The sequence below is a fragment of the Passer domesticus genome, chromosome 16 (assembly GCF_036417665.1).
Source record: "Passer domesticus isolate bPasDom1 chromosome 16, bPasDom1.hap1, whole genome shotgun sequence".
NCBI lineage: Eukaryota > Metazoa > Chordata > Aves > Passeriformes > Passeridae > Passer > Passer domesticus.
This window is the reverse complement of record NC_087489.1, coordinates 6,602,575-6,671,937: the sequence shown is the minus strand read 5'-3', so window position 1 is coordinate 6,671,937 and position 69,363 is coordinate 6,602,575. Positions and strand designations below refer to the sequence as shown.

At 49.8% G+C, this 69,363-nt stretch overlaps 4 protein-coding genes across 13 annotated transcripts in view; 2 read left to right on the top strand and 2 right to left on the bottom strand.

Moving 5' to 3' along the window:
* TTPAL (alpha tocopherol transfer protein like) overlaps positions 1–4,203 on the top strand; it is a 9,395-nt gene extending 5,192 nt beyond the window's left edge. For 4 of the 7 annotated variants that reach the window (XM_064391054.1, XM_064391056.1, XM_064391059.1 and 1 more), the window contains exon 5: positions 311–4,203. In XM_064391054.1, the coding sequence (XP_064247124.1) occupies positions 311–586 (276 nt within the window). In that variant the 3' untranslated portion in view covers positions 587–4,203. The remainder of the gene's footprint in view (positions 1–310) is intronic. The other 3 variants (XM_064391058.1, XR_010348295.1, XM_064391057.1) reach the window with 3 other exon arrangements.
* A 348-nt stretch (positions 4,204–4,551) lies between these two features.
* SERINC3 (serine incorporator 3) lies at positions 4,552–12,584 on the bottom strand. The gene is made up of 10 exons (XM_064391052.1): positions 12,437–12,584; positions 11,829–11,990; positions 11,181–11,374; positions 10,382–10,461; positions 9,567–9,704; positions 8,585–8,754; positions 7,771–7,861; positions 7,204–7,381; positions 6,171–6,398; positions 4,552–5,486 (listed from the first exon to the last, which is right to left on the bottom strand). Exons 1-10 carry the CDS (start codon positions 12,473–12,475, stop codon positions 5,348–5,350), a joined length of 1,419 nt encoding a protein of 472 aa, XP_064247122.1. The 5' UTR covers positions 12,476–12,584; the 3' UTR covers positions 4,552–5,347.
* Positions 12,585–28,685: 16,101 nt separating this feature from the next.
* Positions 28,686–46,500, top strand: PKIG (cAMP-dependent protein kinase inhibitor gamma). Of its 3 annotated transcripts, none has more exons than XM_064391174.1 (4): positions 28,686–28,704; positions 34,632–34,699; positions 44,193–44,368; positions 45,554–46,500. In XM_064391174.1, the coding sequence occupies exons 3-4, from the start codon at positions 44,218–44,220 to the stop codon at positions 45,631–45,633; spliced, it is 231 nt and encodes a 76-aa protein (XP_064247244.1). In that variant the 5' UTR covers positions 28,686–28,704; positions 34,632–34,699; positions 44,193–44,217; the 3' UTR covers positions 45,634–46,500. The 3 variants fall into 3 exon arrangements, with proteins under 3 accessions (XP_064247244.1, XP_064247243.1, XP_064247242.1); XM_064391173.1 differs by lacking the exon at positions 28,686–28,704 and adding an exon at positions 28,888–28,962; XM_064391172.1 differs by lacking the exon at positions 28,686–28,704 and adding an exon at positions 28,996–29,206.
* Positions 46,501–48,069: 1,569 nt separating this feature from the next.
* Positions 48,070–68,313, bottom strand: ADA (adenosine deaminase). Of its 2 annotated transcripts, none has more exons than XM_064391170.1 (11): positions 68,256–68,313; positions 60,655–60,716; positions 57,429–57,551; positions 57,178–57,321; positions 56,259–56,374; positions 53,469–53,593; positions 51,840–51,911; positions 51,519–51,620; positions 50,756–50,823; positions 50,231–50,360; positions 48,070–49,832 (listed from the first exon to the last, which is right to left on the bottom strand). In XM_064391170.1, the coding sequence occupies exons 1-11, from the start codon at positions 68,289–68,291 to the stop codon at positions 49,731–49,733; spliced, it is 1,080 nt and encodes a 359-aa protein (XP_064247240.1). In that variant the 5' UTR covers positions 68,292–68,313; the 3' UTR covers positions 48,070–49,730. The 2 variants fall into 2 exon arrangements, with proteins under 2 accessions (XP_064247240.1, XP_064247241.1); XM_064391171.1 differs by lacking the exon at positions 68,256–68,313 and adding an exon at positions 66,932–66,953.
* Positions 68,314–69,363: the final 1,050 nt, after the last annotated feature.

The window sequence follows — 69,363 nt, the reverse complement described above, 5'->3', positions numbered from 1 at the left end:
AGGATGATTTTTTTTTTGTCCACAAGGATAAGTACTTTCAATCCCATGAGTGAACTTGGGAATGAACTGAATCTGGAACCTCAGCCAGGCACACGTCAAGTCTCTCTTGCTGGGATTTAATCTGCACAAGGTGTGGATTTTGTCTCAAGACTTCTCTCACTGGTGTGTCTGCACCTGCCACTTGCCCATGAACACATCACTTCTTAAAGTTGTTCTTTAGCTCAAAATAAGCTTGTTAACTGACTGTTCCAGCAGTTTGCTGCAAAGTGTTTGCTGTGCATTTTTAAAACTTTTTTGCTTTCTCCTTCAGTTTTTTCTTCATGGCTGTGATCTGAATTCCCTTCACCAAAACATTCCTCCAGTGATCCTCCCTGAAGAGTACGGGGGTACTGCAGGCAAGCTGGACATCTCTGCCTGGAACGAGCTGCTGCTGGCCTCTGAAGAGGACTTCCTGCATGATTTCTCAGAGCTGGTGCTGCCGTGTGACAGCTCTCCCCACGACCTGCTAGTGAGTGGGGATGCTGATGAGAAGCAGTGTGATGATTCCCTGCGAGGGATGAAACCTCAGCTCTATTACTGTTACTAACAAACCACTGCAGGGAAGTTTTCCAGCACAGTTAAGATCTGCTCTGCTAGGTGATGTTGTGAACTCTGCCTTACTCCTAAACCTGCAGTTTAGGGACAGACTGCTGAGGCACTTTACACTGTAGAACCAAAGGAAGCTGGAGAGGGCACAGTGGGGGCAGGGCAGAGTTCAGGGAGGGTAAAAGCAAAGAGCACAAGTTAGGTAGAAGACTTGGCTCATCAGCCTCTGTGTGAATGGTGCAAACTGGCCTCTTCTTTCCAATGATAAAGGAAAAAAATATTGCAGATAGGTAAGCTTTAAATTTCTTGTCCCCACCCACACAGGTGAAAAGTGAGGATGATTTATGAGCTTTGTGATTATCTGGTCCATTCCCCTTCTGCAAACACCAGTAATGAAAGACTGGTGAAAATAAGAAAATGGCTTTTGAACCCTGCAAAATATAATTCTGTAGTGAAGATTGCTTAAAACCATAGAAGTCTAATTTGGCCTGTTCTCTGTCATGTGATTCAGATTGTGAGTTGGTGTTTGTGAAATATCTCAATGAATATTTATTTCAAATTAATATAGAACAAAATTTACTCATGAATACCTGTATGGAGATAATCTCTTATACTTCTTCACAGTTGGAAGAACTGTGACTGATGGATTAACTACCATAACATCTATACCAAGGTTTATACAGCAGATGCAATCTTCATTTTCAGAAAAGAGCAAGTTCTTCAGATCATTTACTAATGCTTTTGATTGGACAAAAGCCTCAAATAATGAGGTTCAGGACCAAATAAAAGAAAGCTGTGTCAGCCACTTTCCCACACTGACAGTTCTTTTCTGGTTGAGATAAGGAATTGGGTAAGTACCTCATACCCAGGATGTGTGAGGAGGTTTGTAGCTGTTGGCATGTAATGTATAGAAGGCAATACTTCATGTAAGACAGCAAGGTGCTGCTTTAGCTTGTTACTTTGGGCTGAATTTGAGTTTTAAGTCTGTGAAACCAAATGCAGACAGGCTTTTTAAAAGCACATTCTTAAATTTCCTGATATTGTAGCATTTTGTTCAATGTGCTTGTCAGCTCTTCTGTGAAATGTTACAACTTGCTTTTTAACTTTGTTGACTTCTTTTGTCTTTGGTTGTCATGTTCCTGTTTGAAGTTAGACTTGAATCATCTCTGTGATATTTACCCATAATTTGTATGCCTGTGTTCTAGGTCTTTGTCTAGAGACAGAACTAGCATTGATGTCAAACCAGGGTAAGATACCTGTGTCTGAATAAGCTGTTCCCACTCCCCAAATTCATTTTATTTAATGGTCTTAACTCTCAGCACACTCTTTGCACACATTTTTCTGCACTCTAATGGTGTGGAGATGGGAAACCTCATGAGGATGAGGATAGCACAGTCTGTTACTTCAAGGTGAAAGAATTCACTATTTGGTGGAAAAGAACATCCCTTCTAATTGGGAATTTATCACTAGAGCACTTTCTCTGGATGAAATCTTGATTTAGTGCCAAATGTGATTATAGGCACCAGTTACATTTCTGTAAATATAAAACTGAATTATCATGAGGATCTCAGACATTCATTTTTCAAAGTGCCAAACTCTGTTTTGAATGTCTCTCTTCCTCTTAGCCCCCTTGCAGCATGACTGCACTGCCAAAAGGAGACTTCTGTAATGACATCCTGACCTGGCAGCAGACCTCGTCCTGGAACCAAGGGGTGGCAAATGCCATACCTGTCATCCTGACATTGTAAAAAGAGACTGGGTTCTGAAAAGGAGTAAAACCATGAAGCTTTTTTTCTTTTCTGGGTGGCAGTTCAGAATCTATAGGAGCAAAAAACTCATCACATCAACAGTTGTAGGTTAAAGGTGGGAAGAGATTAATTTTCCTCAGTGAAAGTGTCTCATTTTTCTTACCTTTAGAAGTCAATTGTAACTCCTCTTTGCTATCTGTTACCTTTAGTGCAGGGAAAAAAAACAACTACCCTTTTCATCTACTTAAAATAAGCTAAAAGAGTACTGCTAGGCAGCTCCTCCTTTGTGACCAGAATATGCTCTCTGTTTTGCAGAAATTAATTCAGTTTTTTGCCACCTAGAAGCCAGTAGCACACAGCACCAGGACTTGGACAGATCAGTGGCTGCCCACACTGCTCAAGTGCTAGAAGAGAGTGGTGCCTCCAGTGTTTTAGTGCCTCTTAATTCCAGTCACAATGTACCACTGAAAAACCAGAATGGACCATTTTATCTAGAGATGAAGGCCTCACTGATAGTCTTTCCTTAATTGTGTTGCAGGGTTAGAAGTGGGGCTATAGTGACTGTAGGAACAGCTACTTTCATCCCCTTATGTAACTACTAGAGAGGGAAGTTGGATATTCAAAACTCAGTTTAGTGTCCTTCAAAATAAATAAATCTAGTGGTGTTCAGCAGAGGCTGAGGAACCCCTACAAACTCACACTTTTTCAGGCTTTTATATTTTGTTGCATGCCTTAAATAGCAGGCAGACTAAATCCACCTCACCCTCTTCTTTCCTCTGCTCACTAAGATTAAAGAATATGATTTAAATCTAATAGATGAGGTTCTAGGGTTGTGCTGGGTTTGGCTGGGGTAGAATTTTCTTCAGAGGAGTTGGTGTGGCCCTGTGTGAGTGAGCAGCCATGGTGCTGGCTGGGGTTAAACCACCACAACTGCCACTGCAGGAATGTGCCAGTCTCGTGCCTCCAGAACTTCTTTTTCTTAAAGTTGGCTTCGAGGCAGTGGATGTCAGGATGCTGAATTAAGCCAGGCTTTATCAGGCATCTGTTATTTCTAATTTGCTGTTCCTTGGCTTTAGAACTGAGGCAGGAATTGCAGCTTCACTGAGCTGTGTCTCTAGCCCTGAAGTCTCTCTGAGCAGTGCTTGGCATGTCTTACAGAAAGCACAGCTCTGGCTTATGTGTGCCTGGCTACAGAGCTGAGAATGTTCTTTGAGCTTTAGCACTTAGCAAAGACATCAGTTTGTTCCCAGAACTGCTCATGTTTGGAAAATAAACATTTGTGTCATGTATAGCATCTCCTTATATCTGCAAGTTTTAGAGAATAGCTAGGAAAAGCATACAGCAGGGGGTAGTTTTTTTGCTTGGGGGTTGTTTGTTTGTTTTTTACAGCACAACAACCACTTTTTTCCTTCTTCCCACTTGAAATGACTTTATTTTCCATGGCTATATATGCCTTTTTCAGTACATAAGCCATCCCTGCCAAATCCAACACAGAATAAGGAAGGATACTTGAACTGCATTGGCATTAGATGGCACAAAAGGTAGCTGCAAACTGTACATAAAAGTACTTGAATTTATACTCTTGTAAATGGGTGTTATAAGCCCTGAGGTATTTTCTGGAACTGGCTGAAGTATCATTTTTGTTAAATCTCATTTTGGCTTGAGTTAATCATTGTGTTACTCAAATATTAATTTTGTTTTCTGTTATATGTAGCCCTAGAGGTGTTGGGTGGTTAAGTGTACATCTTCTTTTGATAAAATTTATTTTTATATTGCATTTTATAAAACAAAGTTGTCAAAAATGTGTAAGTTTATGATGCATGACTGGGTGATTAAACACATTGTAACAGCTGCTCATTGATATTTTCAATATGTTTGTCTTGTGTCATGTTGGGATATTTTACTGTAAATGTCAGTAACAACACACAAGTTCCACATTTACACACAGTTGATACTACACAATCACCACAGCATTCCATTAGGAAAAGGTGTTGCTTTCTGCTGGAAACAAAAGTTTACTTGAACTGAGCAGCTTCAAGGAACAGGATTTGACACTCACAGACTCACAAGGAAGATACTGTTTGTTTCAAAAGAAATTGTCACTTGGGATTTACTGCAGAGAGAAAAGCCCCAGTCCCCTCCCCCTGGGCACTGCAGGTGCTGTTTTCCTCTGGAGAAGGAACTGCTGCTCCTTCACACTTCAACAGAGCTGGGCCACTTTCAGTAGTCAGTTTGCTTTATTCAAATGAGTTTACAGTGCAAATGCCTTAGAGCCAATAATAACAATTCCATGTATGTTACTTTTATTAAGCATATTGGACAACTGAAACCAATTCAACCAATAAGCTCTATTTTCCAACATAATCGTGAAGTTGATTAAGCTACTCATACACTTACCACTCTATTTGGCAAACATCCTAAAAAAGAAGTTACCATAGAAATTGCCTCTTAAAAAGGGCAAGTTTGTCTTAAAAAGAATTAAGAGTTAACCAGCTTTTCAGCTTCAGAGTTGTTCTTTTGGTGAGGAATAAGGGTGCTTTTTGCCACAACACAAAGTTAAGTAATTTAAATAAACTTTTCCTGTAAATAAACTTTAGCAGTGGAATGTAGAAATCAAGCAGCATGGCTTACACTTCCAGAAACTGAAGCATGAGCAGAGTAGTGCATTATGCTGATTATAATTGTTCTTTAAAATATATTACTTCATATTTAACTAAATGTTATCTTCTATTCAGTAGAGGGTTGTGGCTTTTGGACAGAATAGATAATTTCTTTTGTGCTTTGACAGCACAGCTGTAGTGAATTTTAAAAATGCAGTAATAAGATAACCCTGGTAAAGGTTAAAATAGAAAGATAACTGATAATTTTGATGCTGCATCAAGCATTATGCAATATATAACTATCCAACTGCATTTTAATACCAACATAAGAAACAGTAACTAAAGCAATAAATGAACATTTTGGCTGTCAGCAAAGAGTTCCCCACTTTTGTGAGCTCAGACAGGTGCAGGAACTTAACTGAAGTCTCTATTAGTAAGGACAAGAGGAGCCACTAAGGTCCAGAGATAGAGGAGCAGACACACCCAGCTGGAGGTTATCTTCACCCACACGGCTGGCCACTTACTTGTCATGGTTTTGAAATCTGCATCAGGGCTAAAAAGTAAACAAGTCCATTAGTAGACACAGAAAGCACCTCCCCCTGTTCCTTGGTACCTCTCATATGAATCTGAACTGAGGGCAGTCCTTTGGGGCACTCCCATGCAAAACTCTTTGAGAGAACAGTGAGACAACAAAGCCAGCAGTGTCCTGTGGCTCCTTCCCAGGCTCTTGTTCTTGGAGCCCAGTTTCCAAGCCTGCTTGCCCATGCTGATGTGCTGCTGTTCAAGGAAGTATTTGCTAATTTATACCATGTCCTGGGAGCAGTGGTTCTGAGCTGCAGCAGCAGAGGGCATGTCCAAGTGTTTGCAAGAGATGTAGGAAATCACATCTCTGCTAAGCAGCACATATGGCTGTCCCTGCACATCTTTCCCAGGATGAAGAACCACTAAAAGCAGTTTAGAAGTCTGGCTTCTAACAAAGCCAGACTTTGCAGGAGGCCACCTGAAACCAATCCCATGTGTATCCTTCCTGCTACTCATCCAGCTGAAAATGGCAGCCACACTTTCTGCCCTTGCAGCTCTGAAGTAATGCCCTGGAACCACAGCGCTGATTGTGCTGTGCTGCCTTCTCACCTCTTCTTTCAGTAACACTAAATGAGAAGGGACAGCCCCTTCAGCAGCTGGCAGGAGCAGGAGGCTCCTATCCACACAAAACCCATCATGCCCCTCTGGCTCTTACCTGTACCAGTTGGTGAGGGTCATCATGATGTACAGAGAGGCAAGGAAGAGCATGAAGTGGAAGAAGGTGTAGCTGTACTGCACGCCATCCTTCTCATTGTCCGTGACACGGCGCACCTCCCCCTCCTCGGCTGCCACCCCGCCTGTCCCCACGGTGTCCTCCAGGATGGCAGTGTCACTGCCAGACAGGGTCAGCTTGTTCACCTGGCTGTTACTTGAAGAGCGGATGCTGCAGTGTAACCCAAACAAGACCTGGTTAACAACTCCCTTTACAGGCAGCTGTGTTCGATAAGCAAGCAAGCAAGGGACCACAATGAATGTCTGGGACTAGCAAATAATATTTTTTCTAATCCATAAGGAAATCCCTCCAACTGTTTTCATCCGAGCTTTTGTTAATTAAACAGTATTCCTAGCCCCAGATCATAGAAAGGTGTGGTTTGGAAGAAACCCTAAAGATTATCTCATTCCAATCCACCTGCTGTGGGCAGGGACACATTGTACCCAGATCAAGCTGCTCACAGCTCCATCCAGCCTGGCCTTGAACTCTCCCAGGGATGGAGCACCCACAACTTCTCTGGAAAACCATTCCAGTGCCTCATCACCTTCACAGTAAGGATTTTTTCCTAGTATCTAATCTAAATTTACTCTTCCAGTTTTAATCCTTGACCTTGTAAAAGTCTCTCTCCATGCTCCTTGTAGGCTCCCTTCAGACACTAGAAAGCCACAATTAGGTCACCCCAAAGCCTTCCTTTCTCCAGGCTGAACAAATCCAGTGCTCTCAGCCTTTCCTCACAGGAGAGCTGCTCCATCCCTCCAATCATCTTCCAACACATGTTGTTCTGTTATCTGGATTGGGTTGACAAGGCTTATCCTCATGCTCAAAGCAAAACACTGGTTTATGAGCCACGTTTGGCCTCAGGCCTGAGACAGCTGCTGGATGTGAACAAATGCAGGCACATTTTGCACCAGATCCAGACTCAAACAAAGGAGGCAAACCCCAATTCTTTATCACTGGACAGCAGTGCAGATCCTACCTGGAATACAAGAGGCAAAGGACAAAGATAACCAGTCCAACAACACTCTGGGCATCCCACCACTGCAGGGACTTGGGCGGAGCAGGAGTGGCAGGTGGCACAGTGGCATTGGCTGGGCCAGCTGTGGGTGCAGCTATCTGGGTGATGATGTTCAGCAGACTCGGGTTACAGTTTCTTTCTGGAAGGGATTTCAAGGCAGATTAGAGAGATGAGCTTTGCCAGCATGTAGCTAAGAAAAGATGACAGGTAAGCTTGCTATTTTTCATTTTAACTGCTGATATCTTCAATTCTCCAGAGGCAGAAATTGCCTGCTATATTTTTCCTGCCTGTGAGCTAGACAAGGGTATAATAAATAAATAACGTCAGAATGCCCTGACACTTTCCTTTTTCCCCCCTTACAACACTCCAGTTCTGCTCTGCAAAGAGGCAGTTTGATGGTTTCAGTCAAGTCAGGTTTTCAGCCTCACTGGATTTGATCTGAACAGATCAGCAATTCCCACAGAGAGATCTGTAATAACCATCAACTTCTGCTTTCACACCAAAATATGTGACTCAAGAGCTGCTTACCAGGCTCATTGGACATGGCTGCCCAGGTGAGGTACATGGTGTAGAGTGTGATGACAGAGGACTGGAGGAGGCCAGAGCGAGGCTGATGCTCCTGTTCCAAAGCAGAAGAGCAAGCCAAGGTCATAAGGACAAGTTTTACCTAGAGTTGGATGGTTTTACCCCACTGCCACAGATGAAACTATTACCAGCATGAAAACCATTGCTGTAGAACAAAGCCGAATGCATTTCTATGTTCAAAAGACTGGAAGAAACTCCTTAGTTATATAATTTATGCAAAAAGCAATTCAGAGAAAGAAAAAGCAAACCAAATCCTTTTTTTTTTTGTGCCCAAGATTCAATTATGGGCTTTTAGTGAGTTAATCTCAACTCTGTCAAACAATTTTGTAGATGTGAATCTAGCATGTGATTTGAGCAATACCAGTTCAGAATCTAGCAACATACAACTTTCCTCTTATATTAAAGAAGTTTACTCCTAATTTCAAAGCCACAGTATTAAGCAAATAAACTTCCAGCTACTTTGCTACTCCCTAACAGATTCCTCTCTTCTGCCAGGGCCTTCACCACTAAAACCATGCCAGCAGTGCTCCATGTGGAGACAAAGCCCAAAACTATGTTAGCTTAAAAAAGCCTCTCTTCAGGAAATGTGTCACTATGTGGTGTACTGGTTTCAAAGCAAGATTTTTTTTTCAAGTTCCTAACCAGCATAGCTGTGATTGCCAAGTTTTAAAGCTCTTATGTCTGACTGAACTCCTACTACAACCTTCTCACTTCCCTGCTTGCTATGTCAGAAGAAAATAACAGAGAAAAGCAATACCTGAACTTTTGGAAGGATAGAAACAATGGAGACAGCAATGCACAGGATCATGTTAAAGCTTATGAAGAACTTGTTCTCAGTGCAGTCATCAGGCTTCGTGTAGAAAACGTAGAAGAGAATGACAATAACCAGGGACAAGGCATAGAACAAGCTGGTACAGGACAACAGAGCTGGAGGAAAAAAAATTTACATTACACATAATATAGCATCTAAAATGGCTTAATGTCCAGCTAACACTGCAATAAGACACTCTTTCTTCCTCACCTGCCAGTCTGGGTCACAAAAACAGACATTTTTGGCTAAATTTCTGCCTGGGCTCACTAAGCAGCACAGCTCAGAGAAAGGTCAGGCTGCCATCAGGGGAACAGCACTTGCCTCTCAGCAGCAGTTTAATTAGTTTAACTGATATCAGGCCACAGTGGCATAATGACAGAGTGCTTTTTGCACACTTCTCATGGACATTTACCTGCCCTGGATTCCTGTGCTTGAGGTCACCCATTTTTGCTTCTACTGTTCTTTGTAAGGAGCTACAAAATGCTGTTGCAGCATTCTCAGCTATGAGCTAAGAACCACAACAATTAGCACTTTGTAATTAGTGGCCAGCTGGGGAGCAGGCACCAAGGCACACTCGTGGTAGTGCAGCCACTGCCACAGACACAGCTGAGCTCCTGGGGACACAGCAGGGAGGGACAGAGCAAAGCTCAGGTTTGAAGAGAACCAGGCTCTGAGCTCTGCACACACCCTGCAAGCCAGGCTAGTGTGGTTTATTAGGACTGTCAGATGTGCTACTCACAAGCCTAAAATATTTCACATTTTATTGGACAAGAAAAAGGAAACATTGCTGCAATTAGTTTCAGGTGTTTACAGCACTGACTCAGGGACACTGTGCAGCTGGATTCCAGGTATGTCTGCAAACCAGCAAATGATATTCTGCAGGCTACTGGCCAGTACAAACAAATCCTTCACAGGTTAAGATTCTTACCTGCATACCAGCATTTGGAATTCCCCTCTTCCATTTTCTCAACCCAGTTCTCATTCCAAGAGTGAGCAAAATCCACAAGTAGAACCAGCTGGATAAGAATGAAGCAGAAGGCTCCAGAAACACCAATCCAAAACCAAGCTAGAAAAGGGTGCAAGAAAAAAAAGGTTGGCTTTCATCATGTGCATGTTACATCTATTTAAAAACAAAAAAGGTCCTGATTACACCACAGACAAATAATGAAAAAAACTGAAACTGATTACAAGTGCAGATGCTGTTAATTGCTTTGGCCTCAATCTGGCAGCAGCATGGAAGGAGTCCCAGCTCTTCAGGCATGCAGCCAATGCTGGTCAAGCTGAGCATGGGAATGTTCAGCCCAAGACGTTTTCAGAACGAGGCAACAGCTAACATGTGGCATCTTTGTGTACATGAGTGCCATCGTGCCACATTTCTCTGAGGGTCAAGAACCCTTTTTTGACAGTAGAGGTTTCCCACACAGATTTTTCAGAGGCTCTATGGAAATATTCAGCACTTGTCAGTGTTCCAAGTTGCCCCCAGTCTAGTGTCAGAAGACTCAGCTCAGTAGTGGCTGTCTCATGAAGTACAAAATTATTAATAACCAAAAGCTATTAGGTTGAAAAGGGATTTCTTATTGCCATAACTTCAGCTGGTCACCAAATACTGGATGGACCAAGGTATTCCAACAAAGATGGGCAGAAACTGCATCTTCTAGAAAAGAACTTTCAGTATTGCCTATTAATCTGTGAAAAGGTCTGAGCTTATACAAGTCAGAACTCCATGATAAACATTAACTGTACCTCTTGTGAAAGGCCCCTCAGGGATATAAAATGCTCCAACCATGATAGCCACAATGGCAGCTATTTTGAAGAACCAGAACCTTTAAAAGAAGACAGAAGTCATAAATATTGGTCTCACTGCACACACAGTCAGTTCACACACAGCAGTCATGTGCTACATGATCTCTAAGCAGCTTGGTCCTGCTCCAGCCAGGGCTTTGGACCATGTGATCCTGCTGAGCAGGGAGGCTGAGGACTCCCCATCCCTGCAAGTGCCCCAGGCCAGGCTGGATGGGGCTCTGAGCCACCTGGGCTAGGGGGAAGTGTCCCTGCCCACGGCAGGGGGTTGAAGAGGATGATCTCAAGGTCTCTTCCAACTCAAACCATTCTATAACTTTATGATTCTATGCTTTCCAAAGGTCCCTTTCCAATTAAATGACTCTATGATGATTCAGTCATCTACCCCAAAACTAACTCAGTTAACTCAGGGGATTGGAAATCAGAAACCAGTTTCTGCTGGCTGAGTCAGACTGGCCTTGAGAGTGACCCAGTGAGTGCCAGAGGCAGCACAAGGCTGGAGATACAAATCTGACATCTCTGTGGAAACACAGAGCACTGCCCTTTTGGTCACCCCACCTCAGAGGGCCCCCTCAACCAGGACACTGAACATCTTCCACAAACAGAAGCTCTGAAGGAGCCCAAAGCACTGCTCTGCATCAGACCCAACAGCAAGCTGAAGCTGTGTATGCACACAGGAACTTCCAGTGTGCTCAGCAGAGAGGCTGGAAGGAGGGAAGCAGCTGCAGGGGCTCACACATACCCATTGTGGATGGAAGCTCTCGGGTCGTTGCTGGTTTTCACTTCTATCATCAGCAGGGAGAGGAGGAAGAAGAACACGGCCATGGCAAAGCTGACCCGATAGACAGCTCTGTAGCCCACAAACACATCACAGCTGACAAAGCCCTCCAAGTGGGGGATCTGAGTGTGCAGCCCGTCCTCACAGAAGCCAGGGATCTGGGTAAAGACACATTCCATTGGGAATCTACGTCTGCACTTGCAATTACATTTTCTAAGTCCTGTAACAGGCAAGGCTTGCAATCAATACATTTCTGAGAGATCAGAGAACAAAAGACCTTGTGCTCAGACCTTACTATCATCTGTCTCTCCCCATGTCAACACTTTTCACCCAGGAAGATTAGGATACCACAGCAGCAGGCCTCTGATAACAACTGTCTGTCTCCAGGTCTGGCCAGATTTCAGAGACCAGGCATGCACTAAAAAAGGAACATTCACTGAATTTGCTGTTTCAGCCAGAAGCCATTCAGTGCACGAGGCCTCTTAACCCAGGAACAGGGACGCTTGGGTGTTTGTGTCTCACACATAACCCATTCCAAGTGAAGAAAATCATAGTCACTGGCACAAGTAATGGCATTTAAAACAGTCAGAAAGAGGTTTTCCCCCTCCATACCTTTTTCAGCTGCTCTTCCATGCCTGGTGCCAGCATAATGCAGGCAAGGGCAGTACTGAGGAGGAGGAGGAAGGCATAGATAAGCCGTGTCACCGTCGAATTCTTGCTGTTGGGGCAACATCGGCACAGCAAACACGAGGCGCCGCTGCACAGACAGGGGATCTGAAGGGCACAGACAGGAATAGAACGGGCATTCCCCTCGCAGCTGACACCGGCGCGCCAGGCGACGCCGAGGGGAGAGCCCGGACGGCGCTGGGAGGCACTGCGCTCCCGGAGCGCGCAGACAGACCGCTACCGGCGCTGCGGGCGGCACGCCCGGGATCAGCGGGTTTGCCGGCCGGGGCTGCCCCGGGGCCGGGCCGCCAGCCGCCGCTGCCTGTCCCGGGCAGCGCGGGGCTGCCTCCAGCCGGGCACGGCTCTGCTCCGAGCGGCCGCGGCCCCGGCGGGACGGGACAGCGCCCGCGGCCGGGCCGGGACAGCGCCCGCCGGGACTCAGCGCGGTCCCCACCCCGGGCCGGGCCGCCAGCGGAAGCGCCGCTCCGCGCTGCCCGGGGCGCAGGGGGAGGTTCGGGTGCGGAAGGACAGGAGGGAGGGAGCCCCGCACTCACCCAGCTGGCCAGCGAGCAGACCCCGAGCACGGCCCCCATGGCGCCGCCGCCGCCGCCCCGCCCGCTTCCGGCTTCCGCCGCCGCCGGGGGCGGGGACTGCCGCGGGCCGGCGCGAGCCACCGCCCCCGCCGCTCATTGGCTGCTTCCCAGCGCGGGGGGCGGCCGCCCGCCAATGAGAAGGCGCGATGCAGCCGCGCGCCAGGGGCAGGGGCGGGAGGGTCGGCAAGGGCAGGGGCGGGGCGATGTTGTTTATCAACGCGTCTTCCGCCTTCGCCCAGGGGAAGGGAGGACGCTGATTGGTCGGGACGCCAGTGAGTGGGCGGTTCCTACAGCGTGACAGCCAATGAGTGAGGCCGCTGGGCAGCCCGGCAGCCGTTGCGTACCGGCCCGCGGCCGCTGGGGGCGCTCGGCGGTGCCGGGGCGCGCAGCCGTTGCCATGGCAGCAGCGCGGGGCGGCGGGCACCGGGTGGCACCGGGCCGGGACCGGGCTGGCACCGGACCCGTAACGGGCCGGCACCGGATGGCACCGGGCTGGCACCGGACCCGTACGGGGCTGGCACAGGGCCGGCACTGGCTGGCACTGGGCTGGCACCGGGCTGGCACCGGACCCGTACCGGCTGGCACCGGGCTGGCACCGGACCCGTACCGGGCTGGCACCAGACCGGCTCCAGACCCGCACCTGACCCGCTCCGGACCGGCACCGGGCTGGCACCGGGATGGCACCGGCTGGCACCGGATCCGTGCCGGGCCGGCACCGGGCCGCCGCCGCCCCGCCCGGCATTGTGCCACAGCACACCGCGTTTCCGTTCCCGTCCCAGGTGCCAGGCGTCACGGCCGGGCGAGTGACACCCGCGCCACCGTCACCTCACCGGGATGCCGGAGGAAGCGAGCGGGGAGCCTTCCGCCGCTTCATGTGGGGCCCGTGGGGATCGTGGTGCGAGCAGTGCCGCGGCCCGGGTGACACTGCTGCCACCTGCCCTGCCCAGCCTCTCGGGCTGTGTGACCGGGGCAGAGTCTGTCACTCGCTGCCGCTCCTGAGCCATCCTGGGAACACACGCAGGCGCTTGTGCCCCAGGACTCACATCACACAGGGTGTTCCAGGGTGGGATCCATCGGGATCATGGAGTGCAGCTCACACCGTGCATGGACAGCCTGAGAATCCCAGAACTCACAGAGAATGTTCCAGAGTGGGACAGATCCATCAGGATCGTGGAGTGCAGCTCACACCATGCATGGACAGTCTGAGAATCCCAGAACTCACAGAGAATGTTCCAGAGTGGGACAGATCCATCACGACCATGGAGTGCAGCTCACACCGTGCATGGACAGCCCTGGGAATCCCAGAACTCACAGAGAATGTTCCAGAGTGGGACAGATCCATCACGACCATGGAGTGCAGCTCACACCGTGCATGGACAGCCCTGGGAATCCCAGAACTCACAGAGAATGTTCCAGAGTGGGACAGATCCATCAGGATCATGGAGTGCAGCTCACACCGTGCATGGACAGCCTGAGAATCCCAGAACTCACAGAGAATGTTCCAGAGTGGGACAGATCCATCAGGATCGTGGAGTGCAGCTCACACCATGCATGGACAGTCTGAGAATCCCAGAACTCACAGAGAATGTTCCAGAGTGGGACAGATCCATCAGGATCGTGGAGTGCAGCTCACACCATGCATGGACAGTCTGAGAATCCCAGAACTCACAGAGAATGTTCCAGAGTGGGACAGATCCATCACGACCATGGAGTGCAGCTCACACCGTGCATGGACAGCCCTGGGAATCCCAGAACTCACAGAGAATGTTCCAGAGTGGGACAGATCCATCAGGATCGTGGAGTGCAGCTCACACTGTGCATGGACAGCCCTGGGAATCCCAGAACTCACAGAGAATGTTCCAGAGTGGGACAGATCCATCAGGATCGTGGAGTGCAGCTCACACTGTGCATGGACAGCCTGAGAGTCCCAGAACTCACAGAGAATGTTCCAGATTGGGACAGATCCATCAGGATCATGGAGTGCAGCTCACACCGTGCAGGGACAGCCCCAAGAATCTCCCCGTGTGCCTGAGGGTGTTGTCCGAACACTCCTTGAGCTCTGGCAGGCTTGGGGCAGTGGCCACAGCCTTGGGGAGCCTGTCCCAGCCTTCTGGATGAAGAACCTTTCCCAATACCTCTCTGCTGCCCCTCTTTTCCTTTACACTCACTGAGCACTGTCCATGAGTTTTGGCCTGCAGTGTTAAACGGGGCGCTGGGTGGGAGTGGGAGAGCTCAGGAGCTTTTCCCAGGCGGGGTTTTCAAGGCGGCACTTGTGCAGCAGTTCACACCAGGCTCAGTCCATCCTTGGAAGGTGCAGCTGCAAAAGCTGCAGGTGGGCTCCTTTAACAGGAGAAGAGGAAGGTGGAGGAGCCAGGTGAAAGGAGATGCTGTTTTGCAGCTGCAGGAGCCTCCCCGGGTCTGGGCTCCCAGCACACTGCACAGGCTGCAGCCCGGAGGAGTTGGGGAGGGACAGCCGAGTGACTTCACTCCTCCTCACAAAAGTCTGGGAGCAAATGAAATGGATGAGAGTTGGCTGTGGTGATGTAACAGCACAAGGATTTGACAAAAGTTTGCACAGAGGTTCAGGAAAGCAGTTTGCATTGGTTTTAATTGGCATTAGTGTTGCACAATATCACAGGGCAGGGTCAGAACTGACCAGCTGGGGTTACAGGATATTTTCTGGCTGTAACAATCCCAGCTATTGCACATCACTTTACACTCTGTCAGACCCTTCACACAGTCCCTGTCCAAAAAACCTGCTTCCATGAGAGAAAGGCACTAATAATCAGAAAGACAGCTTTACTGCCATCTAAAATTGCCAAGAAATGACAAAGAGCATCCAGTAAACCTGCCACTTATTTTCCACAGCAGTTTTAACACTCAGAATATATGAACACTATGTTAACAGTATCATCTCTTGCAATCAGCCTTATTCATGAGGACATACAGGCTTCTTTCAGAAAAAGGTCACTCCATAAATCATTGGAACTGTGCTTCTTTCAGATAATAGATGAGCCTTTATTGCTGATGTATTTTTATTACCCTTCTGGTTGCACCAGCTGGATCTCTAAGAAAGCTTTTGCCATATCCCTGCTCCTTCACTGTTTGTTCCAGTGAATATACACAGAATAAAGGCACAATCACAAATTCCGTGTTCCCAGTAATCCTGGGCAAATAATTCAAATACATTGGAATATTATGTATTAGTAATGCAGTGATGAAACTCATCTAAATCTTGAACCTGCGAGTGTTTTCTTCTCAGGAAATTTATGAGACAAATAGTTTTGTTAAGAACTGGTGATCCTCCAGTGGGTTATGCTGGGCAGAGACAAAGGACACAGATAAAAAGCTTTTTCCTTCCACTGTCCACGTAACAAGAGATTTCCAAGTGCTCATTTTACTTCCCAGCATAAACCCCCTCTGATTCTGCATCACATCAGCTAAACCCCTCCATGTTTAACAGGAGATAAGGATGAAGTCAGCCTAAGGACTGTCAGCTCTGGGAACGAGACAGGATATGGCAGGAGGTTATCCTGGTTTGTACAAAAATACCCTGCTCTGGTTTGTTAATCAGCTCTGACAGCAGAAAGAGGTGGTGCATCCCTTCTCTATCTATACATTACATCCCATACATATGTGAGCTGAAATGCCTAGAATAAACCCTTTGGAATTAGGTAATGTTTAAAGGAAATGTGTCAGATTTAGTCACTTGAAAGCAGTTCTCCGCAGTTCCTTTGTGCAACTGAGCTCATAAAAAATTGTCACTCAAGCTTGTGCGTTAGTGCTATTCTTGTTACTCTCAAGGGTCTCCTTTCTGTGATAACAAAAACGCAGAATTTTTCCTGATGTTCCCCCGAGTATGTGAGGGTTCCTGCTTTGCATGGGCTGTGCTTTTGCAGGTAATAGATCACACAGACACTTTATAATTGAATAATCCTTTGACCATCCAGAATCTTTCAGTCAGGTGATGGGAGCTGCAAATTGGAATGGCTATGCCAAACTGTCTGGAAAAATTAAAAAAAAAAACTGTAATCAGACATTGTCAGTGTTTCCACAGTAGCATTGGCTTGACTCATATGCAGGTCTAAACATCTTGCTGTGCTCTGGCCTGCATAAACTTCCAAATTTAGATGTATTGGCATCACCTTTCTAATATAATCCTCATAATTATTGGACTTCTGTAAAGTGTTTAGCTGTAAGCTACATTTACTTCTGTGCTTTGATTTGAGCTCCAGAGCGTAAAGAATTGCAGTTTTCCTGGAACATCTGCTTTTCCAGCTGTTTAGTCCAGAATTTGAATTGAGCTCTGCCCAACCATTCTGGTTTTAACCAGTGCTTTGAGAACAGCTGTCAAAGCCCTCATCCATGAGGAGGTAAGTCATGAGATAGTGGGCAAAATACTGCTATGGCTGGCACCACCAGCGGGTTTAATTAGTCTTTAAACAATCAGAGTTAACAGCTTCTACAAAATCACGATGCACCAGCAGGGTAGGAAGTCCTGCCAAGTATAAATATTGTTAAGTTTGTGGATGACTTTCAGCGGTGTGTGATCTCACTGTGTGCTGTGCACAGCTCGCTCAGCTGCCACACAGAGACCAGGGCCAGCTCTGCTGCCCTTCCCTGGGGACACGCAGGTGAGTGTCCCCAGGGGCCTGGTCATCTCTGCACACAGCCTGGCTTCACACTCACAGCCTCCTGATGTGACACCGAGAAAAATCAACCCAGTCCATGCCCTCCAAATGCACAAGCGGATTTCTCTGCAGTCCTTTGCTCCTGATTTTATAAATCCCTTCTTCCCCTGACTGCGTGCTCTGTGACTGTATTAGCACCTGCCTCTGCACTTCTTAGGCTCTCTATTTTCCTATCATGTCATGGATACGTGAGTCATCTTATTTGTGATCTGCTGAGCTGAGTGAGAGTCATAGTAGAGTTGTGTGCTTCAAGGCCATTAGTAACGCAGCTAAAACTTGCATAATATATTCTTCTGTGTCTAAATCCCTGAGAGATTGAGTAACTGTTTTCTTTTTCACCCCAAGTGACTATGCAACTGGATGAGTCACTGCTGTTATGATAGAGGAATTGTAATCTCTGTGTCTTTCCAGTTCTGTTTGGCCAGAAATTTATTTTATTGGACACCTTTGTTCAGTCTCCTCTAAGTCTTTATATGTCACCAGAGACCTTTTCGCTCTCTTCAGTTCACTTAAGATCATATGCTCTGGTCTGGAAACTGCATTAATTCAGGTTATTGCTGAAACAGATGGAGAAAAATGTTCACCTTAATCTAATACCCTGGAATGATGTTACTGAGCTCTTTCATCTCATTATTTATGGAAGCATTCGTGAAACTCAAACGTATTGAAAGTATTTAAATAAAATTAAATAAAAGCTTATCTAAAAAAACCCCATAACAATAAAACACAAGCAGAGATAGATTGGAAGGAATATTTTGCACAAAAGATCTGCAGTGACATCTGTGAATGAACCATGGAAGGCACTAGCAACAGATGGCTGGTGAAAAGGAGGAGGAAGTGAACAGTTTCATGATGGGTGAATGTGGTACCCTGCAAACAGCACAGGGCCCCCAGGGGTGCAGGATCTGACCCAGACGGGGCTGGCACTGTTGGATCAGCCCCAGCCCTGTGCTGATGTGAGCTGCTTGTGCCTGTCTCAGGAGGAGCCTTGGAGCCAGAGGCATTGCTGGAGCTGGCACCTTCCCCATCCCAGCACAGCAGAGCCAGCACCAGCCCCTGCTCCCCTGGCAGAGCTGGGCTGGGCTCACCTAAATCCTCCCAGTGTACCCGCTGACATTTCAGATGTTGCATTGAGGACCATGCTCTTAAGTACCCACTTCAGGAGTGGGTAGCCACAGAGCAAGCCAATCTTCCACTTGAGCATTGCCAAAGCACACTTATAAATGTTGCAGAGTTTATAGTTTCAAATGGTTTCATGCCTTTTCCTTGCTTGATATATTATCTTTTTATTAAGGCAGGATTTATTTCCCCTGTCTCTGTGACCCCATCTCTCCCCTGAGAGCCTGCACTGAAATCCAGCTGGCCAGCATTTGTGTATCAGCACAACAGCTTCTAGTGAAACAACAGTGGGAGGAAAAGTCAGGAATGTCTTGACTTAATCCTGCCTTGAGCAGCAATGAGTTGTGTGGCTTTAGGTGAGCCACAGGGCTATGTGAGGCAATATGCAATATGAGAAAATGGGCATATCCCACACTCATGGCAGACTGTTCATTCATCTTTAAATGCAGCTTAAAATCCTATGAATGCCTGACCCATTTTTTTTTCTTGCACTAAAAGGAGCAATACAGAATCATACTGGCCATGATAATTTCTTTAGCTGGAGATTTTGCCCCCCTTTTTTCCCATTGTCCCCCCCACTGCTGCTTTCCAAGATGCTCTGAAACCAGTGAAATAGTTCTTTCTCATAAATCTTTTAAATCATGTAAATCCTCCCAGTGTACCAGCTGACATTTCAGATGTTGCATTTTTGCATTTCTGCCAGGAAGCTTTGAGCATGTTACAGTTGCTTATGTTGTTATATTTTTTTAAAGAAGGCAAAACAGTTCCTTCCTCTTGTGTCTCCAGCAGAGACTGTTTCTCCTTGAGAAAGGAGTTCACATGATCATATAGATGCGTCAGATAAATCCCTTCCCACGTTTGATATTTGCTAAGTTGAATGATTGTTATTCCAAAGCCATAGCTGGGATGGTTGTGTGATTTAACATCTCCAGAGCACTTCTTTCTCCTATTCACAAGCTTTAAAGAAATAATCTAGAAACTAAAACCTTAAACTTAGAAAAACTCAGTAACCAAACACTCTCAGCCATGTTATCTTCACAAATATTTCTCCCTGTTTGTTTGTTTAAAGTTGGCCAAGAGTTCCAGAAATACTTTTAAGATAACCAAAATGGGCATCCAGCTCAGAAAGGAACTCTGTATTTAGAAACTCTGAAATACTACTGGGGGGGTGGCTGTGCTGTTAACTCTTTTCTGGGTGTTCTTAACCTCCGTGGCACTGGGGAATGAGTCATGACATTCTTCTTTATCTAACTGTTTTTCCCATCCCGGATGATTTAGAAGTAAAAGTGCGCTGGGGAAGTCTAATAATACAATGCCATGCTAGTCACATCTCTGGGTTCACTGGAGCTGTTGCCCCAGAGGGTGTAAATCAAGTTTGCAGAAGTCAGTGCAGGGCAAGAGCTGGCGAGGCTCAGCATTCACAGCACTGGGGGCAGAAACAGCCACAGCCTCAATCCTGGAAGGGAAGGAAGGGGAAGAACTGAGGGCTGAGTGTTGGTTTATCAGGGGATCTTCCAACCATCTTCCTGCTGCAGAGCACACTTGAGAAAGCTGAGCTGCAGATGCACGCAGTGGCTTTCAAGTGCACGTGAAGTGCGGCGTGCTCCTGCGAACCTGAGCGCGTCCCTAGGAAACAAAAGCAGGTCACAGTGCTCAGCCTGACGTGCACAGGTGTTCCTGTGGCTGAAACACAGTCATTGCCCCCGTTACAAATAATAGCTCAGTTCTGAGTTTGGTGGCTTTTTCAGATAATGGCAAAAATTTCTTCAGGCTGTACAGGACGACTTAAAATTTTTAATTAAAAGTTTAATTATAACTGTTTTCCTACCTTGTTTTTCAGGGCTTGTAGAGAACCCAATGTCTGGACAGGCCCACAGTACAATTCTAGTGGATATTTTCAAAGCTGTTTTTTTCAAACATGTATTTTGCATCATTACAGTCTTCAAACAATTTGATGGAAGATCCATCAAAGCAATGCCCCTGTGTGTTTCAGTGTATGCCACACTAACAGTGGGTTCTGGCTGAGAAATAGTCCCTGCAAGAACTGAGCTCTCCCTCCAGCCAGTGAAGGTGGACAGACAGGATAAATTACTCCCTGATACCTGATCTACCACCCTTCCCTTAGTCCTGGCCTCTATTTACTGCTACGGGAACTTTGATGTCTTATTTTTAGATTAGCTTTTGTGGTTTTAAAATTAAAGTCTGATTGTAGCCGGGTATTAATTTCAGTGAAAAAAATAACGTGGAAAACTTGACACATGCTGGTCAGCAAGAAACATGCTGGGCACTGGGAATCTCAACTCAATTACCTGTCTGTAGGGTTTCAAATTTGCTTAGTGTTTTATGGTTAGGCACCAGCTGATGTGAAGATGTTGCTTAACTGAAGAGTCATTATTTACCATTAATAAAACTGATACCATGACAAATTCCTTATGCCGTAGATGTGCTATCATATCTTGGCAACAGTAGCAGAAGAAATTATTCTGCCTGGCTTGCAGGCTTGTCTTCATTGTAAGAAGAAAAATAATGAGGCTGTAATTACCCAGCTTGGAACTAAACGAACCCAACGGAAAGTGCTGAATGATTAAAGATGACTCCTGACTGCTTCCCAAATGTGGCTTGTGTGGATCCCATCACTGCCAGTGCCAGCTCCTGGCTCTCCCTGGGCTGGATCCAGCAGGCACAGCTCAGTTGTTTGGACTGTGCTGGTGTCCCAGTTTGAAGCACCGTGGAACAAATAGTGGTAAATATTCCACAAGCCTTGCCAAAAATGACCTGCTTACATGAGGAAGTCAGCATGCAGCAAATTGGGATGAAATTTAGAGCACACAAACCCCTCCATATTGTTTCTTAGGGTAAAAAGCCCTATCATGTAGTGGTTTACTCTAAAATAATAATAATTTTGCAGGTGGGATCACACACTTCTCCCTCCAACATCCAACATTTCAATATCAAATTTACCAGGTTTCTCTAATTCTGCACCTTAATTTTATCTAATAAACCAATAGATTAAAGAGTCTGTTTTTCTCTCTTGTGCAAATAAAGTTGGGAAAAGCAGGTCTGTTATTCTATTAATTCCAGATCTCAGTTTCATACAATTTCTTGTTAACCCGTAACACAACATCTAGAAGACTTACTTCCCAAATTAATTTAGATATTAAAAAGCTGGTGACTTTTTCTCTTCAGGACAGAATTGGTGTGTTTGGTGAAGCTCTTGGAGAGATAGGGCTGAACTTCCCCTGCAATGAAGAGGCATAAAAGAATGCTTCCAAGTGCCTAGCTGGCTACATTCTTGCTCAACTCATCCTTGAAAACAGATGAGAGTCAATTATATTATTAATGATAAATTACAGTGCCTGTAGACTTGGATAAATAATAACTAAAAGGGCCTCTTAGCCACAATAAAGTGGATTTTCCCTCCTGGTCACTCAGTTTGAGCCCTCGTTCCTGCAGGAAAGCAGGTATTGCTACAGTGGAGCACACACCTCTCGTCTGACCTGCAAGATCTCCTGCTGGTTGCCATAGAGATGGAGAGCTGAGGCCCTTTTGTGTGTCAATTCTGCACTGAAAATCCCTGTTTGGTGCCACGTCCCCCTTGTCAGCAGCTCAGCCCTGCAGGGGACACGTGCAGGTGTGCAGGGTGTTGGAGAGGCTTCTCCCTGGAGCACGCCTGGGCAGCATGGGCAGCACATCAGAGTGGGTTCAAACAGAGAAATGTGTCTGTCCATTCAGAAATAACAGCAGAGCTGTCACACTGATGGCTTGCTGCGTGCCTGGCAGGTTAAATCACTGCCAGCACTGCTGTGGGAGTGAGCAGCCATTGGGCACCTCAGCACTTTGGGCACAGGGGGCTTGGGGTGGGACTGGCATTTACTTCTCACTCAGAGGGCAAGGAACCAGCCCCAAACACAGAATTTAGATAAAACACAAATGAAAATGTCTGGCCCAAGACAGCCTGGATGGTGGCTTTTATTAAAGGGTCTTCTGCAAGACTTTCCTGTGAGACATCTAACTTGGGATGGTGTGGAGCTAAGGTTTTAACATATAGCTCCAAAAAGCTGATGTCTGTTTAAATGCTATTGCTAGATTATTCTTGCAATGGATAATCTGAATAAGACCCTTGATACTTTGTCAGGCCAAGTTTTACAAAGCTGAGAGCTTTACAATTGCTTGAGAGATGTTAAAAAAATAAATTCTTTAATCCACAAAAGTGAATGGCAACAGGGGTCTGTATGAAAACATTTAACTCTGTCTCCAGAAAGCCATAATCCTGCATAAAAGTGAAAATTTTACACCTGTCCAGGAAAACCCAGCCCAACTCTGGGAGAAAGTAAGAATCTGAAAAAAATATAGTGAACTAAGAGAGTAAGAAAAACCCTTTGAAAACTGGAAATCCTGGAATAACCATAAGGGAATAGTCATGGCATAAACAGCAGTACACAAAATACTTCTCAAAGCAGCAGGGAGGGAGATTGGCCATGATTAGGTGAGGAAGGTCTGTGTGCTGGCACAGACCCACGAGAGCATTGGGCCATGCATCTCTGATGGCCACGGAGGGGCTCCAGTTACAGCAGACATGGTCAGTGTTCTGGGCTGGGTGAAAATCTGTCCTGTAGCAGTCATTTAGCTGTTTGTCCTTCCACCAGGCACCTGCCAAAAGGAGATGATCATACAGGTACTTCTTTAACTTTGCCTGTCTTGGCTATTTAAGGGAATAAAATTTCTGAGGCTGGAACTATGCCTTAGGATCTAGGGAAGGAGCAGGGAAGTAGGGAAGGAGCAGGGATCTCAGATTGAGACACTGGTGTAACTCACTGAGAGCTGATGGCTCTGCCTCCTGGCAAATCCTACACCCCACAGCATCCTGCATTCCTCCCAGGAGCCAGCACTGTGCCACAGCTGGTAAGGAAGAGCAGGGCTCAGCCAGTGTGCCCACGCTGGGCTGGCAGAGCCCTTGTCTGGCCACCCAGTATGCAGGGCAGCCCTGTCACCACACCTCACACCTCCCTGTGTCTGCCACTGCACACCTGGCTGACACCTGAAGCCCAGGGCATGTTGCCAGAGCGGTGCTGGGAGCAGGGGGCTGTGTGCAGGGCCCCAGGGAAATGCTCCCAGGTCACCAGCCAGACCCTGCTTTTATTTGATGCACACTCTTGGCACAAACAGAATATTTTGTTCTCTGACCAGAACACAGAGCTCTTCTCATGGAGCACTGTGAATTCCTGCTGCTGTCAGACAAAATCACAGTGATGCTGCACCTCCCTGACCTCGAGGTCTGTGGCCTTGGGAAGAGCTGGAATAGATAAATGGCACCAAGTCTGAGGGCACAGAGAGCCCAGGACACAGCAGCAGCCTTGCTGGGCTCACCCCGCCTGTTGCAGTGGTCAGCTGCTTCACAAGAAGGCATCTGGTTACACATACTCCCTTAATCATGGAAAGCAAGGAAACTTGACAAGAGGTTAGGCTGATTTTTTCCCAACCATAGGCACAGCATGAGTGCATATGGGGAGCTCTGAAGGTTGCAGTCCTTTGACTCACACAGAGGATTAATAACACGAGTTGGATCCCTCACTATTCCAGAGCAGGAGTCCTCTTTGCAGACTTTGTGGACTAAAGTCATATAAAAGCACATTTAGCTGAGAGCACAAGTTGGAATCAAAATATTTACTTGTCTGCTGCACATGGGCAACAGGAATCCTTGTCTGGTTGCCAACCACCGGTGAACAATCAGCTGTTGGCTGGGTGGCTCTGGCATGTATTAAACACTGACAGAGATGACTATTTGCTTCTCATTTATCAGCAAACCCCTTTGCTCTTCAAAAGGGAGAAGCACAGCTGCCAACTCAGCCTGCTCCTTGATTTCTTCCAGCAATATTCTCTGTCAGAATCAGAGGGACAAAGGGAACAAGTACCTGTTTGTGCACCTCAGGACATCTCCTGCTTACCTGCCAGTAACACCTGAGCAGTCATGATCAGCTTAAGCAATACCTCTCCTACTGCACCTTCTCATCCTGACAATCATTTTTAGCTTTTTCTGTATATCTGACCCTTCCTAGCAAGCAGGATGAACCTATTTAATTAATACTTGCATGTTCTTCCCCACTCTGAACACACTCTGAGCCGACAGAGACATTATTCATGCTGTGTCCCAGGCAAGAAGGCTTTTACCACAAGGGATGATTTTCTGATGAAGCATGTGCTGGATGTGTGACCTTTGTGGGTTTACACTGGAGAAGCTTCTGGAGTCCTTTAGACAAACAAAGCCCTGACCAAGCAGGATTTCTGCATGTTTTGTAGCCTTTGTGCCCTGAACCAGCCGCCGTGCTTGCTCCTATCAGCAGCAGGTAAAGTGTTTCTTACAGAGAGTGTGTGAGGGACTTTGGAATGGGCTGTGGGACTCCTTGGGAAAAAGGTGGTGTAGGCAGTCTGTCACTGCCTGGGGACTGTGGCTTGCCATGAGATCCGAGCTGGAGATCTGCTTGTATTCCTTGCAGCTGCAAAGGTAATTGTCAAGTGACTTCTTTCTTTTGCTGTCAAGTGACTTCTTTTGCAAGAGCCTTTGGACAGAAGGGATTTTTCAGAAATGAAAGATGAGAAGGTGCATGTCCATGCTGGGCTTCCACCAAAGCCTTGGAACTAGGCTTTGGGGACTATTAAACACAAAATTAATTTATTTTCTAAACTGTAGCAGTTCCCTAGGGAAAAATGAAAAAAGTTGTGGGCTGAGACTCCCACGTATCTAGCTGGGACAAACCTTTTGGAGGTGTTTGGCACAGAGGCAGAGGAGATAAGGTCAGTGGAAAGAAGTGGCCAGGAAGGGGGAAGGGATGAGCTCGTGGAGTGAAATTGCCCAGAAGCAAAGCACAGCCACTCACTTCGCAATGAAAAGCTTTATCATCTCTGCACAGATTAGTGCAGCTAAAAATAGCTTCAGCTCAAAGTAAACAGTTTTCTGAGTGTGCTCTGCCCTGCTGGAATGCCAGCCCCGCACAGAGCCACCATGCCAGCAGCCACAACCGTGTCCCCACGGTCCCAGTGCCCAGAGGGGCTCCCCACAGCCCTGCCCAGCTCCTCAGCCCTGCCCCTTAACAGGGGTGACCCTGGAGGGGGTCACTAATGAGTTTAGCCTCATTACAAGCTTTCTTGTGTTTCACTTGTTGAGCCTTTCTGGATGAGCAACTTCTATAAAAACAAAATGGGTCTGAACACCGGGTAATTCATTCAGACATCTCAACACCCACCCTCTCTTCCCTGATCAACAGCAAACTGTGTCCCTCCCTTGACAGCAAAAACAGTGGCTTGTCACTAAAGCTGCTTTTACTTGTTGCTTTCTCTTCTCATGAATCTCCAAGTGAAGCTGTTCTTTGATGGCTTAAGATATTCACTCTCGCCTTGGGGAGCCCAGCACATCAGTGAAATATGTTCTGTGGGGTTTTTGGATCAAAAATAGTTTGTTTAGAGTATTTGTTTTATGAGAGGAAGTCTGGAAAAAAACCAGGTTGTCCCATTTTTTCCATGCGTATCTTGTGCCATTCCACATTTCCTTGCAATCTTGATGACATCAAGAGACCTCAATGCCTGGGAAAGGCAGGGGAAGCTGCTCTTACGTGGGGAGGCTGCGTGCTACACCGGCAGCTGCCCCCGCCCTGGCAGCACGGGCTTCTCGGGGAAGAGAGGCTTAGGCTGTGAAAACATTCGGGTCAGAGGCAGGTCAGACCCTTCTGGAGTGACAGCCTGTCTCCTTGGGCTCCAGAGCTTCCCGGAGCGTCCTTTGTGCTGGTGGTTTTCCTTGCTGGGGCAGGCAGCGTGCAGTCCGGCACGGCAGCCCTGCTCCGGGCTGGGCTTCTTCACATCGCACCCCCGGGGATACTCTCACCTCATTTTGACATTTGCCCTCTAAGATTGCTTCGGTTTTGTCCCTCCTCCAGCTAAAGGTTGACAGTCAGCCTGCTTCTTGCTCTTCCCTGAGCCGTGCTCTCCCATCAGCAGAGTAGCAAAGGTGGCACCCTCAGCAGGGCTGCCAGCCAGCACAAGACCATCCTTTCCCTTGGGCATTGCTCTCTGCATCCCACTCTGTGGCACAGAACTAAATAATTCACAGTTCACTGCAGACCAACTGCAAGGTCAAAAGCAGCAGAGCCAAAGCTCCAGTTGTCCAGAGTGGTAATGGCATCACCATTGATCCTGGACTACGCAGGACAGCGCAGTATGAGGCAGATGGATACAACAACCTCACCAAAATAAACATGTGAGTAAAGCAGGGGCCACTAAAGGCTGATTGTGGCTGCAGCTGAGTCAGTCAGCTCAAGGCTGTGACACCACCCATGACACAGGGCGAGCCACGCCAGGCAGCTCTGACATCTGCCCATCACCTCGGGATGAATGGTGCACAAAGCAACAGGATGGTGAGCATGAGCATCACCTAGAAGTTAGGGTGCATTATTGTAAAATGTCAGCTTTTGCTTAAGAACAGGAAGATTGAATACACTGAAAGCCATGCATTTTTATCCTAATAGATAAAGGTAAGGTTTCAGGCAAACTTTTTGGCATCATGGGACTGCCACCTCTTTTCCCACTTGCAAAAAGAAATACAGTCTGTAGAAAAACTGAAATTGCATTTTTTTACATAAAATAAGATTTGATAGAAAATGTTTGATTTGTCCTTGCAAGGGATGGTGTTAGATGAGAAAATCCCTGTAAGGACACACAAGTGTGTGCAGAAAAGGATGGACTTTGTGGTAGGTGCTTTGGGGGGCTTGTTTCCAGGACCACACACAGGACTGGGAGATTTGAGCAAGACAAGACATGTCTTAATTTAGCAGTACATACACTGAGCTCCTGGCTTTCCAAAAGACTTGGCTGTTGCCACTGTTCTTTGTTGTCTGTTTTGTAATGGCACTGGCCACGTTCTGCCAAGGAAATGCCTGGGTAACTGGGGTAGCACTTGTGTTTTTACCAGACTTGGCCTCCAAACCCTGTGGTCCCAGTGTTAGTGTGAAGCTATAACCTCCTGGATCCTTTTCAAATGTAAGCTGGAGTAAAGGGAAAACTGCAGCCTTGGCCAGACCAGCACAGCAGTCTCCTGAGGCTGTGCTGGCCCTTGGCACAGCAGAGCCCTCCTCCCTCCCTGGCAACTCAGGAAGACAGGCAGGGCATTGTGGTGAATCCCTTACTGCTACTTTTGGGTGAGCAGCAGCAATGTGTGACTCAAAACGGCTGGAGAGAGATGAGTTCTGCCAGGCAACGCACCTCAGGAAATCAAGTGGGCTTCTTGGGGCTGCTTTTGACCTAAAACTGAGTTGAGTCAGGAGGCTGCACAAGGTTGGTTTAGGGATGCACAGAGGATGGGTGTGTTTTGCTCTATTGAGGTCCACTCCCCTTCATCTGTGCCACAGTATTGTCATCAGGGTGTTTCCTGTGCTGCTTGCTGCTGATGTTGGTGTTTTTATCTCTTCCTCTGATCCTGTGGGTATCTGTCACAGGAACCACCACGTTTTTGGCCACACGGAGATTCTGGCTGGAGGTGGTGATGGCAGCACTGGTGGAAAAGGTCCAAGTGTGCAGGGTGGTGCTGGGGTGGGAGGAGAGGCTGATGCTTTTCACCTGGCACTGGGTGGCTCTGGGTCCCATCTGTCATGGGAGAGCTGCAGGAATGCAGAGATGCAGCTTCTGTGCCTGCCTGGTGCTCAGTGAGACACTGAGTTGGGAAAGTGCTCCTGGCTCACACCACTCACTTTGCATGCAACCTGAAACAAAAACTCGCCTAGCTCGAGTGGGGACTGGATCCATTCCTTGGCAAACACCCCTTGTGCTCCCCAGCTGAGTTGCAAGGACCTGAGTGTTCTTAGGGCAGGGATGGAGCAAATCTTTCACTCTCTCAGCAAAGCTATTAACACTAATGAGCGCTGTCCCAGCCAGCGTTCAGGCAGGAGCAGGCAGCACTGTGCACATTCCTGTGTGCTCACACCTTCCCTCCACACTTGTGGGGCCGGGCAGGAGCTCAGGCCCAGAGGATCACTGCAACCACCTTGAGTGCTTGGTTTCAGCCACCCGGTGGGGTCTGCAAGGCTGGTGGGACACCAGGAGCTGATGCCAGCTAGAGGGACATTCCTCAATCCATGTGGTACCATATGGTACAAGAGCATCCAAAATTTCTGTAGTGACCTCGAGCTCCCAGGGTGTGCTTCCCACAGCAGGGTGGTACAGAAGTGTGTGTTTTACATGGGGTACTGCCTTTTCACCTTCTCCTTAAACCCAGGTGCTGTCACCAGCCAGCTCTGCCCTTCACCCCAAATACAGCCGGCACTCAGGGCAGATGAGCTGAAGTACTCCTGGGTTTACTCCGTGGGAGGCAGTGGAGCAAGAAGCACTCCAGAACAACACAAAGCTGGGTTTTTCTTGGGAGGCACTTTCACCGAGGTACAGCTGTGGGACAGCTCAGCACGGGGTGTGATGGTGTCTCTGGCCAGGCCTGGCGGAGGGGATGAAGGGTGGGATGCAGGTGGGAAACCGGGGGGAGCAGCAGGCAGGAGGGAGCGCCCGGCAGCACAAACCCCAGCGCTGAGCATCGAAGGGAGGATGCTCGGGCTCACGCAGCTGCCGGGGGATGGGGTTACAAGCCGAAGCTAAACAAAGATCGCTGTGCAAAGGAAACGGATCCCTCCTGCCGACTGTAAGGTAGGAGCCGAGCGGGAGCTGCTTGACATCATCGGGCAGAGCATTGGATTACAGCAGGAGGGACTGGCTCGAGGGGAGGAGAACACGCCCCTTGGCCCCACAAGTGCAACTTCATTTAGCAGCTCCCAGCAGAAGGAAAGTGCAAGTCTGGAGCCGGCGGCTCGGCTCCTGGGCGGCTCGGCTGGAGGGCAGGAGGGCGCGATCCAGCGATCCCTGCCTGGGCGCGGGGCTCGGAGCCGCGGCTGTAAGTGGGGCTGTGCTGGGGCGAGGGGCTGGGGCGGTGGGTGACAGGGACACCTGCCCGGGAGCTCTCCTGCCACGAGCGGGCTTTGAGGGGAGACACGGTGAACTTTTACCCACCCGAGTGCCAGCAGCGAGGGCTTTGCTGCCGGCAGACCGCGGGCTCAAGAGGCAGAGCTGCATCCCGGTTTCTGTGCTGCTGGCAGGGAGAAGCCGCCGATGGCAGGGAGGGAGCCGGCGGCTCCTCCGCTCGGGAAATAACGCGGGTCAGCGCTGCCGCCACGGGCTAGCAGGGCTCAGAGCACGGAAACCACAGAGCACCGTGGATCAGTGACCCCCGTGGGGATTTCTGGCCTCGTTTCCAACATTCATTGTGAGCGGTGTGCCGAGGGAATCCCTTCCACGCTGTGCTCGCACGGGAGCGGGCGTGCTGGAGGTCCGGCAGCGCTGGGAGGGAATCCATCCATCCATCCATCCATCCATCCCTCGGGATGCCAGGAGCCGGGCTGCCCGGCACTGCCCTCGCAACTGCCCCAGCAGAGCTTTCGGAGAGTGGCAGCAGGAGCAGGCTCGGAGCCTCGCTAGCATCCGGCTTTCCAAGCAAATGTTTGAAAAGGCAAAGACTTGGGATAAAAAAAGAACTGCTGTGCGGTGGTATTCTCAAGAGGCTTTGCAAATTCCTCCACCTCGAAGCCGTGTGTCTTTCCTCTCTCTGGATTCCCCGTAGCAGCTGGTGGCGAGCCGTGGTGGGGAGCTTTCACATGCATGTAATGCCTTGGCCCCAAAGGCGTGTTTGGGAAATTTCCCTCTGCTTGGAAGGGGTGAATGGTTCTGCCGATCAAGAGCCAAGTGAACCCAGAGGCAATGGCCTGGGTGGCTGTGCTGGTGACTCAAACTGGGAGGAGGACAAGCTGGGGTCAGCGAGCACGGCCAGCCACAGCGGGGCTGCTGCTGCAGTGCCAGGGTGAAGGGACATGTGTGGGGTGGGTACGGCTCGACTGGGTGGCTGAGGCTCTCCCGTGGTGACAGCCCCTCGAGGGTGACAGCCCTCGAGCTCTGGGCTGTTTGCTCGGCATGCCTGGCTTGGTTGGTGTGGGGCAGTGCTTGGCTCCAGAGACTCTTGGCTGAAAAGAGCCACCCTGCTAATGTGTGGCCACCCAGCCAAGAAATTGCCACCTTTCAGCTCTTGTGAGCAACGATGTTTCAGAAAGATCCATGAAGAGATCCTCAATGGCTTCATTTGTTTATAGTGTGGATTCAGGTTAAATGGCCATTTATAAACACGGGTGTACCAATAGAGCTTAATGTACCTTGGGCACAGAACACAGCACTGAGTCCTTCAGACAGAATTCCATGGGATGTGAGCACTCCATGCCATTGTTTTGGGGGACACTTTCCCCAGAGTGTAGCCTGAGATGCCTCAGAGAACTGGAGACCATTAGCTACAGTACATGGGCAGCTTGGTCATGAAGAGATGAAACCCAGGAATGTTCACAGCATCTTCCAACCACCTGGCACTTCTGTACCTGATTCTGAGGGGTGTACGGGCTCATCATGAGCTTAGATGAGGAGTTGTGCTTTTTCCTCTCATTCCAAAGAAAAATCAATGTACTTTTGATCCCATTCAGAGGAATTCCCACAGGCACACAACCTTGCCACCCAAATTAACAATGGAAGACATTTTCCAAGCTGCTAACATTTCCTGATCTCCAGCATTTCAGAGCCAGTTCCTGCAGCACACTACTGTGCATTAATGCCTCCAGCCTGTCTGGGCACCCAAGCACCAGCATCATTCCTGTTTGACATGGGTCTCACACAAAGCAGATCATTTCCCTGGGCTCACACAGGCCTGTGGCAGAATGGAGGGCAGACCTGCAAAGCCATAAGGAACAGCAGAAGCTTCAACCTGGCTTTTTGTTTGCCTGTGTCACCCTGTTCTGATTGCTCCAGTTTTCACATTCCAATTATTTCTCCACAGCCTTAGGGGTTTCTTTAATGTCACCAAAGCTGTTTATATGGACTGAACTGGAAAATAAGTTTTCTATCACAACTTCCATTTCTGAGAGGATGAGAGGGGAAAAAGCCCACTGCTTCTAGTTATCTTCTGCTCACAATTAAAAAAAGACAAGTCATAAGGGAAGCTGCTCCCCAGGCTCGCCAGCAGCCAGCACCAGGCAGGGAGAAGGGAAGGTTCATGTGTTCATGGGCCTTGTCCCAAGCTCCTCATGGTGGCATTTAGGGAGGCTGAGATGGCTCCAGACCTTGCCTGGAACCTGCAGCACAAGCAGGAAGAGCAGCAGTTGGACTATGAACTGCCCTGGGCCCCACTTCAAAACTCTCACTCTCTGAGCCTGAGGGAATATGTACTTTGCACCAGTCATTTCTGGTTTCCACAGCGAGTTCCCCAGCACTTCCCCTCCCAGGAGGGCCCAGCGAGGCCGGGTGCTCTTTGCACAGCTCCTCCATGCAGGGACATTGCCGGTCACAAACCTGCTGGGAACTCCCTGGCGGCACCGAAATGCCATTTCTGTTGATATTTGCAGTGACGTAATAAGCCAAACATATCCCCAGCAGAGCGTCACCAACTTTACTGGAGTTACTGTTGCCACAAAGTGTAATTAATCTGTGGTGCTCATTGCCATGAGATACCGGTGCAGCAAAGAGCTCTGAAGGCATTTTAATGGCTATCAGGTAGTTATCTCAGTAACAAAACAATCCTGGCTATGATTAAGAGGATATTGCATTGTAAGGGTTGTAACACCTCCTGGTTCAGACTCATTAGTGACTTATGAAAAGCATTCCATTACAATTAGAGGTTTTCTTGTCCGTCTGAGGCCGGGGATGCCAGCTGCTGCTGGAGACAGGGCACTAAATGAGGCAGTCTGGCTGCTGTGGGAGGACCAGGCTGCTGCCCTGCTCAGCCATGCATGCAGCCTGTTGTTTACCCAGCAGCCAGGAGACACAGGCACAACCTTCTCTCTGCTGCTGTCACCTTGCTTGAAACCAGGAAGGATTTCCTCTCTGGATCAAAGCAGCACCACAACAGCTGTTGTGTAGAATAGTCTTGAATTCTGCCAAAAAAACATTCTGGGGTGGGTTTTTTTGGAACGTGCATTTATTTTGAAGCAATGCTGAGAGAACTAAGGTTGTTCCATGTGTTTGCTCTTTTTGGGTAACAGCTGATCACCATGGAGGGAATCTGAACCTCAAACATGTGCAGTCATGCACACTGAATAGGACAAGAGAAAATGGTCTTAAGTTGCACCAGAGTTGGTTTAGGTTGAATATTAGGAAAAATTTCTTCACCAAAAAAACAGTTGTCAAACGCTGAAATAGGCTGCCAGGGGAAGTGGTGGAGTCACTATCCCTGGAGATATTAGAAAGATGTGTGGATGTGGCACTTGGGGACATGCCTTAGTGGTGGACTTGATGACCTTAAATATCTTTTTCAATCTAAATGATTCTATAATTCTATGCTGATTCCCTTGTAATTCATTCCTGATGGGCTATGGATGCTTATCTAGCCAGTGAAGATTTCCACTAGGGTCTCAGAATAATCCATGGTACCTTGATGTGTTCCAGGACTGAACTGCAAAACAAAGTGTTCTTTAACAATTCACTGTAGCCCATCCTTAGGTGGCACCAATCCTTGTGCCACCATTAAAGTTGCAAACAGCCTGGCCTTTGGGCTGAGGGGCCTCTGGAGCTCTGCCCATCACCCTGGGAGCAGCAGGACCAGGTGAGCCAGAGGAGGATGAGCCTTTGGGGATGGAGCAAGAGGGTCAGCTTCAAATCTTCACACTCCAAATGCCCAAGCAAGGGCTGTGAGGAGAAACACATAGGTAGAGCCAGGCCTGCAGGGTTGGAAAGCCAATACCAGCTGCTAAAGAGATTTCCTCTCCAAAATCAGCTGGTTTTTGAGAGAGAAAATGGGGGTTTCCCATCATGTCCCATCACGAACAGGCTGCTCAGTGACAACTTCTACTTCAGAGCATCATTGCTCCAGTTTACTTTAAGCCTCTCTTGGCAGAGGCCCACGTGTTTTGAGATATTTTGCAACACTGCTGAAGTGCTGGAGGTTTAACTGTTTGGGCAGAGTAACACACAAGCCAGGGCAGGAAGGCAAAGGAGGAAAATAAAGACTTGTGGATTTCCAAAGCTGTGTTTCTTCCTTCCTGCTTTTGTTTGGTTGTTTGGTGCCAGAAAAGGGCAGTGCATATTCCCAGAGTTGTGGGAATACTGTTGCTTTTCCGGTCCAGTGTTTCCAGTAAGCACTTTGCTATAAATGGGGTTAAGACTAACAAAAGTTTATTGTTAAATCCCTGTGTCTTTGTTTAGCTCCTGTCATGATCATAATTAGCATTTTCCACTTCTGCAAGCCTGTCATCTGCAGAGCTGAAAGTGCTTTAAAATATTTGAAGCATCTAACAGGGGGAGGGAGTATTAATAGCTCCATTTAACAGATGGGCAAACTGACACATGAAAGCAGCAAGTGCCCTGTCCTTGAAGCAGGGCCAGAGCCAGCAAGTAGTCAGCTCCAACTACAAAGTTTTGAAAGTGGGTCAAAAAAATAAAGAGGAAGGCTGTAGATCTGTCCCAGTTTGGAAAATGATGGGAAATAGTTCCAGTCACAGTGGTACTCAGCCCAGATGGACCAGACAGATGAATTGCTGGATGAGCTACTGCTTATATGGTTAAGTGGCTCATCTCTTGATTTCTGTTCTGCTAACATTTGTCCCTGGGACAAAGGGAAAAACACAGTCCATGATGTTCCAAAATAGTCAGAAAGCTGAAACAGCTGCTAAAATAAGCAAGTGTCCTGTTGGCTGGGCTCTGCAGGTCAGGGGATTGCAAAGCACCCACAGATGTTGAGGCCACAGAGGAAATGTCTTTGAGCAGGGCCTGGGGACAGCAGGAGGAGGCTCAGCTGTGCACAAACAGCAGAGACCCAGAGAGCTGGACACAGACCCAGCAAAGCGACCAGAACCAGATTAAACTTCCCCTTTCACCTCAGGGAAGCTGATAAAGGAGTTTCACTTCTTTAAAGGGCAGCAGGGCTGCAAACCAATATTCATTTATAGTCTGGAGGCAGCTGCTGTCCCTGCAGGGCAGGGCAGGACATGAGCTGTGCCAGTGCTCCCAGCACCTGTGGGAGGGCAAAGAAAGAAGCAAAACCAAAGAGGACTTCTCTGTGTGGACTTTCCATGTGCTTTAACACAACAGCCCAAGTCCATTAGCACAAACCCTCCTGAGGAGGTGCCATATGAACAGAACATCCCACAGCCCCTGGGATGTGCTCCAGCTGGGCAGAGCCCTGCCACCCCTCTGCTATCCTGGTCCCAGAGAGTGGGAAGAGCAGCTGAGCTTTATGCTTCCCAAAACAAGCACAGAAATTGTTTTCTTACTTTTTTTTTCTTCTTCTTTCCCAGAAGCTGTTGTCCTGCTGTGTATGAAGCGTGTTTGAAGTCATGTCCAGAAGGAAAGTCCTCTAAATCAGGTAGGAACTCACATTATGGCTCATAAAGCTTTTATTCACAGGGAAATATTGCAAACAGAAATGGGTTTTTTCCTTCCTGTAGCATTGAGTCACTTGACCTCCCTCTGTATTCTGAATTACTAGATGATAGAAAGCTGCTAAGAGGAAAAAAAATACCAACAATTCTGCCATAATGACTTTCCTGCTGTATTATCCACGCCTCACAGCCATGTCCTTGTACCAAGCCACATTTCAGCTCTGACTCCAAACAGCCCCAGTGCCAGTTGTGCTCCATGGCCTCTCCCTGCCAGCCATGGGGATGTGCTGAGCAAATCCTGCCAAAGGCTGGCCAGATGCTTTGCAGGGGGATATTGTTTGCCTGTCCATAAGGATGGGAGTTCTGTTCTGCATGTGGAGTCAGCCCAGCAAGATCCAGGGAACCCCCAGAGCTTAACCTTTCACAGCTCCCACATAAATGGCAAGTCCCCTCTGTGGTTTCACCTGTGGCTCCTGCACTCGGAGCATCCCTCTGCCTCAGATCACTGCTTTCCCTTGTCCTGTGCTGGCCCTTGCATAGAGCTGCCAGGGCTGTTTTGGGTGAGCTCTGCAGTGCAGGATCTCAGGACTGTTTGGTGCACACAGACATCCCTGCTCTTGCAGGTGTCTCAGAGCAGTTCATCTCCTGCATCCAGCACCTTCCCTACGAGTGCTGCAGTCACCCTGTGTTCTGCTGTGCCCAGGCTGCACATGAAATACTTGGCAATTGATTTTATTGGGAGCTTTCCTTTCCTGAGACTACAGCTGGCAGTGATCACTGAGCATCCCCAGGGCAGTGCTACAGGCACCTCTCCAGCACCACTTCAGCTCAGCTTTGGATGTCACATCCCTGGGAACTCGGGCAGAAAGATTTACCCTGCCTGCAGGAAGGATCAGGAGCTGCTGTCACCTGACACAGCTACAAGGAGACAGAAATCCATCACAGAAATCTTCAGCAAAGGAGGTGTGCAGGCCTGCAGAGCTTTCCCTGCCCAGACAGGGGTCCCAGCAGGGCAGCACAGCCAGAGGGGCTCCTGATTCTATTGGGCAACAGAAGCCATGGAACCACCTGGAGCCTCAGCCACCCCTCACTGCCAGCCTGCTCTGAACCCCAACACTTCCCTTTTCTGGGGGAATAGCACCAGTAGCACCATCCCAGCCACCAAAGACAGATCTCCCCCATCCCCTTGTCACAGCCAATGCTGCCCTGTGCCAGGGTGGGGGTCCCAGCAGTGGAGCAGACACACAGGGCAGCCAACTCCAGGGAGCAGAGCCAAGCCTGGTTTTGCTAATCAGCTTCATTCTGTACTGACACTCTTAAGAGGTGCCCTGGTTATTTTTAGGCACCTGGGAGCTGCCAGGGCTGGCACCCCAGGAGGCTTCACAGCCTTTCTCTCAGCCCCTTGCACTGCTCTGAGTCAGGAGCACTCTTTGGATGCTGGATGCAAATTCCTGTGGGATTGTGCAAGCCCCACCGAGGCAGAGCCAAGGCAGGTGGCTCTGAGCTCCAGGCACCCTGTGCTGAGCAGAGCTTCCCCAGGCAGCAGCAGCCAAACCTGCCCAGTTACAGCCCTCACAGCTCCTCTTCCAAGCTCAGCCCCCCTCCCCAGTTGTGCAAGCCCTGCTTTCCCACAGCAGCAGAGCTCAGCTCCTCAGATCACAAAGAACAGCTGGACCACATAGCTCTGTTTCATTTTAGGCAGAAAAATAAGGACTCATCCTTGCTTACCTCTGTCCTTGTAGAGAGGTCTCCCCCAACCCAGAAACAGAACTACACCATCAAAAGCTGCTGTGGCTTTGCCTGCCTCTCATATGTGACAAGGGCAGCTGTGCTAGCAAATAGCCCCAGCTGCATCTCCTCAGCACTTGTTTGACTCCTCCTTACCCAGGGAAGCCTGCAAGATATTGGGGAGCTTGTGCTGGGGTCGAGCATCCCTGGGCCAAGAATTCAAGTGGGCTTTTAGAGGGTGATGTTCACTCAGAGGTTGGTGCCTCAGTGTGGTCAGCTCTTCTGAGCTGTGGGGCTGCTGGGGATTCTCCAGCCTTTGAGGGGGAATCCAGCTGGGACTTTTCTTCATGAACAATGTGGAGGAAGGCAGGGAACCCAAGGCTGAAGGGGATCTCCATTGCACAGGAGTTCACCCCGTGGCCTGGGTGTGACAGGGTGATATCACAGCGGGGAGGATACAGGGGACCTGCCTGCCACAGCAGCTGTGGCACTTCTGCAGCCCAAGGGCCCCTGGTCTGTGGCTTGTCTGCTTTGTAGCTTCAGGCACAAGCAGGTCTTCCACACAGCTGTTTGTGTAAAAACACATTGACACGTAAAAGCAAATAAGAAAGAAATTGTGAGAAAATAAAAGCAATGAAGAAGCGACTCATAGCCCCAGACTCCTTAGAGCTTTGAGAGGGTCCCTGCAGGGGACAGAGGGTCCTGTGGGTGCTCAGGGATGCTCTGGGTGAGCCAAATGAGGAATTTGGCTCTCTTCTCTCTGCCCTGCAAAGCCACAGCTCTGTGTCCATCCAGTACAATCCTGCCTTGGGGGGGTGAAAATGGGCAGGGAGAAAGGTGCCAGCCTGCCATGTCCTGAAGGCCTGCTGGGGCTCAGCATGCCCTGTCCCCACTGTCACCCATCCCTGAGAGGCATGTGTGTCTTTGGGAGGGAGCTGAACCACAGTGCCCAGATTCATTAGCACCTTGGAGCTGAGAGATGGGAAAAACAAGCTCGACCTGGGAACAAAACAAAAATACAACTGCTGTCACGGCAACTGTCTCCAGATGCACAAAGAGACCAATTATTTCCATTAATCAACTTAGCTAGAGGCTGCAGAAGAGGCTTAAGCTGCATCAAGGCTCAGTAGTGAGGGGAGGGAGGAGCAGAGGGGTTCCATCAAACAGCAATTCTTCCCGTGGTGGAATATGGTGATGTTCAAGGGTGCCAGGACAAGAGAAGAGAGGAGAATCTTGACTCTGTGTTTCAGAAGGCTGTTTTATTATATTATGATATATATTATATTAAAGTGCTATACTAAAACTGTACTAAAAAGAATAAAGGATCCATCAAAAAGCTAAAAAAGAGAAGAATGAATAACAAAGGCTCTCAGAGTGCCATGCAGCTGCATCTTTGATTGGTTATTAAGTAGAAGCAACTCACATGAACCAATCCAAGATGTACCTGTTGGTAAACAATGTCCAGACCACATTCCACAGCCTTCAGGTAGTTAATTGATTACATTTCTTTTCTGAGGTTTCTCAGCTAGAATAAGAGAAAAGTCCTAGCAAAGGATTTTTCATAAAATATCATGGCTACAGTGGAGGATTTTTGGAAGAGATTCTCAGCACCTGTGCCTTGGGAGAACTGACAGAGGGATCCCCTGGGGATGCAGGCTGGCAGCACTGCATGGGCAGAGCTGGCACTGGGCTGCCTTCCTGGTGGATGGATGGATGGATGGATGCATGGATGGATGGATGGATGGATGGATGGATGGATGGATGGAGGGATGGATGGATGATGGATGGATGGATGGATGGATGGATGGATGGATGGATGGATGGATGGATGATGGATGATGGATGGATGGATGGATGATGGATGGATGGATGATGGATGATGGATGGATGGATGGATGATGGATGATGGATGGATGGATGGATGGATGGATGGATGATGGATGGATGGATGATGGATGGATGGATGGATGGATGGATGGATGGATGGATGATGGATGGACGGACAGACAGGCAGCTCTCTCCCACCATCACCCACACATCCTGATGCTAACAGGAGGCCACTGGGGCTGAGCATTGCCCTCCTGCCTCCCTGAAGCTCCCCTGGGATCAGAGCAGAGCCCACAAGGACTCTCCCTGCCCCATGCCAAGGGTCAGCTGGGGTTTTGAAATCTGGACCATTTCTGACGTCAGGGGGAAGGCAGGCAGTGGCTGTGAGGATGTGGGACAGCAGGAGGTGCCTTGGGACAGTGAGGGCTCTGCAGTGGGGGGCTGTGCTGAAGGCCAGGAGGGAGGGGAAGGAGTTTGGGGAGCTTGGCAGAGCTAAATACAAAGTTTGTGAAGTCATAGAGGAGTCAGTCTAAGCCTAATCTTAAACACGGGGCTGAGCAATTGGTTATCAGTTCCACAGGCATTAAATGATCTTTATACTGTAAAACCAGGCCAAATGAAAAGAAGGGATCTATTTGTGGACACTGAACCTCAGCTGTATCTGCTCTCCTCCTGAAGGAATTAAAATTTTCCAGCAAGTCCTAGAGAATGCTGGAAGCTCTGTTCCTGCAAAGCCATTGCAGTGGCTGGAGCAGCTGGGATGTCTGTCCTGGCTGAATTTATCATATTTAGTGTAAGAGCCTGAGGGTGCAGAGTTATTACAAGGAATCCCACAGCAAAAACCTTCCATAAATATGGATGTGCCAGACCCAATGTGATGTCTCTTCATCACTCAAGGCTGGTGAGGCTTTTCTGTGCTGTTCTTGCCTGGACAGAAGCTGCTCAGCACAGGAGATGGATGTGCCCTGGTGGGAGCTCAGGCTGCTGCCCTGCTCCTGCCTGTTCTCTCACCAAACCAGGAAAGCCAGAGCTCAGCAGTTTGGAACCAGTTCTGGCCAGTGGGATCCATCACCACCACCACACTGTGCAGAGCACAGGGCCAGCAGGAAAGCAGGGCAGCTCTGAGTCTGGTGCAGACCCTGTCACCAGCCTTGCACAGCTTGTTGCAGCCAGACTGGGCTCCCAACAGGAGCATCCTCATCCTCAGCTGCATCTTCAGCTCAGTGTCTGGCCATAGATCTGAGCTCCTGCATGGGGATCCTGAGACATAACAAGGCCTTTACAGCACAGTCACAAAATACCCCAATGACACCATGACAGGGCCCTTCCTCTGTGAGGTACAGCCCCTCACGCATGTTCCCAGCCAAGACCCAGTGGAAAATTTGCTGAAATTCCAGCTGGATATTGTCAGACAGTTGGTGGAAACCCCCTGACCTCAAGTGCTGGCTCCAGCCCTATGGGATATTTTTTTCTCCTCGCTGGATGTGACTCTCCCAGCAGGAAACCTCACAGCAAACCCACAGGGAGCACAGAAATCCCGGTGCTTCCGTCTTTGTGCTCTACCAGGCCCCCCTCTTTAGTAAACCATCCTACACTGTAAATATTTTAAAAGCCCAGCAGGGCTGTGAGTGTGTTTTGCTGTTGTTATGGATCCAGCCCCAGCAGGAGAGGTCTAATAATAGTCCCTGTACCCTGGAATGAAAGGGCAAGGGGCACTGCACAATGTGCAGAGCTCCAAGGAGACTGCACCACTTTGTGCCTTGGTGCTGGGATGTGATGCTTGAGCAGAAAAAGGGGTCAGGTGCCTGCTCCCAAGCAGAACTTGGGAATTTCACTCCAGAAATATGGCAAGGTTTGTTCAGCTTTGGGGCTTTAAAACTCCAGAAGTTTGGAGAGTGTTAAATCCACTCTTAAATCCACCAGACAGGAGGGAGAGCGTGTCCTGGGCTGGGCTGTGGGATGAGGGAGCCATCTCCAACCAAAACCTGCAGCTGTGGTCCCAGCTGCCACTGGCAATGGCAGCACGAGGCCAAGGCTGGGCTGCAGCATCTCAAACAGGACTGTGCCAGGGCTCCTGACCTGGGAACCCCCTGCAGCAGGCACAGGGAGGGCTGAGGGTGTCCCTGGCCCTGCCTCAGGTGTCCCAGGGCTGTGCTGGCTGCCCCAGGGGACAAGGATGTCCCAGCAGGGGCCTGAGCTGCCTCGTGGCTCTGCATTCTGCAAGAACAAGGTAAGAAGGCTGAAAAAGGGGCAGAGCAGGAGGCACAAAGCAGGCAGGGGGAAATGGCTGAGTTCAGCCCAGCACCAGCACCCAAAAGCAGCCCTTCCTAGCCATTAGAAGTTTAACCTAGACAAGGGATAGATGCAGGATCGTGTGAAGGGTTTTTCCATGAAACTGGAGTCAGGGCTGGGTGTGACTGTACACCCACCCAGTCCCAGGATCAGCCCTGGACACTGCTGGGATGGCAGAGCTGGGGCAGGGCCCTGGGCTGAGGGTCACCTGCCAGGTGTGCCCAGGTCACTTCTGACCTTGTGTGCAGGAGCTGTTTGCTGCAGTCCCTGACATCTGTGCTGAGAAGCAGGCAAGGGGACACAGGAATTAAATACAGGCTTGTCAGTGGAACCCAGTGGGACATGGAGCTGAGCCAGAAGAAATGCCTCAGGAAGAGAAAACATTTAACCTTTTAATTTCTTAGCACCCACCTTCTAAATGGGCTAAGAAATGCCCATTTAGAATGAGCCCCAGAATGAGCAGGGCTGGTTCAGCTGCAGCCCCAGGGCTGAGCCAGCTGCTCTGTCAGCTGCTGGGTGATTTCCCTGGAAAATGCCAGCAAGCCCACTTGCAATCCAACAGCAAAACCACTCAGGAAGTCGAGTCCCCACCAGCAAAGCCAAGACTATTACAACACAGAATTTTTAGTACTCACAAGACACCACAGAAAAATAAATCTGAACCAAACAGCAGGCTTGGCAGATCCAGGCACAGGAGCAGAGGCAGCTCTGGGGATGTACCTGGTGTCAGTGGCAGCTTGTGAGGGGCTTCTTCTCTTGTGGCCAGCTGCCCCAGGACAGGCAGCACCACGTCCCCGTGGCAGAGGGGACATCCTCCCTCCAAGCAGCAAACTTTGGAGGGATGTGCAACAGGCAGCAGATCCCAATTTCCCTGCCCCATCCCTGCAGGCTGGCACGCTGTGCTGAGGGCACAGGGGCTGTTTCTGTTACCACCAGCAGCAGAGAGGAAAGGGAGGGCAGGAAAGGCCCCTCTGGGGAAAAGCTGAATCACCTCTGAAGAGCCCTGGAAAGCTTTGCACTCTGTATGTGTGTGCCATGGGATTATTCCTGCAATGCCTGGCAATAGCAGGCCCACCTTCCTGTCCAGGGAGATGAAAAAGCAAAGGTGGGCAGCCAGCAGTGATGCACTCCCTTTGCACCCCTGCCACCCTGAGTGACCATCCACAGTGACACAGCCTGAACTAGGTAGGCAAGAGGGAAGGCAGATCCTTTGCAGCTCCTGGGAGATGTTCAAAGCAGTTACTGAGTGAAAACCCACAGGTTCTGTGCCTGGAAGCATGGAAATGCTGTTTGAAAAATCAGGTTTTCCTGTCACAACCGAGGCAGCTGCTCCCATCACCCTCTCAGCCCAACAGCTTCCCGGAGGCGGAGGCTGGAATCTCTCTGCCAGCGGGGAGGGATCTGCCTGCGAGGGTTTTGAGAGCCACCCACCTTGCGAATCCCGGAGGAATTGCTCAGATATGAAAGTTTCGCTGTTAAATCTGCCTGTCTCTTTGCTCGGAGAGCCGGAGGCAGGAGCCCTCCCAGCCACGGCAATAAATAAATCCCCTGCGCCATCTCCCGGCCACCGAGTCGGGACCGGAGCTGCACACTTGCTGCCTTTGCTTTTGGTCAGGATGGCATCCTTTTCCCCTGTGAGGGCACACAGTGACTGGCACAGCACTGCCCTGGCAGCCACATCCAGGGACAGCGGGAGAATGCTGATCCCTGGGCTTGGCTCGACTCCCCAGCCTGGGGAGAGCTGCTGCTCCTGCCCCTGGTACAAGGGCAGCAGGACTGGAATGGCTCTGGAATGGCCTCACTGCTGGAGGTGGACCTGGGCTTCTCTGGCTCCATTCCAGGGAAGCCTCCCGAGTCCACATGGGCTCTCCCTGGGGCTGCAGAAGTCAGCAGAGTCTGGGCTTCTGTGACCTGTGAGAGCTTGCCTGGGAACGCTGGATGCTTGTCCTGTCCTGGGGAAAAGGCACTTTGCTCACTGAGCTCATCCAGAGTAGGTGCCTTATCCCAGGAAAGGCACACCAGGGGTGGAAGGAGGGAAGATGAGGAAAAACACCTGGAGCATCTCTTCCTGGGGCAAAGGATGCAGCTTTTTGCAGGGCTCATTTAACAGCAGCTAGATGCATGCAGAGGAGGCAGGTGTTCACAAGAATTGTTAGCTTTGGGGAAACAGGATCTTCTGCAAGATCTGGGTGGGCCAAGCCCCACATCCCACAGGACCTGGGGCCAGCACTCCCTGAGCTGGCATCCACTCTAGGAGAGGAGTGCCCGGGGCTACCAAAACATGCTGGGTTTCCATGGGTTTTTGGTTACTGCACCCTGCTCAGCTCAGGAACAGAGAGAATCTAACCTCTTTCATCCCAGTTATTGCATCTTCATCTGCATACGCTTTCTACTGCCACAACATTAAAGTGAGGAGTGTGATTCCTGTTCAGGCTGGTGCCTGAATCTGCCAACAGATTTCCCTGGCAGGGAAATCGATATCTAGCAGGATTTGTAAAGGAAGCTGAGCAAACTCCTCTGTGGGCCATTAACTCCAAGGCACAAAAGCGAGTGAATGTGCATTAAATGTGCATGAATTTGTTTTCACTGCACACGAGCGTTTCTAATCGGGGCCTGCTCCAAGCACTGCCAGCAATCAGCAGGGCTAGAGGCACATTTTATAGTGATCAGAGGCACAGATAAGACAGCAATTAATTTTTTAATTCCACACAGTAAAACAAACTAAGTGCCAAACAGGAGCAGGAACTGAGAGCTCCAGGTTTCCTGTGCAGAAGCAGTGTGTGCTTGCCAGCTCTGTGCCCTGGAGCCAGGATGCCCACAACACCATCCCTGCTCCCTGCACTCTGTGTGCTGTGCTAGCAAGGGGAACCAGCAGCCAGAATGAAAACCCAGCAACTTGAGGATTCATCAGCTGCACTCAGAGCTGGCTCACAGCAGAGCTCGCATGTGACAAGTGGCTGCTCCGGGCCTTTCTTCGTGCTGTGCACTTGGCACTGGCACAAGTCTGGAGTGAAGAGATCCAAATGTCTCACAAGGGCTGATTTTCACATGGTAAAGTGTTTATCTCACAGCAGTCCAGCCTAATGCTTCTTCAGTGACATCCAACAGCCAGAGGAGGCCAGTACTGCTCCAAGCCCCGTCCCTATAAAATTCTCCCTGCTCCCCCAAGTTCCCAATGGGTATCCATCATTTCCCATTACAAATTCAGGTTGGATCACCACCCCATCCCCCAGGCAGTGAGCCAAATTTGGCCTGGGTTCAAAGCTCCCGTGGCATTTTGAGAAGGAAGCAGGGCTTTCTCTGTACTGCTTTTTCTAGGGAAAAGCTGCTGCAAGGACCTTGTGTGCCCAAAGGAGAAGGCTGGAAACCCACAGGAGAGACAAACACCGTGTCTGCCTTTGCAGGGGCAAGGCAGAACAAGTCAGACATCTGGCATGGGTCCTTCCCGCACAGTGGGTCACCTAGCATGGTGTTCATTGCCCCACATGAGGGAGGTGATATCTGACATTTCAGTACCTGCTGTCCGAGGAGCTGGAGCAGAGTTACAGGCGCTGTTCTCTCATGCTGTAACCTAGCCTGGAGGGAGCCATGCCGAGCCCCCTGGGCCTCACAGCTGTGTTTTCTCCACAGCATTTTGCAAGTGAACAGAGATGCAATGGAGGTAGAGTCCAGCACCTACACTGACTTCATCTCCTGCGACCGGGCTGGCCGCAGGAACGCTGTCCATGACATCCAGCGAGAGGCCACCACCATCAGCATGCGCAAGCTGACCCAGGACATGGGCGAGCTCGCTGTCGAAGGAGCAGGTGAGCTCACACACACACTCACCTGCAAGCCCAGCAGCTCCTGGCACGGGCTGGGAGGGCAGCACAAATGAGCAGTGCTGTCTCTGGGAGCACCGCGCTGATGCTCAGGAGGAACATCTCATTCCCCACTGCTCAGTCAGTGCCTTCATGCTCATGTGGTGGGAGACTCTCCAGGTCAAGGGGTGCTTGCAGTGAGCAGAACCATCCCTGGTTCCTGGCACAGCATGCTCCAGCCCAGGCCCTTTGCTCACAGGTGTTTAAACAAGGCATGCACTGACCAAGACCCTTCCCAGAGCAAGTTACACATCAGTTATACCTTAGGCTTTATAAAAATAATGTATGGGCGGGTTGTGGTTTGTTTTTTCTGTTTTGGTTGGTTGTGAAAAAATCAACCTTTAAATAGTTCTGCAGTATTTCAAACAACAACAGAAATAACTTTCACACCAGCAGCCATCTCCAAATCCCCCCTTCAGCCCAAATGTGGCAGCAGCATCACCCTGCTCAGTGTCTGCTGGCCAGCAGGCTGAGAGGAGCACGACTCCTCTGTCCAAAGCTGCCACGCCATTTCACTAATTAGCAACACAACACAGACTATCACTGCAGAAGAGGAATTCAATTTTCCCCCTTACTTTCTTAATCTCTAACCTACAACCTGTAATTATAAAAACACTTTAAAATACATTCATTACCCCAACTGTACTTCTTTCAGCATGACCATACCACCATCCACCCATCCATAGTAAGCACAGATTGGAGCTGCTTTACCAGAGCAGCTCAGGCAGCTGCTAGGCTGTCAGGAATAGTTCTGGAACACTTGAAAGTTGGGTGAGTGCACATCCCTACCTGGAGACTCCCTCTCAGCATTGCCAGGCTTGTTGAGAAGTGTACTCCAGGAATGTGGAGGGAGAACCCAATACTCTTAATCATAGAAAATGGTTTGGTTTGGAAGGGACCTTAAAGACCACCTGCCATGGACAGGGACACCTTCCACTAGACCTCCCAGTCCAATCCAGCCTGGCCCTGAGCACTCCCATGGGGCCAAGTATCTGGTCACAGGAGGGCAGTGATAGATCTTCAGGCAAAAATCTTTTGTCTCTCTGGATGAAATCAGCTGTAGCAATCACTTTTGGCTTGTGTCTTCAGCGGTGTGTAACTGTGCTTTCTCCCCAATCCTCCCTTCTGCAGAAAGCCAAAGAGATGCCAGTTCTTCTGACAGCGACCCCGGAGCAAGACCAAAGGGGCAAGAAAGCAGCCCCTCCCCATGAGAGCAAAAAGGGTGTGGGATGGGCAGGAGGAGGGCCTTGCTGTGAACGTTAAACAAGAATTGGTTGAATCTGTGGACAAAAGCCAACCTGGAGCAGCAAGTTGTCTGTCAAATGCCTCTGCTGGAACCGTGCTTGTGTAGGGAGACACGAGACACTTGCAAGGACTGGCACCTCCAAAAGACTTCTGCCCCCATCCCTGATGGTTTAGAGCAACACTGCCATGGTTGTAGTGATATGAGCCATTCTCAAGATGCCTTAGCTACAATTTTCTCTTAGGGGAAAAACAGTTTCAGTAATAATAGACACACGAGATTTTCCTGTCCAAGGTACCTTCCTCCTTTGCAGGTTTAGACTATTATTTATTCTGTTTCCATAGATTAGAAATTTAGATTATTGGTTTTTCTAAGCCTCACCCTCATCTGCATCTTAGACCTGGCCTCTGGATTGTCCTCATTGCCCTCGTCAGGGTGGGCAGTGGGGAAAGGACCCGACCTGTCCTGCTGCCCTCACGTGAGCACCACTCACCTGTGCTGCTGCTGCTGCTGCTTAGCATCAGCAAAGGACCAAAGCACAGCTCTGTGGGGATGAGCCCCACCTGGAGACCCAGCAGCACCAGCCACAGCTGGTTTTCTTTTCACAGCATCTTTTTTCTTCAGGTTTTAACACTTCAAGATGTTATTAAGGGGAGGGGAGAAACATTTTGCTGGTTTGACTGTTGACATTCAGGTTTAACTTTGCAAGCTGTTAGCTGAGATGATCTCTGGTAGGATCTCACACCCTTCTGTCTTTAAGGAGACATGTTTTGTGTTAAAGATGGTTTGATAAAACTACATAAGCTGTTGGAATAAATGACACAGCCTTCAAGTACTGAAGGTGGTTTTTTTCTGCCTGGATGTTTCTTCTTCCTTTGTTTTGCCTTCAGCTGCAGGGTGGTTTCATGGGGAGACACAGAGCTGTGCAAGAAGAGTCCCCTGAGTTTGGTCTGTGAAACCCATAGGTTTGCAGCACAGAGTGGAGGCTGATGTTGCTGGGCACAGATTATAAAATCTGTTCCCACTTTCCCAGGTTTTCTGCCCAGGAACCAGCAGGATTCAGTGGCAAGAGGTGTTTTCCCTGTGCAGCACAGAACTGCAGGAACATTGCTGGTGTTTCACTGATCCCAGTGGAGCAGCCTGGTGGGACTGACCACCAGCACAGGGACAGGGCAGAGCTGACCTGGGAAACTCTTCACTGGTGACAAATCACCTCCCTGGCAGCCTGGAGAAGAGCTGAATGTTACAAGTTTGAGATTTATCAGCCAAAGCAAGGCCATAAATCAGCAGAGAATGGCTGCCAGACAGAGGGAGAATTGTCTGTGAGAAGTGATGGCCATGGGGCGAGCACAGAGGGGTCCACAGCTCCAGCCCCCACAGGAAACGAGGATTTGGCAGCCAGGCAGTGGCTGTGGCTGCTGCTTTGGCAAAGGGCTCCTGGGCTGGCTGGGTGTCACTGCAGAGCCATGCCTGGATAGCAGCCAAGAGCCTGCTCCCACTTCCCGTGCCCAGGGGCAACCCAGCAGGGAGCTCCTGGACCTGGCTGACTGCACAGTTGTGTCTTCGAGCCCCATTTCCAGCTCTCCTTGCCACAGAACAGTAATTTTGGCTCATGCTGACACACACACAGAGCTGAAAGGCAGTGCAGAAGGACTGAGCACCACACAGACCTCCAGCAGTCAAATGTGGGCTAATCTTAGCTCTCCCTGGTCAGAAAATATCTGTTTCAGGATTATATTTAGGCAGAGGAGTAGGGACCTGCTGGCCAGCTTCTCTCAGGGGATGGGTGAGAGGCATCAGGTTCCCCCTGCGAGTGACAGCCAGCTCAGCCACTGTCACTGACTGTGCTGAAAGTCCAAGGGCACTGCCTTGATCCAGCCACATCCTGCCCTGCAAAGCTGCTGAGCACAGGGATGCTCCCAGCCCTGCTCTCCAGAGCTGGCAAAGCCTAACCAAGCACTAAATAACCTTTGGGCAAACACTCCCCTGCCCACACTGCTGGTGCAGCCCACAGTGCCCCTCTTTGGCTTTGAGCATCAGCCAGCTGTGCAAAACCCAGGAAACAGGAAAAAAAAATTACTATTTTTGATAAACACCTGGAAAGGTGAGAGTACCCCGTGATGGCATTGCTGCTCCAGCAGTGGTACACACCCCTTGTGTGACTGCAGGGAAAAGAACAGGGCAGGTTGGAACAACCTGGAGCCATAAATCCAGCTGGGCTGCTTGGCAAGGGAGCAGGCTTCCCTCTGCCTGGCAAAGTGCGCCAACCTGGCAACAGGAGAAGGCAGCAACCAAGCTACCAAAGCCCCCATCACACCCATCAGTGAACCCCTAGCAGGGTTTGGACACTACAGAGCACAGTCCCTAACAGTCACCCTTGAACACAAAGGCACAAGGATTTCCCTTTTAATATAAATTTGTTATTTTATTAAACATGATTAACAATCAACTGTCCAGAATCCAAATCCAAGCAACTCTTCTTCAGAAACAATTGTTGGAGAAAAATGACCCAAAACCTGTTTCTTACCACAATCATGTCCTTAAAAGTGATACTTTATCTTTTGCTTTATAAAAGTAAGAAAATCACTCTCTCATCTTCATTTATCTATCTATGTGTATATATGCACCACGTACTTCAGAGATGAGTATTTTACTCTGAAGACCAACATGGAAGCCCAGGAAGAATGGAAATAGTCCCAGCACACCATCACTGCTGGCTGAGGCTGGGCCAGCCCATGGTCTGTCCGTGGCAATGGTGACCATGGCCCCTTTTCAAAGGCAACTTTTTGGTACAGTATCTTTGGAGTGAGCATCTTGGCAGAGCCCTGGGATGCTAAAGCACACCACACACTCAGGTAAGAAAACAATGGTCTCTTCTCTGGATGCACAGCTCTATTGCTTATTGAGTAAAAACACTATAATGCCATAAAATCACTAAAGAAATTTTGGTGAGTTTCTCTGCACAAATTCTACACCAAACTGAAGATCTGACTTCTAGCCAGTGTCATAATTGAGTGAGAGAAGCAATCAGATGGGACCTGAGTCAGTGTGTGACATTGGGTCCAAGTTAATTCCTTTATTCAGCCTTAAGAGTGCCTAATGATTGTGTCAAATCAGAAAGAGGGCAGAATTGTTAAACCAGGCAATCAATCGTTTTTTCCAAGTCCTAAACAAAGGTAAGAGGAAGATCAAACTGCAGTTCACAGGAGTTCTCCAAGATTAAAAAAGTGGGGACAATCCCAGAAGGCAGATTTTGGCCTGAAGTGGTAAAATTCTGTTCCAACTTCCTCTGCATGTGCGAGCATGGTCATGGCCAGCTGTGAGCACAGCTGGGGCTGAGCCCAAGGTGTGCACTTCTGCAGCAGTGACACTGGCAGGCCTGATACATGGGAGTTCCTCCGCAGGAAAGGACGCCAAAAAAAAAAGGTATTTAGTTTTAAATGCCCTTCAGCCTTGTGCACGGGCAGGGGCACCAGCTTGCAGCTTGTTCTTGTTCCAGTCTTGTTAGTACAAGACTAACCCTGGGTAAATATAGCTGTGACCAGAGCCTCCCACCCACAGGGACAAGAATAAAGGCTCTGTGTCTGAGAGGGCTGCTTGCTCCCTGCCAGCACTAGCACACCTCTTCCCTGGAAAGGTGAAGATTAACCCAGGCCACAGCCAGAGCTGAGAGTGGTTATTTCAGCACTGCAGGCAGGGGCCAGGCAGGTCAGTGGGACAGGACAGGGAAAGAGGGGAGGATAAAAACCATAAGGGAGGTTCTTTTGTTTGCATTTGCAGCACAGAAACCCCAGCAGATGGAGGAGGGAGTCAGGCCAGCAGGCAGACCCAGTCTGCTTGCACAGCAGCAGGGCAGGAAGCTGGAGATCCACTCAGGAGAGAGATTGTGGGGCACAAGCAGGTGTGTGTGATATCTGATTCTGATGAGCACTGTAAGGGTCAACACAGGGCTGCCAGGAGCAGAGAGTGACCCTGGGCACCTCCTGCCAGTGCTCCCACTGGCACAGAGCAGAGCCAGGCTCTGGTGGAGAAGGGCCCCACTCCAGGCTGGCTGCCAGGGACGGCTCACGACGCGCTGGGGACCATCCCATAGGCTTCACACAGCTTGCTGAGCAGCTCCTGCTTTTCCTTCTCGGGTAGGAAGCTGGACTGGGCTGCGTTGATGTTCTGAGGAGGCAGAGGGGGAACACAGGGACATCAAGACACATCAGACATGGACACACAGTTGTGCACATCCCAGCACCTGGCTCTGAGCAGCAGCAGGCGAGGGAGAGGGTAAAGTTTCCACTCTCAGATTCATCTCCATGGCTTTATTTTATGCCAACTGCTCTGGCCCATCACTAGCAGTAGTCCCAGGAGAAATGAGACCAGCACAAAGCAAATGTCTAAATACTCAGGAATTTTTGGGATGTGTACTTTGAGCCTGGTCCTACTTTCCTGCTTACAAGGCCAGAGAGGAATTTTCTGGTTTCCATTAAAAACTCTTCAGCTTATAAAGAAAAACCAGCAGGTTGTTCTGGGCTTCACTGAGACACCAGCAGAGCACCCAGCCAAGGCCAACTTACAACTCTCTTGAACTCCTCTTCAGTGAATCCCATGTGCTCCTTCACGATGCCATAGTCCTTGTCAATGGTGGAGTTGAAGATGAGGGGGTCATCCGTGTTTAGAGAATAGTTGGCACGATCCTTCTTAAATCTGCAAGGAAATCAGGTTGAACTGGTGGGCAGAGCACTGTGTGTGAGCCTGTGCAATTCTCAGGGTGAAATGCAGCAAAAGCAAAGACTTTGGGACTGCTGGAGAAAAGCACAAAGCTCAGCCTGTCCCCCATGGCTCTGCACTGACCTGCCAGGAGGGGCTGGGCTGTAGTTTCTCGTGCCCCATAGCTGAGAGCAGGGCAGAAGGGACAGGACAGCCTCCCCAAGGGACCCCCACACCCCTCCAGCTGCACCAGGCTCTCCCGGGCCAAGGGGCATGGATGTGCTACATTGTCCTACATAATTAGATGTGCCTTAGCTTTGTAAGTCAATAAAACAGCTGTAACCAACCCAAATCCTGGTTATTTGAGATTTCACATAACTGAGAAGTCTTACTGTATTACAGGGTGTTTGGTGAAGTCCGGAGAACATGCTCCAGTGAGATAACTGGACCAAGGGCAGACCTGTTTGGGGGAGTTAAGCATAAAAACCAGAATCAGCCACATGGATCTGAACCCCAGCTGTGAACACAGACACTCAGCACACTGGTAAAACCAGCTCAGAGCTCTGTTCACAGCTGCCCCTCAGCACTACTCTGACACTGCATGTCCCAGGATATGGATGCAAGGAGCCCCCAGGACTGGGACAGGGGCCAGTGGGATGTTGCCCGTGGCCAGTCAGCCCTGTGCCAACCACAGTTACAAAACCACCTGCATTGAGTACACATTCCCTCTATTAGGGGATATATCCATTCTGGGGAAAAGCAAAACAAATCCTTACGTGCACTGTAACTCCCAGGCATTCCCACCCTCTAACCAGACTTGCTCTGGTACAGCAGCCTGATTTGTGGAAGGATGAGCCTTCAGGCTTGAGGTGTATAAATCAGTGAATAAACCCTCCAGAGTTTATCCTTGGATCCATTCTTTGTGCTACATCCCTCCCACAAGCTGCTTTGCACACCAATGCTCCCAGCAAACAGACAGGTTTGTCCCCAACATTCTTCCTGTGAAGCTTTGGGCATAAACACAACATCACTGTACATGTGGTCAGCACCTGGGTGTCAGGTCCTGTCCCTGGCTGGAGCACAGCCCGAGTGAGGGCTTGTTTTCCACTCAGACAGCACCTCCCTGGCTGTCACAGCCCCACCACACACCCTCACCTCAAAATGCATCTTTATTTTCAGCAGCTGCTTGTAGAGCTCAGCGTCCTCCACCACGTGGTATCCATGGCCAACACGCTCGGCCTTCAGGACATAAACTGCCTAGAGAGAACAGGAAAAGCACTCAGAGCCTCAAGCGCAGCTCAGGCCCTGCCTGCCCAGAGCCCCCATCCCACTGCGGGCACAGCCCACACCACCCAGCTGGGACCTGTGCCCATGAGCCCAGGGCTCCCTTTGCCATGGATAGGCCTCTGTGCCCGGGGCAGGGTGTGTCTGTGTCCCAGCCTGTCCCTGTCTGCCTGAGGCAGGAGCCCCTCATACCTCCTTGACCATGGCGGCCGGGCCGGCCTCCCCGGCGTGCACGGTGCGATGGATCCCACACCTCTCAGCCTCCTGCAAAACAAGGGACAACATCTTCCTGTCCCATCACCCGCAGCAAGGGCTGCAAGCTCTGGGGCTGGCACTGCTCTCAGGGGCACAGCAAGGCTCCTGTGCCAAGAGCCCACAGATCACGAGCCTTGCACTCCAAGGGCTCGGGAATGTCACTTACAGAGACACTTAAAAATCCTGCTTATCTTCCACTGGAGCCCAGCCAGGCTCTTCAAGGGCTTTTAACCCTGGGTGAGTTCACCACTGCCTCCTCCCCAGACAGCAGCAAGCTCTGAGCTCCTCTTCCTCCACCCACCTGCCTCTCTGCATGAAACTTGCAGCAGTTCCATGCTTTGGAACTTGTACATTTTTGGCTAGCTGCAGCCATGTGCGAGGGTGTAGAAGCACCCCAGGGCAGAGATGAAGAAATGCTCTGACACTGTAAGGGGCTGGGGCAGCCCTTCCCCAAGGACCCTGTGAGTGCAGCTTTGGGTGCAGCTCCATGATCACCCTGAAAATTTCCTTGCCAGGGGGTCACAGGCCAGCTGGGCTTTGGGAAGCCATGGAGCCTGGAGGGAAGGCTGGCTTTGCTGGAGAAGGGCCACCCAGCTGGCAGCAGCAGACAGGCTGCAAGCCCCATCTTGCAGCAGATGCTCTTCACAGACATTCCTTCAGGGCTTTGCACTCAGGAGTGTTTTTCAGTTACTTAATACAGATGGGAGAGGGGTGTTGCTCCAGCATCTCAGAGCCTGAGCGAGCCCCTGGCACAGAGACAAGATGCATCCTTCAGACAGAGGAGGCTGGGTACTGCTGGCCCACCAGGGCAGGATGAGACTGCCTTCCATCAGTTAATGAAGCCCTGTTCCCGTGTCATTGTTATAATCAGCCTGTTCACTCAGCACAGCAGTGCAGCCAGCCTTGCATCAGCTTCCACTGATGGGGTGAAGACCCCAAGGAACCCCACGTCCTTTCAGACCCGAGCACTGCTTGCAAACTACCACCCTTTCTGTCAGTGATGGTGCACAACCTCTTCCCCACTGATGGTGGGGACTAACAACCCCAAATTCCACCAGCAAAGAGGAGAGAGGCTTCCCCTTCCCTCGGAGCCACTGCAAAGGCTGAGGTTGGGGGAGAGCCTGGGATCAGCCTCCTGAAGCCATTCCAGTGTTTGCGTTTGAGATGATCAGATAAAAGCCCAGCAAATGTGCAGTTTCTGCTCTGCTCCTCGGGTGATTTCTGCCAGACTGGAAAGGCCAGTCTCTTCCACCCTTGGCTGTGGTTTCACCAAGCCCCAGGAGCCAACAGCAGAGCGTGGGGGTGATTTGGGCTCCATGTCACTCATGTCACACTCACAGCGTGCCAAGCCCCAGCTCTAAGGCCATGTTTTAGCAATGATGCCTGCCATTAATCATTTAGGAAATATAAACAAATACTTTTCCTATTTAACTGAATGTTTTTAATAGCTGCAACAAATTTTTTAAGCTGTCCCAGCTGTTTGCAGTTTGAAAAGCGTCCCTTCACACACATCCCCTCAATACACAATCTCCTTGTAATTTTTTTTAAAAAACTTATTCCACAAACCTCATAAGCCCTCTTATGCTCAGAGTAATCCTCCACCTTCAGGGTCTCATCTCCAGCCAGGTCGACAGCCACCACAGAGTCATTCTGGTACTTCTTGCAGAGCTCCACCACCTCTGGAGACCAGCCTGGGAGAGGCAGCACCAGGATTCAGCAGGAAGCATTCATCAGGGTCACACCTTCAGCATCTTTCTAAACAAATCCTGGTCCTATAACTAGAAGGCTAGAGCTAATTTCTTTAGTCTTTCCCAAAATTTGATGCTCAAAAAGAAAGCCAGCAAACTCCTAGAAAGGTCTGTCATCTCTGTGATCTTCAGGCAGATAAAAACTGTCAACTGATCAGTCTGTTGTCAGTGAAAAGGAAATTAAATGCACTCACCAGCTATAAAACTGCTCTCATCATGTTTTTCTGCTCACTTCAAGCAGGGGAAAAAATTAGTTTAAAAATTTCCAAGCAGTGGTGACTGCTGCATTTGGCTCGAGGTGAGATGAACTGCACTGCCCTGGGGCTGTAACATGATGTGTGGGAGAAATCCCTCAACTCCTGAGCCTTCATCCCTTCCCAGCTGGGCAAGGTGAGGAACTGCCCCACCAGATAAGCTGTGTCGGGGAGAGATTGGGCTGGGAGGGACCTCTGGGGGGCCCTGTACTGCAGCCATCCCTGCCCTGCTGTAGGGCATCCTTGACTCTCACAAGGATTCTACTCCTGATAGGAAGGAGCTGAAGTTTTATCTATTTGCCAGCAGTGAAAAAGAGACTAACAAGTGGCCAACAACTGCTTGAGAGTTCTCTGTGATCAGGATAGATAACCTCTGAGAGAGAAACTGCAGCTACCAGCTCACTTAACTCTTAACCCTAGCAGAAAGGCCAAGAAACAGAGATAAACAGTTGTGTTAATAATTAACAGGCACCTGCTGTGTACAGAAAATCCCCAAATCATATGAACACACCAGGATGATGTGTGCAACTTCATCATCTATTTTTTTCCCCACCATTTTCCACCTTGCTGGGTTAGAGACATTATTTTATTAACAAGTTTAATACGAGTCAGTTCTGGCTGGTATCTCCGCCTTTCTCTCAACTGTTCATTAATTGCAGGGTGGCTTCTCCCTGTGCAGCACATCCTGAATGCACTGCTAAAGACTCTTTATCAGCACATTGTGGCTCTGGGGATCAGCTGCTGCCCTGGGACACAGGTATGAGAATGCCACCTCTGCAGGCTGCACACACCCTCGGGTGCTCCTGCACCTCCTGCCTTCACCACCTGTGCACTGGCAGGGACTGTAACTGCAGGTCACTGTGCCTTACAGCTCTCCTGTTTCCACAAAGAAAAACTTTTTTTTTTGCCTAGAAACCAGAAATATAAGGATCAAGTTTTCAAAGTATTGTTTGGTGTTGACTGTGCAGGCAGGGAAAAAAAAATACCCACAAAAAAAAAAAAAAAAAAAAAAAAAAAAAAAAAAAAAAACCAAAAAAACCACACCACTCCACTCTCAAATCTACCAGCTTCCAAGAACATAATTTTTGACATTCCTAGACACAAAATAATCATGTACTCACTAGGAAAAATCTTTCCACCATCTACTCTACTAAGCCTACATAAAACTGGTGTGAGATATGAAGATACTCAGAAAAACACCTTCACATAAAATACTACTGTCACACAGCCTCTCTCTCTGGCTGCATCCTCCCCTAGAGGAAGATGCTTGTCAAGCTCAGCAGCCCATTGAAATGCTGATAATTGGGTTTTCTTCCTATTCTGGGTTACAGCACCTGTTACCAACAAAGTTTTCATCAGATAAGCTGATTTTATTTAAAAAAATATTATATATGTGCCTTAAGTATATCTGAATTGTGTTTTCAGCTTAAGGCAGCAGACTAGCTGCTTCCAGTGGATTCTCTGGCTGCCCATGACCCAGGCTAAGGAAGGAGCACCCTGCTGTAGGACCACGAGCAGGGAAGTGTGAGATGTCTTGCCTGGTCCTCCTTCCAGGACCATTTGCTCTCAGACCTCCAGTCACTCATGGCAGATGCAAGTGCTCACTGTGCCAATGGCTTTTTCTGGCCCAGGGTGAGCTCTGGGCAGGGAGCAAAGACCCCAGCTGCCCCAGGAGAGGACAGAAGAGCCCCTTTTGTCCCTCTAGCAGGACCTTTCAGATACTGGTTGTACCCACATATTGTATTTGTGGGGACTTTTGTGGTAGGAAGGAATTATGAATTTGACTTTGTGTTCTTAGAAGGTTAATTTATTATTTTATGATACTGTATTATATTAAAGAATACTAAACTATAATATACTAAAAGAATACAGAAAGGATATTTACAGAATGTTAAAAAGATAATAATGAAAACTTGTGACTCTCTCTAGAGTCCCAACACAACTTGGTACTGTTTGGCTAATGAGTTAAAATAATTCACACCAGAAACTAATGAAACAATCACTTGTGGATAAACAATTTCTAAACACATTCTAAAGGAGCAAAACTCAGGAGAAGCAAATGCAATAATTATTGTTTTCCTTTTTCTTTGAGGATTTTCAGCTTCCCAAGAGAAAAATCCTGGGCAAAGGGGTTTTTCCAGAGAACGTGAATGTAACACCCACAGAGCCCCACTCCTGCATCCAGCAGACAGTGGAAGGAGCAGAGGACCCCCAGAGACCCCCAGCACTGTCTGGTGCTGCACCAGCCCCACAGAGCAGGGCTCTCCCCACATCCTGCAGGGCCCCAGCCCCAGGGCCATCCCCCCCCAGGTCAGGGAAGGGAGCAGAGCAGCAGGGCAGCTGCAATACATTACTTGGCATATGGCGCATGCAGCATAGAATAGACCTGGCTTTGATGTGGAAATCCCTCTCTCCATCCTGCAGTCCCTGATTTACGAGCTGAACCACTTCATCTGGAGTCAGGTCTCCCCTGCAGGGAAGAAAAGCCATCAGCAAGAGGCCAGGCACTTGCCAGGGAGGCAGGCAGGAGCACAGGTCCAGCCCAGCATGCCCACAGGAGGACAGGCAGCCCCAGGTTCCACCTGCCCACTGAGACCACCCAGAGCACCTCTCACACCCATGCCAGGGCCACATTTACCAGGTACAGATGTAACTCTGTGCCACTGCAGCAGGCACAGAGGACACTAAGATTTAGAAAGGCCTTGGGGACGTGGGTGCCCATCCTGCCTGGGCAGAAGAATCCCCTCTTTGCCAGAGCATCTCATGAGGGCACACAATTCTCTGCAAGCCCAGGGCTCAGCACCCACCACAGCACACTCTGGAGGGGCCCCAGAGCCCAGCACTGATTTAATGAGAGGCACATTTCACAGAGGGGATGACAGGAGAGGAAGGGATCAGACCAGCAGCCCCCTCCAACCCCCCAGCACCTCTGCCAGCTCAGACTCCCACTCTGTGGTCAGGCAGTCCATATGTGGACATTTCTTTCCCTCCCACAGGGAAGGGCTTCAGGCAGAAGGTTGAGCACAGCTGCTCTGCACATGCAGAACTCAGTGCCCAGAGCAAGGGATGCTAAAACTGCAGCACACAGAGGTGTTTAAGATAAAAACCCTCTTGGTGGGAGAGAGGTGGAAGCATGCTGGCTCTCGCTGCATGGGAGGAGAAAGGAGGTTTGTTACAGCAGCCTTTGAAGGCACAGTGGCTGACTGGCATGGGGATGCCTTCTCCATGCCCAACCAGCCAGCCAGGGGCTCCCCAGCACAGCAGATCACTCACTCAGCTTGTCCCCAGGGGATGGGAGCCACACCAGAGTTGGCCAGGAGGTGAGGGCTGTACCGGACCTCCACGTAGGCGACTCCTTCCTTGGCTTTTGTTTCCACAAACTCGTAGGCAATTCTCTTCACGGCCTCACGGTCACCCCTGCAGGGATGGCAGTGGGACTGTCACCCTCAGGGCCCACATGGATCTCTGAGCCAAGGGATCCTGCCAAGGGTTGAGGGGGGAAAAGCAAAAAGCAGGGTACTTACGCAATGGCAGGCATGTAGTAATTGAACTTCTCCAGAAACTGGGGAAGTGTCAGTGGAGTGTCATAGCTGACATACTTCAGGAGCTCCTCAACAGTATTCCCAGGGAGAGGGATGCCTCTTTTCCTGGAAACAAAGTCACATGTTACTGACAGGGAAGGTTATCACATTTTTAATCAGCCCATTTTACACACCAATTGCATCCAAAGCTGGCAGCATCAACCATCATTTCCTCACAGGAAAGATACAGCACAGGCTGTCCTTCCAAAATCTCCTCATGGATGGAGCCCTGAACCTCAGCAGAGAGGAGGGCAATCCAAAACACAGGCAAAGCACAAACAAACTGAAATACAAGCCCAGGCTGACCCGGCAGGAACACAGCCAGGGCACATTTTAGGCTTAAGAAGGAGTTCATCTAAAGGAGCTCTGGGTTATTTCTTGGCACCTCCTAGACCTAGCAGCAGAATTGCCCAAATTCTTTAGAAGAGTTAATTTCCACTTATGCGGGCTCAAAGGATTAAAAAATCAAGGAGATGCTCCAAGGCAGGGATCACACAGGCAGGAGTGTCACAGCTCATGGGTTTGGTGCCAGCAGCTCCTGCAAGGGAGCTGCTTCCTGAGCCCAGCACCCTGGTGGCATCTCCTGTGACAGGAACACCTCCCACGCAGGAACAAAGGGCAGCAACTGCTCTCACTGACGGCACAGACACCCTAATGCCCACATAAATGCTTCCAAAAGGGAAGAGGCCATCTTTCCCAGGAGCAGCTGGAATACCAAGTGGGTGAAGGTGGTTCTGGTGTGGTGACAGCTTAGATGGAGGGGGCAGCCAGCCAAGGGTGCTGCAGCTTCCCGGGCAGGCTTTGCCATCCCCCCACCCTCTGGTACCCTGCACAAGCCAAAACAAACTTGGAATAATAACCAGACATTTGTTTTTAATCCTCTTTCCTGCCACAATGAATTACAGCTGATTGGTGGAAGAACTCTGCTAATAGAGACAAAACACCTCAGCCAGCTTCAGTGCTGCCCTGCCAGCAGCCATCCCAATGAGCCACGCAGGGACACAGTCCAAAGGACCCCTGGGCTTGGTAAACATTGCTCCTTCCCCACTCAGCCAGGAAGGAAACCAGCCCCATGCTCAGCCCTCACATGCAATCTGCACAGATTAAGTTGCTGGCACTCAGCAGGGAACACTCATCGCTGCCAAGGCATCGGTTTTCCTCCCCGCCTTGCCCTTTCCATGGCACTGACACCTCAGTCTCTGCTCCAGGAACGGACCTGCACCTCCCTCCACCTGCCACAGGAAAGTTTCTACAGCAGAGCCACTTCCCTGCCTGTTTCAGCTGCTTCCTGAAGCAGAGCCTTCCTGCAGGCACCAGTGGCAGTGCTTTGGGATGATCCACACTGGAACCACGCCTCTGCATGGGGAGATCTGGTGGATCATGCCAGTGTAGCTTTTGGAGACTGCTGCTGCCCCGTCCAACCTTCCTTGTAGGTGGGATTCTTCTGGAAGCAAAGTGGCCAGAGGGGAACGTGTTTGTCCTCACTGCCACCTCGGTGTCCTGCCCAGAGCTCCCTCCAAACACGGGCAGCACCATGCACACCATCCCACCACAGGAAGGGCACCTCTCCCATGGACACCCCGTCCCCATCAGGGGTCTGTCACGCCTCCGAGCCCTCTGGCTGAGCAGGAATGATGCAATGACTGACCCAGACCTGACAGAATTGGAGGCAAACTTTCTAAAAACAGCTGAGCTCAGCAGTGCACTGCCCAAGGGGGCCTGTGCATCCCAGCAGCTTGAGGTTCTGTCTGCATGGTCAAACACCACCTAGCAAAATTATTTCCAGCTCTTTACATTTAAAAATAGACCATAAGCAGCATTCTGGACCCAGGGTGAGGTTATAAAGGCAGTCAGTCCCCTAGAGCCTTCTGCACTGCCCCAGTGGTTGGTGTGTGAGTTTTAGAGCCCATGAATAGCACAGCCTTGCTCCACCCGAGGGCTGGCAGCTCAGGGGGATGCCAGGGCTGTTTAAAAATAAGAGGGAACTCAGCACACACTCAGGCAATGAAGGTTTCTGCCCTAAGAAAGGATCCGCAGACAGCCAGTGCCTCCTGGTTTCAGGGCTCCTACAATTCTCCTAGGGGGCTACACTGGCATTTTCTGTTTGCAGGCAGAGGGACCCAGCAGAGCCCCAGGGAGTCAGCACAAACTCTTCTGTTCACTTGGACCTGTATTCCAGCCCTGCAGCCTGCCTGCAGGAACCCTGAGTTCCAGCATCCAGCAAAAAAATGGGATGGACAGTCTTGACCCACCCTCCTTTCTCTGACTACACAGCAAAAAGTATGGCCAGGCCCTGCTGAAAAAGAATATTTCTCCCTAGGACTGCACTGCATTGGAATCTGCTGGGCTCACAGGATGCTAGAACCACTTCCCATCCTCCTCAGAACTGACTTCCTCCCCAAAATACCGGAGCTGTGCTAAGAGCCGTGTCCCCAAATCCTTACCCTTGCCACCCTCTTGATCTGAGGATATCAGTGACAGCTGGAAGAAATCGTGTTTGTTTTGCTTACAAATGTGGAGCCAGGCCCTGGCACAGGTTAATCATTCACCCCATGCTTCCCACACAATCTACACTGAAGGAAGATGCACGTGGGCTCTGTCAAGGAAACAAGCTCTCTCTAAAGCACTGCCAAGTGCTTCCCTGGGCACCCACACCAGGCTGACTCCTTGCCTGCTGACAGCCTGGGATTCAAATGCACATGGCAGCAGGGCAGGCAAGGCCACCCAAGCTGGTTTTTCCTCCCAAACCATGCAGCAGCAGCAGCACCAAGACAACGCTCCCAGCCTGCTGCCATTCCACTTGGTTTTGCAATTAGGAATGTGGAAAAAGAAATGAGAATACAGCACCTCTGCTGTGTCCTGGGTTCACTTCAAAGGCAGGCAGCTCTTTGTGAGATCTTCTGGACTTTTCTCACGGTGGCTCCTCTGAGCTTGCCCAGCTCACAAACCCACGACCACCTCAGTCACATTCCTGCTGCCAGGGAAGCCCCCCTGTCCTTTGGGGTGTGCTCAGTGTCCTCACACTGTGCAGCCAGGTCTGGGCAGAGACAGAACCAGCACCAGCCAGGCTTGCAGCCTGCAGGAGCTGCTCTGTCACAGACCTGGGGTAGCAGAAGGGAGGATGCCCTTGTACTGCAGCTCCCAGAGCTTATTTCCCCCCACAACTCACTTGCCAAAGTACAGGATGGTCTCTGGCCTGATGGCTCCATCCAGGTGGACGTGAAGCTCTACCTGCAATGAGAGAAATGGGTCAGGCACTCTTGAGCTGCAACAATAATTCAGAGAGAAGTAACTGGTGCTCCCATGGGTATAAATGTAGCCAATACAGGGACAAAGTCATGACACATAAACATTTTTAAATATAATCATTAGAAAGTTTATTTTTCAATATCTATGTATCATCTAAGTATTTTGCTGCAACTCACACATCTAATGAGTCTTTAGAAATTTTCCTGTTTCAAGTAACTTTGAGGAAAATTTGCTCTATCCTTATTTAGAGTTCAGGAGGAGTGAAAAAAGTAAACTCCAAACACCTTGACTTTCCAGCTTGCTTCCTCCTTGAAATCACAGGAAGCCAAACCCTAATTAATTTGCTAGGAGTCATTACATGAAAACTTAGACTTTACTCCCAAGAATCAGCTCCTCATGGGTTGTTAATTACATGGTATTATCAGGGCTTACAGGCTCTCTAATCCTACACGAGGGGTCAGTCCCATGGAACAAAGGTGCTGTAAAAAAATAATAATAACAGGTTGCCCCATAGAGCTAACAAGGTTTCACAATAAAACACTTAAATTTTACTCATTAAAAATGAGACAGTAACTCAGGTCTTTTCACTCTGATGCCCTATTTCCCCATTATTGCTGAAACATTGGATTTTGGAGAAAGAGAGCCAGAAAAGCAAAAGCAAGCTTTTTCCATTAGCCAGGAACATGACAAATGTGATTTGGAAGTCGAACTGGGAAGGAAAATATTAGCTGTAAAATGTTTCAGCTAGATATCCATCTTTCCAGAACTGTTTTCTTTTAAGTAACAGAATAGCCTACAAAATACATATTTGATTTTATTGTATTTTTAAATGAAACTGTAGATTAGAAACTTAATACACAAGGTTCTTTTTAGTTATAATATTGTGGATATTTAGTTACAACTTGTATGCATTGTCCTGCATAGATGATAGCTGCAGGGTGCCAAGGGTAAGAAGGGAGTAGGATTCAGAAGAGGACTGGATATTTGCATGGATAACTAAACTACCCAGGGTTACTAATTAAAACCCACAAACCCTCTGGTGTCAGGGTATGCATCAAACAGTAACCACGAGGAGCTGGGAGAAAACTGAGTAAGCGGTGCCTGCAAGTGTCCAAGAGCAGGTGACGTGAGCTCCTGGCACAGGGCTGGCAGTGCCCACCTCTGGGGCATGCACTGATGCCCTCGAGCTCACTGCCATCCCCACACACTGCCCTGCAGTGAGGCACCTGACTCCCTGCCAGGGCTTTCACTGGCCACCCCTGCTGCAAAAGGCAGGGCAGGCACAGTGCTGGGCTCAGGCCGTCTCCACGGGATGGCCACAAGCTGCCACTGAAACGCTGGTGAGATGCAAACACAGCTGGGGCAGGCTCAGGATGGATCAAACTGCTGGTGGCAATCAGCTGGCCCAGGGGTCACAGATACACCCACAGCCACCACTGATAGCAGACTGGAAAAACACATCCCTGCCACTGCTCCTACCCTAAAGATACCATCAGAATCTACACAGAGGAAGATTTAAGAAGGGCAAGACCTGATCTTTCCCCCTCCTTGAGTTATGCAATTCTGCTTATGAGGACTAAATGTCCTGCAAAGCAGCAAATAAAATAACAGATACAAACATGGTCTGCATTGCCAGATGTAGATGCCTGGCATGTTTTCCACTCTTGAGCTCCAATTCTTATTTCAAAACCATGCAAGATCCACTCCTTCAGGTATTCAACAGCCCTCATGACTTTCTGATGGACTTACAGACTTGAAATTTGCTCACACTGGATTTAAAAACAAAGTAACCTGAACCTGTTGAGGTCTTCTCCTTCAAACACTTTTGAAGCGTTTCCTGCAAGAACATCCCAACACGACATTTCCATCAGTGAGAAAGCAGATTCCATGGCATCCTTCATCTATGTAAGTCACCTCCTCCTGCCTCTTCTGCAGGCAAGATGCTTGTAAAGCAGCAAGTTCCTCTACAGTATCAGCAACAGGCTCTTTGTCCCCTGCCAGCCCTTTTTTTTTGGGTCTGGAGACACTTAAACCAAGTGCTAAGAAACCCTTGTGCAATGCTGTTCAACCCAAAAAGTTTTGGGTTTCCTCCAGACCAGTGCTTGAGAGCAGAGTTTTCTGCAGCTGAGAACTATCCTATGCTGTTTAGGTGGCCAAAGGACGTTCAAGAGAAGATGGAGGTGTGCCTACAGGGCTCCAGATAAGGATGCAATCAGCAGAGGCACAGCCCAGCAGCTCATCTGCCCAGGGCACCTTGCTCAAAAACCCTGAGGGATTCCAGGTCTGTGGGAGGCTGCTCACTGCAGATTACATTTCAGCTCTCTTCCCCGGTGTTTGTTTTGGGTAAACAAAGCACAAGTCTTTTCCACATACAAATGGGTGACACGACCTTGCCTTAAGCCAAGGAAAGTACCCAGATAAGGATGAAAGAGTTTTCTCTGAACTGTGGCTCCGGGGGATGATGCCTGAGCAAGCAGAAATTAGGTGAATGCAGGAGCTCAGTGCTTCTTCCAGAGCTCTCAGCTCCTCAGTACACAGCTCCATGTGCATGTGGTCTCCCACCCCAAGCCTTTTGATTTACTTGTAGAGAGAGCATGAGCACACACATTATATTGGGATCCCTGGTGAAGGATCTGAACAGCACCACAGGCTGCACCAGCACTGGACAGGAGCCTTCAGCCATCTCAGGGCCACTGATCATAGAATCACAGAAGGGTTTGGGTTGGAAAGGAACTTAAAGGTCATTTAGTTCCAACCCCCTCGCCGTGGGCAGGGATGCCACCCACTAGAGCAGACTGATGACTTCCCTTCTCACACCCAGCTGGATGTGGTGCCACCTGCTCCGATGAAGAACAAGAAAGCAGCAGAACTCCCCAATGCTCTCCTGAGGAAGGAGCTTTGTTCTTCTCCCAGGCACAGGGAGCACCCTCAGGACCAGCTTTGTGCAGGAACCCTTCAGTCCCTCCTGCACCTCCGCTGACCTCCCACCAGCACATCAAAAACCCAGAGAGTAATGCAATAAACCTTTTAGTTTCACTCCAGACTTGCTGAAAGCCAGATGGATGGGTTCAAAGAACACTCAAAAGGCTGTAAATTGTGTGTCCTCAGCACAGACAGCCCCCAGCAAGGCCATCAGAGCAAACCCAGCCATTTCCACTTTCATGCAAAAAAAGTTTTTAGCTCAACCATGGCACGTGACTCATTAGTGCAGATATCAGCAAGTTGGTTCAGATTTTTAAAAAGGAGAAGTTTTAAGGGCTCTGGCTTAACTTCTCTAAAAAATATTGTCATGTTTTCTTTGAGATGTAATAAGCTTCAAAAATAAATTCAAACACAAACACAAAATGAAGGTACTCAAACAAGTACGTTCCATTCCAAGATCAAGTCTGATTATTTTCATTTTAGTGAAATTAAGGGGGAAAAGTTAACCAAACAGTCAAAGTATTTTCATCCACAGTCGACTCAACACAATTTCTCTGTTATGGTTTGATCAGTGGACCATGGCAGAGCAGTTACCTGCTCAGCTTGCCCATTATATGGCATAAAAAGAACCATTCAAGCTAAGGCACTTGAAGGATTTTCTGTATTAGGTGGTGTTAGGATATTTTTAAAAATATATGCAATGATCAAAGTCAGTCCAACCCTTTTATTGTGAGGTTTCCAGCAGATGTTAATAGATAATCAGGCAGCTGATAAAGCTGCATAATTTAAAAACCCTTAACAGTGACTTTGCCCAGGATTATTTATCAGCCTCTTGAAAGGTGATGATTTAGGCTCATTCTATTAATCTCAACGGCTGAAAACCAGGCTAATTACAGCTGTAATTTGTCAATTATTTTATAAGCTTGGCAAATCACTGGAAAAAACAATTAACTATGCTCTCTGAAAAGTCTGCTTTCATGGAAATGTGCTGCTAGGAACAAAGAGTTCCTCGTCCTAAATTAATCTCAAACTCTCATTTAGAAGCAAGAGGTGAGAGTGGCTCAAGAGAGTTGTGAAGTGGAAGCAGCACAGCATCATCCTCAACCCTGAACACACCACAAAGGCACTTGGGAGATGTATCTGTCACATGCTGCAAGGGGTGAGCCTTTAAAAGAGGAACATGGGAGACTACAAGCCCCACAGAGCTCCACTGCAGCAAATATTTGTGCTTTCTATGCATCTGGACAATGATTCATGGGTTTGGTGGCTGAGGAAGAGGAGGATGCTCCAGTGCTGAGCAGCCTTTAGTACCCCCATCCTGGCACCAACTACTCCACTGACCTCAGTGTGAGACTTCTGGTGACATTAAGAGGTGATGGTGGCTGTGTGTCATCACAGGTGATGGTTCCCATGGGGTGGCAGGGCCATGTGCCCACCCACCCACCACAGAGCTCACACCCCCCCCTGGCTGGAGCCAGGCACTGCTTCAGAGCAGTAAACAGAGCCCTGGCACTTCGTGCAGCACCAAGACAACCTCGTACTGCCACCTGGATCTGGAAGGTTATGCAAGAGCACCCCTGCACCACACTGTTAAAGAACTGAGCACACAAGGTAGCACTGTGTCCTTACACGGGCTGGAGCTCAGCACAGGCTCAGCAGCACCAGGCTCTGACCATGCCAAGCCAGGGGTCAGGCTGTGCACAAGAAGTGGATGAGGCAAATCCAACATCATCCTTGTGCTCTTGCAGTCCCCGTGACAGGCAGGAGAGTCTGCAGTGCTGCAGGGAGTGGGGCAGGATGTCCACCAGACCCCCTGGGTACAGCAGCACAGGCACCTTTGGTACCACCCAGGCAGGGCCACCTTTCTGTGAGAGGCTGACACACAAGGTGTGCTTCACAGAACAACTGCCCCTTGTCACCTGGTGATTATTTTGCAAATGAGCTACACCAGTCACTGGAGAGAGTGGGCCTGAGCCCAGAAACCCCTATTCCCATTCTGCTCTCTCACAACATGGCACATGGAGCTGCAGGAGAGGACAGCCACACGTCCTGGAGCCCCCAGGCTGGGGCTGGCCTACAAGAAGAGGGCAGTGAGCAAGGACATGGTCTCTGCTCTGGCTGTGGAACAGAAAGGGTCATGGTTGACATCAAAAGAACATCAAACTACTCTGTTCTTTTATGGGCCTGCGATAAGCAGGGTTCAAAGTTGTCCTGCCAAAGCTCCCTGTTCATCTCTGCAGTCACTGGGAGTCAGCGAGTTCCTGAAAAAAGCAGAGGCAGCCCCAGCCCCACATTCAGCTGGGGCAGAAGCTGCTCCAGTTACCAGAAACATCTCTAAAACACAAAACTGATCGTTCCCAATGGCAGAGGATCCAGAGGAATGAATAGGGCTCATTAACTGACTTCAGGCCCATTTTTTTTTCCCCAAGCCTGACTTAGCAGGTTCATGGGACTGAAAGGGACTGCCTGAGTCAGGAAAACCAGTCCCATAATTGCCAATAGCCAGACAACAGAAGCCTGATCTTACAGTCAAACCCTGCAGTTTTTCCTAGGTCTTTCTCTTTGGTATCCCAATCTCCCATACACTGGGAAAGCAGAAGTACAGATGAAAGAACTTAGGTTGCTTCGCTTGACCAAAAGTTTAAAATCACCAGGGTGAATCAACAGCCTTTTTTCTTAGTGGAGCTGGTGAAGCACCACCATCTCCCAAAACTGAAGTGGACTTAAAAAGGCTTTAACCATTAGCAGCTGCCAATGCTCCCTGGATTTCGTATCAAGGTTTGCCTGCTATTGCTTGGATCATCTTCCTAGAAAGGGAACCACAGTGACAGAATGAAACACGAATCAGACCTGTGCACACTGTCCTTTCCAAGTATGTGAGACTTTCCTGGTGCAAACTCAGCCGAGAGATAAACTATTTGGGAGTGGGAGAGGATTCAAACAGCAGCAAAACCCCCCCAATCCTTTTGTGTTTTTGGAGACAATCTTCTCTGGAAAAGCCACAAGCAGCAGCCACCACTCACATTCTCTCAGAGCAGCACCACAACTCTCACATCACTTTTCTTGGTCTCTTCTGCCTTGACTCCTACTTTCCCACAGGAGCCCAACCTGGCAGAGCTGCTCCCTGTACAGCACCTTACCCAGACCACAGCATGAGAGCTGAGCCGTCCTGCAGCACAGGCAGTGTTGTTCCATCAGATACAGGACTATTGCTAACCACAGCTGTTTCATCTTCCTCTTCCTCTAGGTTGCAATCTAGATAACAAACACATTACCATACGATCCTACTAGAGAAGTAGTGTAGGCACGGAGAAAGATTGCTGCCTGCTGTCAGAGTGCTTCAAAGTGCTGTCATGGGTATCTGAGGAATAACTGAACTAAATGTGTACGAGAAAAAGAAAAAAACAACAAAACCACAAAGGAAAAAAAAAGAAAAGAAAAAAAAAAGCACCCAAAACAAAATAAAAGACAGAAGAGAAAATATCTGTTTTAGCAGACTACGACAGTGGTTGGGGTGCAGGGCCCTTCAGAGCCTCCCCTTCCCCAGCCAGGCCACCGTGCACCCCCAGCCCGGCGGAGCCGTGTCCCCGGCCGGGCGCTGGGATGAGCCTGACCCGCCCGGCCCCGGCGGCGGGATGTGCGGGACACCCGGGACAGCCCGAGCCCGTCCCTGCGGGGAGCACCGGGCCGGGGCAGCGCAGCGAAGCCCCGGCTGGGGCCGCGGGGCGACAGCGGGCACCGAGCGCTGTCCGGGGCACATCCCCAGCGCTCCGGGGAGCGGAGAGCAGGTGCGGCCGCCCGGCCCCGGGGCACGACCGGAGAGGGGCACCTCAGCCCGGGCACGGCACCTTTGCACAGGGCACAGCGCCTCCGAACCGAGCACGGCACCTCCGACCCGGGCACGGCACCTCCGAACCGGGCACGGTGCCTCTGAACCGGGCACGGTGCCTCTGAACCGGGCACGGTGCCTCTGAACCGGGCACGGCACCTTTGCACAGGGCACAGCGCCTCCGAACCGAGCACGGCACCTCCGACCCGGCAAGGCACCTCCGAACCGGGCACGGTGCCTCTGAACCGGGCAGGGCACCTCAGCCCGGGCACGGCACCTTTGCACAGGGCACAGCGCCTCCGAACCGGGCACGGCAGCTCCGAACCCGGGCACGGCAGCTCCGCAACAGGCACGGCACCTCCGAACCGGGCACGGCACCTCCGAACCGGGCACGGTGCCTCTGAACCGGGCACGGCAGCTCCGAACCCGGGCACGGCAGCTCCGCAACAGGCATGGCACCTCCGAACCGGGCATGGCACCTCCGAACCGGGCACGGCAGCTCCGCACCGGGCACGGTGCCTCTGAACCGGGCACGGCGCCTTTGCACCGAGCACGGCACCTACGAACCGGGCAAGGAGTCTCCGAACCGAGCACGGCACCTCAGCCCCGGTCACAGCACCTCAGCCCCGGGCACGGCACCTCAGCCCTGGGCACGGCACCTCCGAACCGGGCACGGCACCTCAGCCCCGGGCACGGCACCGCCGCTCCGTGCGCAGCCCCTCGGTGCCGGTGCACCCCCGCTCCCGCCTCCGGCAGCGCCGCCAGCCCACCTTGGGTCCCCCGAAGATCCCCCGAGCCCGCTCCATGCTGCCGCTGCCGCCGCTCTGCCGCCGCCGCTCCGCGCCCGCCCCGGCCCCGCTGGCCCGGCCCCGCCCCGGCCCGCCCCGCGCCGCCGGGCACACACGCGGACACGGACACGGAGCGCTGCGGGGCTGGGGAGACCGCAGCGCATCCCCTTCCTCCCCTGCCATGGCAGGGACGCCTGCCGCTACCCCAGGCTGCTCCCAGCCCCGTCCAGCCTGGCCTTGGGCACTGCCGGGCATCCAGGGGCAGCCACGGCTGCTCTGGGCACCCTGTGCCACCCTCACTGTTCTCTGTACAGGGAAGGATTTCTCCCTCACGTTTAAGCTAAACCCACCCTTCCTGCAATCCCGGTCGAGTTTCCTTCAGGAGCTGAGGGCCTGGGTGGACCTGCCCCTCCAATGTTACATACAGTGGCAGTAAATGGAACTGGAAAAAATGATAGCTCTGCCCAAAGAACAGGAAAGCAGTCTCCAGCTTTGATTTCAGTCTTAAGCCAATTCAACAATGTTTGTTTTAACCTTTCCTGCTCTCAAACCTGCTGCTTAGTGACTCACTTTATTTTGTCTGATGGCTTTTGATCCACCACATCTACTTGCAGCTCCTGGAAAACTCACACTTAGCTTTCCATTTCTTGTTTTCAGTGACCTGGCCATGTTTTATGCTGCTCCTCTGCCTCCTGCTTTCCTCTCCTGTGGGTGATGCACGGCAGCCCAGTTTTTTAAGATAGTGAGGCAGAAAGCCACAGAATCACAGAAAAGTTGGGGACCTCTGGAGATCATTCAGTCCAGCCCCCTCCTAATACAGTTTCACCTAGAGTAGGTTGAACAGGGTTGTGTCCAGATTGTTTTTGAGCATCTCCAGAAAAAGAGACTTTCAGAGTAGTTCTGCCTGCTCCTCTCTGCATGGATTCTCTGATCCTGGGGAGAGTAGAGTTCCAGTCACTCCAGACCTAGTGTCCCCATCCAGCTAAAGGCAAATTTGCCAAATGGAACCTTCCCTAGTTTGGGAACACCCCTGGGGCCCATGTGCAGCCCTGGGTGAGAGGAGATCTAAGACTCCCAGAAGGCACTGAGC

Coding starts and splice junctions, on each gene's coding strand:
- SERINC3 (XM_064391052.1), bottom strand. CDS start 12,475: ATGGGGGCCGTGCTCGGGGTCTGCTCGCTGGCCAGCTGG. Junction 11,991..12,436: donor TCTGCTCGCTGGCCAGCTGG/GTGAGTGCGGGG, acceptor TGTGCCCTTCAG/ATCCCCTGTCTGTGCAGCGG. Junction 7,862..8,584: donor CTATCCTTCCAAAAGTTCAG/GTATTGCTTTTC, acceptor GCTTTGGAACAG/GAGCATCAGCCTCGCTCTGG.
- ADA (XM_064391170.1), bottom strand. CDS start 68,291: ATGGAGCGGGCTCGGGGGATCTTCGGGGGACCCAAG. Junction 50,824..51,518: donor AAATAAAGATGCATTTTGAG/GTGAGGGTGTGT, acceptor TCCCCCAAACAG/GTCTGCCCTTGGTCCAGTTA. Junction 50,361..50,755: donor ACCAAACACCCTGTAATACA/GTAAGACTTCTC, acceptor ATTTCCTTGCAG/ATTTAAGAAGGATCGTGCCA.
- PKIG (XM_064391174.1), top strand. CDS start 44,218: ATGGAGGTAGAGTCCAGCACCTACACTGACTTCATCTCCTGCGACCGG. Junction 44,369..45,553: donor GCTCGCTGTCGAAGGAGCAG/GTGAGCTCACAC, acceptor TCCCTTCTGCAG/AAAGCCAAAGAGATGCCAGT.